Source organism: Chiloscyllium plagiosum, chromosome 28, assembly GCF_004010195.1.
Source record: "Chiloscyllium plagiosum isolate BGI_BamShark_2017 chromosome 28, ASM401019v2, whole genome shotgun sequence".
Taxonomy (NCBI): Eukaryota; Metazoa; Chordata; class Chondrichthyes; order Orectolobiformes; family Hemiscylliidae; genus Chiloscyllium; species Chiloscyllium plagiosum.
This window is the reverse complement of record NC_057737.1, coordinates 27,803,857-27,875,945: the sequence shown is the minus strand read 5'-3', so window position 1 is coordinate 27,875,945 and position 72,089 is coordinate 27,803,857. Positions and strand designations below refer to the sequence as shown.

The 72,089-nt window shown below is 40.7% G+C and overlaps 2 protein-coding genes across 13 annotated transcripts; one reads left to right on the top strand and one right to left on the bottom strand.

The window, feature by feature from the left end:
- Window positions 1–25,519: 25,519 nt before the first annotated feature.
- On the bottom strand, window positions 25,520–55,550 carry c28h11orf54 (chromosome 28 C11orf54 homolog). 6 transcript variants are annotated; one of them, XM_043718590.1, is made up of 9 exons: window positions 55,444–55,550; window positions 53,847–53,945; window positions 51,716–51,789; window positions 43,124–43,225; window positions 38,878–39,054; window positions 35,875–36,024; window positions 33,944–34,057; window positions 32,062–32,251; window positions 25,520–26,142 (listed from the first exon to the last, which is right to left on the bottom strand). In XM_043718590.1, exons 1-8 carry the CDS (start codon window positions 55,502–55,504, stop codon window positions 32,078–32,080), a joined length of 951 nt encoding a protein of 316 aa, XP_043574525.1. In that variant the 5' UTR covers window positions 55,505–55,550; the 3' UTR covers window positions 25,520–26,142; window positions 32,062–32,077. The 6 variants fall into 6 exon arrangements, with proteins under 6 accessions (XP_043574525.1, XP_043574524.1, XP_043574523.1 ...); XM_043718589.1 differs by lacking the exon at window positions 25,520–26,142 and adding an exon at window positions 27,927–27,966; XM_043718588.1 differs by lacking the exon at window positions 25,520–26,142 and having other exon boundaries at window positions 31,313–32,251.
- Window positions 51,833–71,423, top strand: LOC122564079 (TATA box-binding protein-associated factor RNA polymerase I subunit D-like). 7 transcript variants are annotated; one of them, XM_043718586.1, is made up of 7 exons: window positions 55,613–56,035; window positions 58,018–58,566; window positions 61,171–61,564; window positions 64,170–64,342; window positions 67,179–67,236; window positions 67,578–67,645; window positions 67,714–67,797. In XM_043718586.1, exons 2-6 carry the CDS (start codon window positions 58,268–58,270, stop codon window positions 67,626–67,628), a joined length of 975 nt encoding a protein of 324 aa, XP_043574521.1. In that variant the 5' UTR covers window positions 55,613–56,035; window positions 58,018–58,267; the 3' UTR covers window positions 67,629–67,645; window positions 67,714–67,797. The 7 variants fall into 7 exon arrangements, with proteins under 7 accessions (XP_043574519.1, XP_043574521.1, XP_043574520.1 ...); XM_043718584.1 differs by lacking the exons at window positions 55,613–56,035; window positions 67,578–67,645; window positions 67,714–67,797 and adding exons at window positions 51,833–51,894; window positions 70,597–71,423; XM_043718585.1 differs by having other exon boundaries at window positions 67,578–67,792.
- Window positions 71,424–72,089: the final 666 nt, after the last annotated feature.

Here is a 72,089-nt window from a genome sequence, read left to right as displayed (position 1 = left end):
GATTCTGTTTGTGCAATTTTCCTATATACTAGGACATAATGAATACGAGAAATAGAAGAATAATTGTGTAATATACTACATTTCATGACCTCAGGATTTTCCAAAATATATTATAGTCAATCATGTTTGAAATGTAGACACTGTTGTAATGTAGAAAATACAACCTACATGCATCAAAGTCCCGCAAACAGCAAAACCAGATAATGTTTCAGTGGTTTTGGTTTAAGGGGTAAAAATCAACCAGGACACAAGGATCGGTGCTGGGTCTGTTGCTTTTCATCATTTATTTAAATAATTTGGATGTGAACCAAGGAGGTATAATTAGTAAGTTTTTAGATGACACCAAAATTGCTGTTGTGGTAAATAGCCAAGAAGGTTACCTCAAAGTACAATGGGACCTTGATCAGATGGGCTTGTGGGCTAAAGAGTGGCAGATGGAGTTTAATTTAGATAAATGTGAGCTGCTGCATTTTGGAAAGGCAAATCAGAGCAGGACTTATACACTTAATGGTAAGATCCTGGGGAGTGTAGCTGAACAAAGAGACTTTGGAGTGCAGGTTCAAAGTTCCTGGAAAGTGGAGTTGTGGGTAGACAGCGTAGTGAAGAAGGATTTTGGCACACTAGCCGATTGGTCAGTCATTAAGTATAGGATTTGGGGGGTAATGTTGCAGCTGTACAAGACATTGGTCAGGCCACTTTTGGAATACTGCATTCAATTTTGGTCTTCCTGTTTTAAGAAGGATGTCGTGAAACTTGAGAGGATTCAGAAAAGATTTACAAGAATGTTGCCAAGGTTGGAGAGTTTGAGCTAAAGGGAGAGGCTGAAAAGGATGAGGCTATTTTCTCTGGAGCATCGGAGGCTGAAGGGGTGACCTTATAGAGATTTATAAAATTATGAGGGGCATAGAATAGAGTGAATAGTCAATGTCTTTTCCCTGGGGTAGCAGAGTCCAAAACTAGGGTATCGGTTTAAGTTGAGAGGGGAAAGATTTAAAAGGAACCAAAGGGCAACGTTTTTACACAGAGGATGTTGCATGTATGGAATGAGCTGCCAGAGGAGGTGATAGATACTGGTACAATCACAACATTTAAAAGGCATCTGGATGGGTATATGAATAGGAAGGATTTAGAGGGATATGGGCCAAGTGCTGGCAAATGGGACTTGATTAGGTTTGCATATCTGGATGGCCTGGATGAGCTGGGCTGAAGGGTCTGGTTCCGTGCTATACATCTCTATGATTCTGACACCTGGAAATCTCCCCCTGCTCTTCTTTGAAATGGTGCCATGATGTCATTTACATTTACCTGACAGGGGAGACAGTACTTTGGCTGAAAGCCTCATCTAAAAGACAGCACATCAGATAGTGCAGCACTTCCTCAGTATTGCATTGGAGTGTCAGCTACATTTTATGCTCAATTCTTAGATCTGTGTATCCGAATTAACAGACCAGCAATAATACTGGTAAATCATCAGCTCCCCTAACTGCAGCTTATCTTGGAAGTGCACAGTAAAATAGGGCTGAGTCAACGCAGCTTTGTCATTAGGAGATCATGCCTGACAAACCTGTTAGAATACTTTGAGGAGGTAATGAGCAAGTTAGATAAAGGAGAGCCAGTGAATGTGATCTACTTGGTTTTCCAAAAGGCCTTTTACAAGGTGCAATGCAGGAGGCTGGTAAATATGATAAGGGCCTGTGGTTTTTGAAGCAAAGTACTGGCATGGATAGAGGATTGGCTGACTGGCAGAAGGCAGAGGGTGGGATTAATAGGATCTTCTTCAGGATGGCAAATGGGGACTAGTGTAGTTCCACAGGGGTCAGTGTTAGGACCATAATTACTCTTTCATACATTAAACATCTGGACGTAGGAACTGAGAGCATTATTGCTAAGTTTGCAGATGACACAAAGATAGGTGGAGGGCCAGGTAATGTTGAGGAAGCAAGAGGCTGCAGAAGGACTTGGACAGGCTTGCAGAGTGGGTAAAGAAGTGTCACAATGAATAGAATGTGGGAAAGTGTGAGGTTGTGTACATTGGCAGGAAGAATAGAGGCATAGACTATTTTCTAAATGTACAAAGGCTTCAGAAGTCTGAAGGACTAAGGGACTTGATATTCTAGATCAGGATAGTCTTAAGGTTAATATGCAGATCAATTTGGCAGTTAGGAAGGCAAATGCAATATTAGCATTTATTTCAAGAGTGGTAGAATACAAAGCAGATATGTTCTGCTGATGCTGTATCAGATCTGGTCAGACTGCATTTAGAATATATAAGCAGTTTTGGGCTCTGTACCTAAGGAAGGATGTGCTAGCATTGGAGGCGGTCCAGAGGAAGTTTACAAGAATGTTCCCAGGGATGAAGAGCTTTTCATATGAGGAACAGTTGAGGATTCTGGGTCTGTACTCGATGGAGTTCACAAAAATATGTGTGTGTGTGTGTGTGTGTGTGTGTGGGGGGGGGGGGGGGGGGGGGGCAGGTGTCTCTGATTGAAACTTACAGAATACTGATAGGCCTGGATAGAATGAGTGTGGAGAAGATGTTTCCACTGGTAGGAGAGACGGAGGGTGGTGAATCTGTGAAACTCATTGTTGCACAAGACTGTGAAGACCAAGTTATTAAATGTATTTAAGAAAGAGATAGATAGTTTCTTGGTTAGTAAGGGAATCAAGGATTACGGGGAAAAAAAGAAGAGAATAGGGTTGAGAAATGTATCAGCCCAGTACAAATGGAAGAGCAGTCTCAATGGACAATATGGCCTGATTCTGCTCCTATACCTCATGGTCTTATGGTTTACAATTCCTCCAAATTCCTCAAGCTCATCACCTTCTCAAGAGCAACTAAGGTAAAGAATGTTGGCCCAGCCAACAATGTCCATGCCCCATGAGTGAATAAAAAAGGAGTTCCTAATTTTAATTAGATTAATGTGCAGCAAGTAAGCCAGAAAGGGGGACAATAGGCTGAAAAGCAGCTGCCAAAGAACAGGGCCGTATTACTTGAATTTGGGAGGATAGAAGCCAATTTCATTTAGTCGTAGAATAATACTTGAAACAAGTAAAACCTAAGAGAATAAAGGAGATAATTCACTGTTGAAACTTAGCCAGGCAATGTTTGTTGTCAATGAAAGCAGTTTTAGGTGCATGAATAAACTTATGCAATAAGACTAAACTCAAAGTCAATCTTGAAATGATACCACAGGAAGTTAGCAGAATGCACGTGAGATAAATAACAGAGTACTGAAGGGAGAGACAGAGAAAGAGCTTGGTGCAGAACATGAAGTCGATGTAATTAAGGGGCATGAGAACAGTTTGCTGGGAGATTAATGCATACAGACACAAAATGGGAGCAAGGAAGTAACAGAGGGATGGGGCAGCAATAGGAGCACAGGCTGAAGTCAAAAAGAGAAAAGGTGTGTTCGATTTCAGGGTGGCATCCATCATATACAATGCATTTCTCCATTGAAAAGGAACAACAATAGAGAGTGCCCTGTGCTTTTACTGTGTCACACTTTCTTGGAACAAGGAATGAAAGCAAAGGATATTGGAGCCTTGTACTGGAGGAAAGCCACTTTACTTGAATTGCTGCAACTTTCATAATTCTAATGTTCTATTCTCAAAGGGGAGTCAAGCTTCACAGCTCTAATCATCCAACTGCTGCCTACATATGATGCCTCTTATATGTGTTAACCTTCCCTCGCATCAAATCTAAATCGAGCATATGGCAAGATGAATGTGAGAGGCAAGCATCCCCCAAATGACCAAGCAGCTTCTGCAATTATGTGAGTGTTGCAATATTCTGATACCTTGTGCTGGCAGCATGGTTGCTATTTGTTTCTTGCCACATTTAAAAGTATGTTTCCACCCAGTATGACTCTCTGACAAGGCCAATACATTGATATGGCAAGGCTATCCAGTAAGTGCCTGATGGCAACATAATTCAATGGGCCTTTCTGAAAGGATGGAACGTAGGGCTCTCGCTAGTTGTCCACCCAGTAGACAAGACCCCCATCATCTCCTTTCAATGCAGTCTATTAAACTTCTTTTCCTCTCCTCAGAGGCTGGTGTATTTACTGCACTTTTTAATTTAACCTTTGGTTCTGCTTATCTGGTTTTGTCCAGTGCTTGAGTTTGGTTGTTATGATATATTACTTCATCAAAACCAGTTCACTAAATAACAGCTTTCTATTTGCCATGCAACTGGAAACTATGGTTCTGATTATTGTTGCTTGTTTTCACTGGTACTGCTTTCTATTCCTCATGGCCACAAGAACAATGACCAGGCTATAGTCATGTCTAACTGCACTGATGTTCATCTTGATGATGGAGGTGAGCAAACTAAGTAGGTTTCCAATAATTTACTTTATACCATTTATGTTTTATTCTATTTGAAAAGGAGCTCAAATTTAAATCCCGATACCACGTAAGGAAAGCAAGCACCTAATTAACACCAGAGCTGGTTTTATAAGGCTCAAGATAGAACTTCATCTGACATTGCTGTATGTGTGGCTTAACCAAGTCTGCAGTTCACTATGTGTTTAGTTTGCCACTATCATTCTCTTTAAACGTGGGAATCTATAGAACTTGCTTGGTCTAGTGTAGTAGAGGAAAACGCACGCTGGCTCAGTGGTTAGCACTGCTGCCTCACAGTGCCAGGGTTCCAGGCTCAATTCTGGCCTCGGGCGACTGTCTGTGTAGAGTTTGCACATTCTCCCCGTGTCTGCATGGATTTCCTCCGGGTGCTCCGGTTTCCTCCCACTGTCCAAAGATGTGCAGGTCAGGTGAATTGGCCATTCTAAATGCCCATAGTGTTAGGCACATTAGTCAAAGGGAAATAGGACTGGGTGGGTTACTCTTCGGAGGGTCGGTGTGGACTTGTTGGGCTGAAGGGCCTGTTTCCACACTGTAGGGGATCTAATCTAAAAACTACTGCCTGGTCTAATCAGGAGGCTCTATTATTGAACAAGAAGTAACTTATGCATGTTACAGGATACATTGCTATGATAGACATTGCCACTGAGACTAAGAGGAAGACCTGTATGTTTGGTTTTACTCTTCTAAGTCTTAAGCTGTTCTGCCAACAAGTACATATGGTATCAGTATTGCAGGTAGTGTTTAAGGCACTCTTCAGTATTAAACTTTTCAGACCCACATACAACAGACATGAATTAAAAACTTAAAGGGCCACTTCAGTAGATGGCATTTTGTACAGAAAAAATATGGACATTTATTATGCAACATGGCACAAAATACCTGAAAAGCCACAAATTTAAATAGGTCCTGCACCAAATCTAGTAATATTTGCAACACTTTTCCTCCAGCAATACTACAGGAACTACTGACTTGAATTGGGTACAGCAAAATATGGGTGACTGCCCTATGTGTTTGGACATCTTATAAGGTCAGCATCAACTTTTTCAAGTTTTAGTTTGCAGGTTTTCTATTTACACAGTATATTACTTTAGCTGCATTTTTATTACTAGCTTAAGTGTTATTGCTGCTTCCAGCTACCACTTGGCTTGCAGCAAGCATAGTAGTGGGAGGAAAATGCCTTTGGGACTCTATTAGCACTTCTAAACCCAAAGAAGGAAAGACATTTCTTGATGGAATAATGACTTTCTCGTGCATTATGTATGTACGTCCTCACTCCTGAATTCTTCAATATTAATTCACCAAGTTCACTAATCCAGGGCACATCACAGGGGATCTATCCTGAGCACCTACTTTCTAAAAAGCCTGTTGCATGTAGTTTTGCTATCTCCTGAAGTCTGTTTACATCTTGTAGTATAGGGATGAATTCTTCAGTACCATTGCTGTAATATGTAAGAAACCAGGAGAAAGAGAGGACCGCAGATGCTGGAGATCAGAGTTGAAACGTGTGGTACTGGAAAAGCGCCGTAGGTCAGGCAGCATCCAAGGAATGGAAGAGTTGCCGTTTCATCCTGATGAAGGGCTTATGCCCAAAACATTGACTCTCCTGCTCTTCGGATGTTGCCTGACCTGCTGTGCTTTTCCAGAGTCACATTTTTATACTATGTACCAAACCAGTCAATGGTCGTTCACAGGGGTAGCAAGTGAAAGTTGAGGCCTTGTTACCAGTTGAAAATATTTCATTGCTAACAGCTTAAAATGTCACAGACGTTTGTCAGGTTCCAAAATTACCAAGAGTACAAAGAATGGTAATCAGTTGCTGTACCATCAAGTTTGATCCCTATTCTTTGCAGGCAAAGAGCTTCTTGCAAATTTCAACAGCAATATCCCACAGCAATGACATTCAGTTGTTCATCTTTCATGTCAGCATTCAGACTGCTTCGAAATGTTCTCCGTGATTCCACATTTATCACGTTGAAGGATTGTGGGTAATTAGGACTGTTCATATCCTTGCACTTTGCCTATTTTCACTTTAAACAGCTTGTGGAACCAAAGCAGTGTATTAACTCACTACATGAAGTCACATATATAAGAAGCAAACAACTCTGTTTGCCACTTTATTCAAACTGCCTCAACGCTGCAGAACAAAGAAATTCGATATCTGAAAATGCTTACACTGAATGGAAAATAATATGGGTGAAATATTTTAAATTAGAAGATTCTGTTCCCCTTAAATTCTGTTCAATAATATGCTAGGGTCATATACAAGAGGACTGGGAATGGCAAGCTTGTCATGATACTGAATTAGATTAGATTACTTACAGTGTGGAAACAGGCGCTTCAGCCCAACAAGTCCACACCGACCCTCCGAAGAGCGACTCATTCCCCTACAGTTACCCCTGTGAGGCAGCAGTGCTAACCACTGTAACTGAGTCAGAATATGATCTTAGCGCAGAATTGCTCACTCTATATTTACCTCCTCATAGCTTCTGCATAGCAAGTATCAGGAGGCTAGTTGAATATGTTTAGTTAACACAAAATCGCAAAACAAGTTGTTCACATGCAACTATGTTATTTGAAAAAAATACCTTTCAAGGCATATGTTTGTGTGAATTTGTGCTTCCCATTAGAGTCAAGATGCATAGCCAAGTGATAAAGTGAATCTACAGTTCTTATAACAGTATGAGCAAAATCATTATAGATTTATGAGCTTATATTTGTAGTTGAATATAGTTACAAATCCAAAGAGAACGCAAATGTCAGTCGATAAAGTATGGAAGTCAAATTTATAATGCCACTGCTGTTAATTTCAAGCATATTTAATGTGTTGGATTTATAAAACGAATTGAATTAAAGGTCACAAAAAAGCATCAAAGATTCTGTAAGGCACTTTTCATTCAGCATATGACAGGAAAATCCTAGTTGACTCGCATTGGATTACAGCTTGTGTCTGGACATGATTTATGCATACCTACACTTTTTTGATATTATTCATTTATATGAATGCTTTGCAAGCAGAGTTATTCTGCATGTAAATCATTGTCATGTTAAATGAATAAGAACATGCCATTGCACAAAGTGAAAGAAAAAGGTAAAAACAAATTACCAACAATATTCTTGTGAATACTGGGCTAAATATTCCACAAAGGTGGTGAAAATACTGTCCCAAATGCACAATATTTAAGATAACGAACAAAAAGTGCAGAAAATAGTGAGTGAATTTGAGTCCAGGAGTAGGATGTCTCGTTACAATTGCTCAGGCCCCTGGTGAGACCACACCTGGAGTACTGTGTGTAGTTCTGGGTTCCATATCTGAGGAAGGATGTTCTGGCTATGGAGGGAGTGCAACAAACTAATTTGTGGGATGGCAGGACTGACATATGAAGAGAGACTGGGTTGGTTAGAATTATATTCAATTTAATTTAGAAGAATGAGGGTGTATCTCATAGAAAGCAATACAATCTAACAGGAATAAACATGGTAAATGCAGGAAGAATGTTCTGGTGATCAGGGAGTCACAAAGAGCAAAGATCAAAGAATAGTACAGCACAGGAACAGGCCCTTCTGTCCACCAAGACTGCACTGACACATGACACCTTTCTGAACTAGAAAACTTTTGCCTCTACGTGGTCCATATCCCTCTATTCTGTGCCTATTCACGTATCTGTTAAGATGCCTCTTAAATGCTGCTATTATAGCTGCTTCTACTAACTCTTCCGGCAGCACATTCCAGGCACTTGTCCTCCTCTGTGTATAAAACTTGCCTCTCACACCTCCTTTAAACTCTTCACCTTTTACCTTAAACCTATGTTCCCTACTAATTGACATTTCTGTCCTCAAAAAAAACTCCAATTATCCATGCCTTGCATAATTTTGTCAACTTCTATAAGGTTGCCCATTATTCTCCAAAGTTCAACTGAAAACGAACTAAGTTTTTTTCCATTAACTTCTCAATCTTTTCTGTCCCCTCTCCAAAGCCTCCACATCCTTCAGGTAGCGTGGCAACCAGAACTGTACACAATACTAGGAGAAAGTAAGGACTGCAGATGCTGGAGATCAAAACTTAAAAATGTGTTGCTGGAAAAGCGCAGCAGGTCAGGCAGCATCAAAGGAGCAGGAGAATCGACGTTTCGGGCATAAGCCCTTCTTCAGGAATGAGCTGATTCCTGAAGAAGGACTTATGCCTGAAACGTCGATTCTCCTGCTCCTTTGATGCTGTCTGACCTGCTGCACTTTTCCAGCAACATATTTTTAAGCTCTGTACACAATACTGCAAATGTGGCCTAGCTACACTTTAGATTAGGTTAGATTCCCTACAGTGTGGAAACAGGCCCTTCAGCCCAACCACTCCACACCGACCCTCTGAAGAGTAGCCCACCCAGACCCATTTCCCTCTGACTAATGTACCTAACACTATGGGCAATTTAGCATGGCCAATTCACCTGGCCTGCACACCTTTGGACTGTAGGAGGAAACTGGAGCAAACTCACGCAGACACAGGGAGAATGTGCAAACTCCACACAGACAGTCATCCGAGGTTGGAATCAAACCTGAGATCCTGGTGCTATGGGACAACAGTGCTAACCACTGAGCCACCATGCTGCCCACGGTTCTATCCAGCTGCAACATGACTCACCAATTTTTATACTCTGTGCCCTGACTGACAAAGGCAAGCATGCCATGTGCTGTCCTGACCACCTTATCCACTTGTATTGCTACTTTCAGGGAACTTTGGATCTCTCTGAATATTAATGCTTCTAATGGTTATACCATATACAGTCGACTTCGCTCTTCCACTAGACTTTCTAAAATGCATCACCTCATATCTGTCCAGATTAAACTCCTTCTGCTATTTCTCTGCCCACATCTCCAGCCTATCTACATCCTGCTGTATCGTCTGGGCAATCCTCTTTACTATCCGCAGCTCCCCCAACCCTTGTGTCATCCACAAACTTACTAATCAGGCCACCTACATTCTCCTCCAAATCATTTCCATATATTATAAACAACACTGGTCCCAGCACAGATCCCTGCGGAACATCACTGGTTACAGAGCTCCAATCAGAAAACCACACAGCTCATAGGGCTATAGGGATCAAAGAGTACGGGGAGAAAGTGGAACAGAGTACTGAGGTGGATGGTCAGCCATGATTGTGTTGAATAACAGAGCAGGCTCAAAGCCTTGGATGGCCTACTTTTGCTCCTATTTTCTAAGTTTCTGAGCATACACAGCAAGAAAGTGGAGAGACAAAGAGAGGTAATGTTTCAGGTCCGTGTCTTTTATCAAATGGTGCCCATGACTTGCTGAGCATTCCAGGACTTTCTGTTTTTAATTCAGGTTTCTGGGATCCTCAGCTTTGTACTTTTGTAATAACACTTCACAACCAGTCCCACTTCCCAATTCTGGCTAACGCATACAACAGTTACTCACTCTTCTCTGTTACTAAGACTGGAGGAGTGCTTTGCCAAAACAGAGTTTCACACTAAGCGAGGAAAAAATATAAATTTTTCTCTCTCCCTTTACTAAGAGAGTAACACTAGCTTCAGAAGCCAGTGCCCTGAAGCAGAAAAAGCTACTTAAACATCAGGTTGCAATTAAAGAAAGAGAAAGCAAGAAAAATTCTCCAATTAACTTGGGAAGACATAAACATTAAGTAATATTTGAGGAGTGGGGCTATAGGGTTGGGGGCTGGAAGAATGTTTCATTGTTTATTATTTCTTTGGAAGTTTTGGTCACAATGCTGGAGCCCAGAGGTGGGCCTTCCACCCAACCCACCTCCACATCTGGCATCGTCCTCACTGCTTGTGATGTCATCTGCCCCAATGTCTAATGTAGCCCACAACCCAGACTGACAATGTGACAATGAGGTCAGACATTCTTCAAAGTTACGTTCACAGAAGCGAGAATTCTCATAACTCTGCATTCCCAAGTCAATGACGAAAATGTAGGCACTATGGTGACCTACATGTGACCTCCCGTGCTGCAATCACATGGTCACCTATAAATGCCATCAGAATACACCAAGGGACTGCAATTAATACTCTCTGCCAGCTAGGCCAACATCTTGAGAAAACATTTTTTTAAGACAAACAAGCACATTACAATGCCAATTAATTTAACTTCTTGACTTGAGTCAAGTTTCCCAAACAACAAATAGAGTTTGTCAATTTGAAAGGACACAGATCTAGCTCAGCTCAATAATAAACTGGGTATTAAGACAGCAATTACCAACTCACTACAAAGACAGTTGAGACATTTGCTACTTTTGCTTTTTACACTTACCCCCTATCGTCACGCTGCAGAAATTGGAGGGCACAAGCCAGAAGTAACTTTCTAAAAACTGAATTGTAACAATATTATCTGGGTTCTGGTCTGGAACTTGCTGCCAGCTAAGAATTCACAAATAGGATCAGAACCTGGGTTTCTAGGGCTAATTAATGTGACTTTAAAACCATGGGCAGTCCATGAATTAAAATTAATAAATGTGAAATTACCCAAGAGGGATGTGCTAATACAACTATAACTTAATTGTCTAGATTTGATTTACCTCTGACTGTCAAAGTTGTGGAATTCGCACTCTGAGTAAGTTAGAATTATGACTTAATCAATGGAAGGTTTACCTTCCATTGTTTCTAAAAGTGGTTAAAGACTAAGCAGAAGCAAAGCTAATTCAGAGGCCAGAACATATCTCCACTAGGTTAAGCATGGTCAGTTTTGAGGATTTAAAGATTATCTCCACTTCTTAGAGATTACACATATTGCAAATACTTTAAAGAGCAGAGCAGAATTTATTCCATGAAGTAAGACTGACCTCTGATGGCCATTTTGATAAAGTCATGATACATAATTTCTTTACTGCAGGGACTGCAATATTTTCCTAATAAGCATGATGATCCCAATCAGCCAATTTAGAAAACAGATTACAATGAGGAGTGACAGAGTGTCATGAACCGGATATCTGCTATGCTTTATAAATGAATCCTTCTCCTGAAATGGCTCATTTCGCAAATGAATCCCTACAATAACCACACCAAGAGCTGTGGTAAACAAAACAGAGGTATCCAAGTGATATAAGTCATGTCTTGCAAGTAGCATCTGTGCCATAAGTTCCAGGCAAGGACCATCTGCAACAAGAAAGAGTCTAACCACCTTTCTTTAAACTTATCAGCATTGCTGTTGCTGAATACCTCACCATAAACATCCTGGGGGCAGTCATCACTTACCAGAAGCTTAACTGGAACAACCATTTCAACACGTGGCTACAATAGCAGGTCAGAGGCTGGGAATTCAGTGGCTCGTAAGTCACCTCCTCACGCTGCCAGTTTTTCCATCATCAGCACACCACGTGCCAAGAGTGTGATAAAATGCCCTCCAGTTGCCTGTCAGTATGCCACTCCAACAACACCTAAAAAGTTCATCCCTGCGCAAGACATCCTACCTACTACTTTTTACAACCACTCCATTCCCAGTATACATAGTTAGCAATGTGTACCATCTACAAGATGTACTGTAAAAACTTGGCAAAACTTCTTTGGCAGAATTTTCCAAACCTGTGGTGTTTCCCACCTACAGCTGCAGATACGTGGCCCAACACCATCCATAAGTTACCCACCAAGTAATATTAAGTAAATTTTGACTTCCTCTACCCTGTAGAAATTGAGTAGAATTTAACCCTGTACTCCCACTCTGGTTTAACCTTGTCATTAATATCAGCCAATGACTGAGAGGTTCATCTGATCCATATTGTATCCCGAGCTACAAATCTTCTCCCAAACTTTGGATATTGTATCCTTGTCATATTGTTTTTATTAAAACAACAAAACAATTTAAAATATTTTTTATAAAGGGGGGATCATGTTGAATATATTGCAAACCACGAAATGATGTAAGTATGGCACAGACGGAGAGTATTTGATCCCATTGTATCTGATCTGGTGATGGCTGTACACTTGAACTCACATAACATATCAACTGCTGTTAACCATTTATCTCCACATAGTTTTAATAACTTCCTATCCATTTTAAATTATGTTCTGATCTGTGTTTAAGAAGCTAGTGGTGGTGAAACATTCCATTTTCCAAACCTCCAAGTTCTCTCTTCATTCTTTTGCTGATACCAAGCCTCTCAATCTATTTGAACTTCTCTGTTATAATGAGAATGCCCAAATTTTAAATTTATTATTTCCTTGCCAGTATCGTTTTAATGGATTCATATATCCTTTTGATCGTCCTGTTGTAACTTAAGTATGGGGGTGGACTGTGCTGAAGCAGAACAGCTCAAATCTTTTGCCATTCAGCTTTTGAAAAAAAAGATGCCATTATCACTGGACATGCGAGTTTATAATGATGTGATGAGGACAGTAAGACATCCAAGACCTTAGTGAACAGTGGAACTAACAGTTTATCTTCCCTAACCAAAGGGTTCTTCTAGCCAAGGGGTAGTGTCCTTATCTCTAACAGTGAGCTTTTTTTAAATATGAAACAAACAGCAAAGAGATGTAAATAAACATGTGAATTATGGAGGTCCACAACTTATTGCCTATAACTCAATTCCCTAATTTTTCTGGGTAACTTGTGTATTAATAACAGTCACCAATAGTAAACAGTAAGGTTTCACAAACAGTAATGCAATAATCATTAGAAAACCTTTGTATTGATGCTATTTTAGGGAGATTGTTAAGAATTCATAAAGAGGACACATGGGGGAGTCCAGAACTAGAGGGGAAAGATGTAAAAGAGACCTAAGGGGCAACTTTTTCACGAAGAGGGTGGTATATGTATGGAATGAGCTGCCAGAGGAAGTGGTGGAGGCTGGTACAATTGCAACATTTAAAAGGCATTTGGATAGGTATATGAATAGGAAGGGTTTGGAGGAATATGGGCCAGGTGCTGGCAGGTGGAACTAGATTGGGTTGGGATATCTGGTCGGCATGGACGGGTTGGACGAAAGGTCTGTTTCTGTGCTATACATCTCTATGACTCAATGAGAAAGGCTCGCTCTACTTTAATTTGATAAGTCACTAAGAATGGATTTGATGCATCCAAAGATACTGACAGAAGCAAGGATGTAAACTATGGAAGCCATAAGCAACTGATCCACTTTAGATACAAGGGTGGTGCCAGAAAACTGTAGAATTACAAGTAATATATATTTGGTCAAAATATGATGAAAGGGAACTACAGACTAGTCAGTTTAACCTCAATGGTCGAGAAACCTTTGGATAAACATTGCACAGGATAAATTAACAGTCACTTCAATGGGGTGGATTAATTAAGGAAAACTAGCATGGGTTTGTCAAAAGCAAAAGGTATTCAACTAACTTATTGGAGTGTTTTGATAAGGTACAAAGACAACTGATGAAGGTAATGCAGTTTGTGGTGTGTTTATGGACTTCAGAAAGGCGTTCGATAAAAAGATTCATAAAAGGCTTGACAGCAAAGGTGAAGCTTGTGGGGTAAAAGACAGCACAGATAAGAAGTTGGCTTAATGTCAGGAAACAAACATGATCAATAGCCAGCAGTTTTTGAACTGGAGGAAGATAATTAGAGGGGTTCCCTTGGCATTGAGACCAAGACCACTGTTTTCCTTAATATATATTAATGGATGAAACTTAGGTGTGCAGAACATGATGTCAAAACTTACAGGTGACACACAATATAGAGATGTGGTGAACTTTGCGGAGGATCGTAATGGCTTTAAAGAAAGCGAAGGAAATGTCATGGGCAAACCTCTGGCAGATGAAAATTAACGCAACAAGGTGTGAAGTAACCCATTTGCTAATAAGAATGAGGAGAGGCGATACAAACTAAACAGTATATTTCTAAAGGGTGTAGTCCAACAGAGGGATCTGGGGGCATGCATTCATAAGCCATTAAAGGTGGTAGGTTAGTTTGATAAAGTGGTTAAAAAGGCACACCTAGTCTGAGTTTTATTCATTAATGCATAGACTACTAAAGCAAAAAACTTATGATGAAACAAAAACAGGAACTGCTGGAAAAGCTCAGCAGGTCTGGCAGCATTTGTGAAGAGAAATCAGGGTTCATGTTTTGGGTCGGGCGATCTTTCCTCAGAAAGTTATGAGGAATGTTTACAAAAAACTAATTTAGCCTCAGCTGGAGTTTTGTGTCCAGTTCTGGGGTCCACACTTCAGAAAAGGGGTGAAGACTTTAGAGAGTGTGGGAAGAAAATTTGTGAGAACTGATTACTTTGACAGGTGGATGAAGTCAAGATGGTTTCCTTGGCGAAGGTCAGTTTGAGAGGAGATTTGTTGGAAATGTTCGAAATCATGAATTCTTTAAAGAGTAAATAAGTAGAAAGTTTCCCATTGGAAAAAGAATTGAGGAAAAAGGATGCTGTTTTAAGGTGATTGACAAATGTGCTTGTATCTCTGGGGCGAGTCTTGAATCTACAATCTTCGATCTCAGAAGCAAGGGTGCCAACTGCGCCATGCCTAACAGTGTAACATTTTCGTGTTGTGGCACATGAAGTTGACACCTTGCCTGCTGCTTTGTTGTAAATTCACACAAGGACTGTTGTAGATTGGAAACTGGATTGACACTGTCTGTTCTTGAAAATGCTAACAGCTGTCTGCTTTGTATGACTAGAATGGAAAAGATTATGCACAAACAGAGGGAAATGGCAAGACGTGGCAACTATATTGTTCATAGCTGGAATGGAATCAATTGGCAGTTTGGACTAGAGCCAGCTGGGCAGTTCTGAGCCACCTCAGTCAGGCTGATGTCCGCTTTAATGTATTCTACTTAATCTCCTTTCAGAACTTGTTCACATATTATTAAATTGGAGAGGGGTCAAAAGAGATTTACCAGGAGGTTGCCAGGAATTGAGGGTTCAAGTTGTAAGGAAAGACTGAATAGGCGGGACATCTTTTCACTGGAGCATAAGAGGTTGAGAGGTGACCTTATAAAATTATGAGGGGCATCGATAAGGCAAACAGCAAACGTCTTTCTCCCTCAGGTGGGTGAGTTCAAAATTAGACGGCATAATTTTAAGGTGGAAGGAGAAAGATTTAAAAGGGACCTGAAGGCAACTCTTTCACGCAGAAGGTGGTTCGTGCGTGGAATGAACTGCCAAAGGAAGTGGTAGATCTAGGTACAGTTACAACATTTTTAAAAATGTTTGGATACGTACATGAATAGGAAAGGTTTGGAGGGATCTGAGCCTAACATAAGCAAGTGGGACTAGTTTAGTTTGGGAAACTTGGCCAGCATGGACAAGTTGGACCAAAGGATATGTTTCTGTGCTGTACGACTGTATCGCTCCTACTCTGGCATGTCGAGGAGGTGCCGGCGTTGGACTGGGGTGGACAAAGTTAAAAATCACACAACACCATGTAATAGTCCATCAGGTTTATTTGGAAGCACTAGCTTTCAGAGCACTGCTCCTTCGTCAGGTAGCTAGTGGGGTAGGATACTGTTGAACTGTAACCTGGCGTTGTGTGACTTTTAACTTTGTCCTACTATGACAAACTGGATATTTGCAGTATTGCACATAATGGGAGCGACATTCAATATAATCGGCCTACTACTGAGAACTGGGCACTGTGGACAATCACTGCATCTAAATAGGTAAAGCCCACAGCCAATCTAAGCTGAGTAGTAATGCTGGAGGTGGTGCAGTGGGGAACAGAATCTTCTTCCTCCTGTCACACTGATTAAACCAAAGCAGCACTGGGGGGATCTTTGTGGGAGAGATTGTCTCTGAGGCTTACCACCTCTCTTTGTCCACAACTGTTTCCTCCCTTAATGCAGCCACAACGCACCGCCCCTTTCAGAATCACTGGCTGTGTTTAAGAGGGGTCGGAGATGCCCAATTTCCAGTTTTCCACCTAAGAACAGAAGCATAACTTGTAATCGGTATTGGGATTGCTACCTATTCATCTGACAAAAATGAGGAGGGGTTCAGCTCCAAATTAGTGTGATCCCAGCATCCAAGTGAACACACATTCATTTTCAGATGCAATCTTCTTTCCAGCCCAATGCATAAAACAGTGGTAGGAAAGTATTATGTGTCCATGTTCCTTGTACAGTATGTTCACTATGTTGGCTATGGCTTTAAGGGAAGATCCATTTCAAATACAAAAGGATGGAAAATCTGAAGAAAAGTCATTCTATGCCATTCCAGCACACTTCAAAACCAGCAACGCCTGAGACCAGGAATCAATTTCTCTTGTTAGGCTCTCAGCTGGAGACTATTCTCTAACATGGGACAGAGCCGAAGGGTGGGGGACTGTTAATCCATTTCAAAGGTTTTTATCCGACTGCAAAAGGAACTTTGGGCTGTTAGATATGGATCTCTTCAATTACATGAAGGTAAATATTGCCTAAAAACATTTTGCAGGTTTGCCAGCAGCAACTCAATCATTTGCTCAGTTATATGAACAAAATTACAACCTTTAGTTTTCCAACTTTATGGATACTTGAGGAAGTTAGAATTCTTACTATGTGAACAGCTCTCAGATAGAGACTTATACTAACGTTAGATAAAGACCTGAGAAATCAATTTAGCAGAAATGCAGTGCACGTACTTCACTGTCAGTATTCATTCATGAAACGTGAGCACAGCTAGCTAGCCAGCACTTAATACCCATCCCCAACTGCACCACCCGTTTAACAGAAAAAATGCTGACTCTATTACCTACCACACTGAATGATTAATGAATGAATATGCTCAGACTGAAGATGGAGTTATAAGGATTTAAGGGAACCTTAAGATATGCCTAGCTTAGAGCTAAAGGAAGAAATTCTACAGTGTAACCCTCACAGCAAGTTAGCCCTGGGATTGGAGGGCACCCTGCTCAGCAAGTAAAGAGAAATGAACCCGTTGGAACTGCCACTGAACTGTTCGTGATAAGGACTGTAATTCCATGCAGAGTGCAATGTGAGATAAGGAAAGAGGAACCAGTCATTTCAATATAGTATAAGTAGCATTCAGAAAAAAAATGTTCAGTCAATGTTTTTTGTTATTTCATACAGTAAAACATAAAATCTTTATGTTATTCTTTAAGCTGTTAACATCAAGTATGAATTTTTCTCTGTAAAGGTTATCTGTCTCTTCGGAGATCGTAACAATAAACATTTGAACATTCAACATATTCAAAACAGTGGGTAAAAGAGTCAATCAGCATTGTGCCACAGCCACACTAATCCTAGTAACAGGAAATGGACAGATGCTAGTCATACCAGAAGCCCTCACTTGCATAGTAGGGAAGCAGTGGGAGTGTGTCAGCATTGACAAGATGGGCCGAATGGACCCTTTTGTGCTGTATCATTTCTATGGTTCTACTTGTCAGGTTTTTTTCCCACATGGAGGAGCAAAGATCAAAAGAAAAGCAACTGTAGGTGCACTCCTCTTCTTGTTTAATAGCTGTAGTAAACAGGCAGGAGGCTGGAAGAACACAGCAAGCCAGGAGGTGGAGAAGTTGACGTTTCGGGTGTAACCCTTCTTCAGGACTGGGGGTGGGTATAAGGGGAGTTGTAGATAAAAGGGGTCGCAGGGGCAGGGTGGTGAAGTGGGGGTATGTGAAGACAGACAGAGAGTACGACCTGGTTGGTCAATGGGAGGCATGAATCCGATTGGTGGCAGGGAGGAGTTGAAGGGAATGGAGGGGAGGGGATGGGAAGGCAGTCGGGGGATGGGAGGAGAGGTTATTTGAAATTGGAGAATACAATGCTGAGTCTTCCGTGCTGTAGACTGCCCAGGTGGAAGATGAGGTGGCATTCCTCCCAATTTGCAGTTGGTCTCGTTGTGACAATGGAGACCAAGGATGGTCATGTCAGAACGGGAGTGGGAAGGGGAATTAAAATGGGCAGTGACTGGGAGGTCAGCTCAGCCCCTGTGGGCCTGGCTGTGATGCTCATCTAAGTTTACATTTGGTCTCCCAGATATTGAGGAGACCACATCGGGAGCAAACTAGTTGTAGTAAACTAGGTTGGAAGAGAGACAGGTGAACCTCTGTCTCACCTGGAAGGACTGTTTGTGGCCCTGGATGTAGGTGAGGGGGGGTGGAGTGCCAGTAGGTTTTGCATCTTTTCTGGTTGCAGGGGAAGGGACGTAGGGGCTCGGGGTGGGGGTGGTTGGTGGGGAGAGTGGTGCAAACCAAGGACTGTTATAGGGAACAGTCCTTGCAGAAGGCAGAGAGGGGTGGGGAGGGAAAGATGTCCTTGGTGATGGGATCTAGTTGGAGTTGGGGAAAGTGTTTAAGGATGATGCATTGGTTACGGAGACTGGTGGGGTGGTAGGTGAGGACAATGGGGACTTAGTCTTTATTGCTTTGGGAGGCAGGGTTCAGAGCAGTGGAACAGGGAAGGGAGACAATGCAGTGGAGTGCTGTCAGAGAGAGGAAAAGCATGTTGTTTGAAAGAGGTAAACATCTGGGATGCTTGGGAGTGGAATGTCTCCTCATCCGAGCAGATGCAGCGGAGGTGGAGGAATTGGGGGAACGGGAAGGAGTTCTTGCAGGATCCCGGGTGTGAGGAGGTGTAGTCCAGGTAGTTATGAGAGTTTATGGGTTTGTAGTAAACTGTCACCGGAGATGGAAACGGAAGGGTCAAGAAAGGGGGAGGGAGGTGTCTAAGATGGACCAAGTGAATTTGACGGCGGGGTGGAAGTTGTGGGTGAAGTCGATGAACTGCTCCTGTTCAGCCTGGGTGCAGGATGCTGCACCGATGCAGTCAACAACATAACGGCGGAAGAGTTGGAGCACAGTACCTGTGTAGGTACTGAAGAGGGACTGTTCGACGTGGCTGACAAAGAGGCAGGCGTAGCTGGGGCCCATCTGAGTGCCCATGGCCACTCCCTGGATTCGGAGGAAATGGGAGGAGTTGGAGGAAAAGTTATTAAGGGTGAGCACTGGGTCAGTGAGGTGGAAGAGGGTATTGGTCGAGGGGGACGGCATGGGTCTGTTGGAGAAGAACAAGCGAAGGGCCTGTGGGCTATCTTTGTGTGGTGTGGATGTGTATAAGGACTGCACATTCATAGTGAAGATAAAGCGCTGTGGACCGGGGAACTGGAAGTTGCTGAAGAGATGGAGGGCATGGTTGGTGTCGTGGTTGTAGGTGGGATGTGCCTGAAGCAAAGGGGAGAGGATGGGGTCGAGGTAGGACGAGATGAGTTTGTTGGGGCAGGACCATGCTGACACAATGGGTCGGCCAGGGTAGTTGGGCTTGTGAATCTTGGGGAGCAGGTAGAACCGGGCAGTACTGTGTTGGGGGACTATCAGTTTGGAGACTGTGGAAGGAGAGACAATGAGGGCACGCACAGTGTGAGTAATTTTGGCCTGATGTGTCGCAGTGGGGTTGTGGGCAAGGGGGAGGTGGGATGTGGTGTCAGAGAGTTGGCTTCGGCCTCTGTGACATAAAGGTCCATTCTCCAGACTACCACCGACCCTCCTTTGTCAGTGGGTTTGATGGTGAACTGGGGGTTGGTGCGGTTAATAGCTGACCAAAGGAGCATTGGCTATAAGCTACAAACTGGTGGTCAGCTGCCTTTTCCATTTTGGTCATAATTGTTACTTTATCAGGATGCCAGAGAAAGGTCATTGAATAATTTGAAAAACAACATGACTCTGAAACTCACAAAAAAGACAGAAATTAATTATGCTATTACTTCATCAACTGTGGTTAGCTTGGTCTCAAACAGAGCCTTCTCATTATTGCTGATTACTTTTGTTAACTCATTATACTTGCAAACGATAGTATCTGACCTGGTAACTGAAAGTCTCATTCTGGGTGTACTGCCATTGCTCAAGACAGCCAGCGTGATTCCTGCCAAATGTATAATTAAAATTACAAGAAACTAGCTAGCGTAGGTTCAGAAAAAATAAGGAAAACAATTACATGCATTTGAAGTTGAAAGAACTACTTTGTAAACAAACACAGAATACATTGATTGATTTACTGTGTCATGGTGGCACAGTGGTTGGCACTGCTGCCTCACAGCACCAGGGACCCGGATTCAATTCCTGCCTTGGGCGACTGTCTGTGTGGAGTTTGCACATTCTCCCCGTGTCTGCGTGGGTTTCCTCCGGATGCTCTGGTTTCCTCACACAATCCAAAGATGTGCAGGTTAGGTGAATTAGCCATGCTAAATTGCCCATAATGTTAGGTATGTTAGTCAGGGGTAGATGTAAGGGAATGGGTTACTCTTCGGAGGGTCGGTGTGGACTTATTGGGCTGAAGGGCCTATTTCCACACTGTAGGTAATCTAATCTAATTGTCAATTTCTACTCCACGCTCACTGCTAACTAGACTCACCTCCTCCCACCCTACTTTCTGTAAAAACACCATCTCTTATTTCCAATTCCTCTGCCTCCACCGCATCTGTTCCCAAGATGACCAATTCCACCTCAAAAAGGCACAGATGGCGTCCTTCTTCCATGATCGCAACCCACGTGGTTGATGATGCCCTCCAGCGCATCCCCTCCACTTCCCGCACCACCACCCTAAACCCCACCCCTCTCAATGCAACAAGGACAGAACTCCCGTGGAACAAACCTTCAAACCCCACCAACCTCTACATACATTGCATCATCCTCTGCCACTTCCACCACTTCCAAACAGACCCCGCTACCAAAGATATATTTCCCTCCCCACCCCTATCAGCGTTTCGGAATGGCCATTCCCTCCGTGACTGCCTCATCACATCCCACTCCTGGCACCTTTCCCTGCCACTGCAGGAAGTGCAAAACCTGCACCCATACCATTCCCCTCACCTCCATCCAAGGGCCCAAGGGACCCTTTCACATCCGTCACAAATTTACCTGCACTCTACCAATGTCATTTACTGCATCCGTTGCACCCGGTGTGGTCTCCTCTACATTGGGGAGACAGGATGACTCTTTGCAGATCATTTCAGAGAAAATCTGTGGGACACCCGGACCCACCAACCCCACTGCCCCGTGGCTGAACAATTCAACTCCCGCTCCCACTCCATCTAGGACATGTAGGTCCTGGGACTCCTCCACCGCCAAACCGTTACCATTTGATGCCTGGAGGAAGAACGCCTCACATTCCACTTTGGGACCCTGCAACCACAGGGGGTAAATGTGGATTTCAACAGGTTTCTCACTTCCCCTCCCCCACATCATCCCAGTCCCAAGCTTCCAACTCGGCACCGCCCTCCGGACCTGTCCATCATTCCGCCCTCTGACCGATCACCTTCTCCTTCACCCACCTATTGCTTTCTCAGCTACCTTCCCCCCAACCCCACCCTCCTCCCATTTATCTCTCAGCTCTGACCCACAAGCCTCATTCCTGATGAAGGGCTTCTGCCCGAAACGTTGATTCTCCTGCTCCTCGGATGCTGCCTCACCAGCTGTACTTTTCCAGCATCACACTCCCGACTCTGATCTCCAGCATCTGCAGTCCTCAATTTCTCCTATGCAATTGTTAAAGAAAGGTACTTTATATTGTTATAATAAAACAAAGAACTATGGATGCTGGAGATCTGAAACAAAATCAGAAATTGCTGGAGAAACTCAGCTGATCTGGGCAGCATCTGTGGGAAGAAAGTAGACTTAGCGTTTCAAATCCGGAGACTCTTTGGTAAACTGTTAGGAGCTAGGAAAAACTATTATTTATGGTGAAGCTGAAATTGGGAGGCGGGGGAAGTGGGGGAAGGGGAGGTGATGGGGTGGACAGTGCCTTGTCAGATGGAGGATGGAAATAGGAATTGGGAGAGGTGAGTGTTAGGTAGAGACAGAGTCCAGAGAGAGAGAAAGATAAAAGGTGGTAGATAAATTAATGGGTAGCAGGCCGGGATTCAACCAATGCTGAATAAGTGACAATCGGGGCTAACAGGAGCAGAAAATAGGTGCAACTCATACAATGTGATTAACGGGTCTAGGAGTGCTTGAAATGAGTGACTGTGTTGAAAGCAACCCATGTCTTAACAGGACCATGTGTGTGTGGGTAAAAGACATGGAATTAGGCTCTAAACTTAACTCGATGTTGAGTCCTAAAGGCTACAGGGCCCACAAGCAGAAAATGAGATGTTCTTTGAGCTTGTCTTGAGGCTCATTGGAACGCTGCAGAGACATTAGCGTGGGGACAAGGTGCTCTGTTGAAGTGGCAGGCAACTGGAAGCTCAGAGTTATTTTTGCAGACAGAACATATGCTTTCTGCAAAACAGTCAGCAAGCTTAAGTTTCATCTCCCTAGGCCACATTATGAACAGCGAACACTATAGACTAGATTGAGAGAAGTGCAGGTAAATTGCTGCTTCACCTGGAAGGTGTACCTGGTGCCTTGGATAGTGAGGTTGGAGGAGGTAAATAGGCAGGTGTTACACATTCTGCAATTACATGGGAAGGTGCTGCAAGGCTGTGAGGAGATGTTGGGAATTGAGGAGGAATAGACCTGGTTGCCCCTATAGAATATTGACAAGGGAGGGGAGGGGAGTATGTGTCTGGTCTTGGCATCTCTTTGGAGGTGACGGTAATGCAGCTTACAATCTGTTGGGTGTGGAAGCTGGTGGAGTGGTAAGTGAGGAATGGGGTGTGAGGACCATTGTTGGTGGAGGGAAGGGGGGAAGGAGTAAGGGCAGAAACTGGTCTCCCTGCTATAGGAAAGATGCCGTAAACTTGAAAGGATTCAGAAAGGATATACAAGGATGTTGCCACGTTTGGAGGGTTTGAACTATAGGGACAGGCCAAATAGGCTGGGACTGTTTTCCCTGGAGCATCGGAAGCTGAGGGATGACTTATAATATTTTCTAAAATCATGAGGGGTATGGATAGAGTGAACATTCAAGAAGTTTTCCTCAGGATAGGGGACTTCAAAACTTGACGTTACAGGTTTCACGTGAGGGGGAAAGATATAAGAGGGACCGAAGGGACATCCTTTTCACACAGAGGTTGAAAGGTGTGTGTATGGAATGAGCTGCCAGAGGAAGTAGTGGAGGTTGGTACAATTACAACATTTAAAAGGCATCAAGATGGATACATGATTAGGAAGGGTTTAGAGGGATATGGGCCAAATGTTGGCAAATGTGTCTGGATTACTTTAGGATATCTGGTCGGCATGGACAAATTAGACCGAAGAGTCTCTTTCCGTGCTGTACAGCTTTATGACTCTATGACTACATGTAGGAGATAGGTCGAGTGCTGCTCGTTTGCTGCTGGCCTCTGTCAGATACGTACCTAGTGGCCAAAATAGAACCTTATAAACAGAATAAAAACTAATACAAAAATTCTTCTTCATTGTATAAATTCCTTCTCCTCCACCAGTGTGGGTTTCCTCCAAAGATGTGCAGGTCAGGTGAATTGGCCATGCTAAATTGCCCGTAGTGATAGGTGAATTAGTCAGAGGGAAATGGGACTGGGTGGGTTACTCTGTGGAGGGTCGGTGTGGACTGGTTGGGCCGAAGGGCCTGTTTCCCCACTGTGGGGAATCTAATCTAATCTAAAACCATTCAACATTTTCTTCTCTTTTCTTTATGGTTCTTCCCAAGACAAGGTTCTGTATAGAATGTTATTAATATTAAAAAAGTTGGCAATTTTATAAGTGAATTAGTATTTTATACTAACTTTTAATAGGCGTGATTGTCATTAGGATCACAATCACGCATGCTAGAACTATAAAAAAGATAGCTGAGATATTATCATAAATTTATAAAAAGTTCATTACAAAATGATATAGTACATAGTACAGCTCGTATCATTCCTCCATTTACAAAGGGAGACAGATCAAATTCAGAGAACTGTATAGTGAGCTTAATGTCAGTGGTTGAAAAGATGATGACAATTTTACTGGAAGTTATTATGGAGAAAAAGACTAGAAAACAGAAAATATAGTCAACGCTGTATTTAAAAGGTTATGCTTGATCAACTTTGTTGAATTATATGAAGAACAAAATAGGAATGGGAGACAAAGATACTGGAGTAGATAACTGCCACTTCAAATCAATTAAATCTTCACTTGATATAAATTTTATTAACTCTAAAATGCCTTGATTTTAAAATATTTGTCTGTCTTTTTTAAAATTCCTGTTCCCTCACTTCCCTGTATGTGTATAACCTCATGCAGACTGTCCTCTGAGATATCAGAGTTCAAACAATTCTTGCTCCTTGTTCATCCTTGCTTTTAACCACATCGCCATTGTCTTTAGCAGCCTCAGTCTCTTTGCACTGAAATTTCCTCCTTAAGTCTTTATAACTCTCTGCCTCTCCTTTAAGATGCTCCCTAAACCCTCACTCAGACCAAGCTTTTGAACACCTGCACTAATACTTGTATGTGTCTTTGTTTCTTTTAAAGTTTATTTAAAACTCCAAACAGGACATCATTTAAATGTTTTCTTATGTTACAAGTTTCTTGGTATTACAATTTACTTTTGTATATATTATTTGTAATTTGCAATCCAACGATATATTGAGAATTATTCCATGTGATAACTCCTCATCAGGTATGCATGGACTAGAGTTTAAACTTTAGACCATCTTACAAGTTTTGAGAAGCAGTTAGTAATTAAATTTTTCAAAATCTCGAAGGCAAAAGCCTACCAATTTGGTGTCCTTTAAATGCTGCATTGTTGCTATTTAAGCTCATAAAACTGCTACAATAGTATCAGATTCTCTAAACACCTGCTCACTTACCATCAGGTCAGATTTTGTCATGCAACTAAATGTTTTGCATTTTTATAAGCTATGTATGGATTTCAAATGATATTTGTTTGATGTTAATGCAATTATCACAGGACCATTGCAACATCAATTGTATAAGCCCGTCGGTCAGATTTACAATTTCACATAAAATTTGACTTGCATTATTCCATGTTAATTAATACTGAATGGAAAGGATCATATATTTAATTCAAAACTTTTGCTTTCAAATTTACATTCTGCATGACTAACTGTAAAATAGCAAAGACTTTTTACATTACATTACAGTATGGAAACAGGCCCTTTGGCCCAACAAGTCCACACCGACCCGCCGAAGCGCAACCCACCCATACCCCTACATTTACCCCTTACCTAACACTACGGACAATTTAGCATGGCCAATTCACCTTACCTGCACATCTTTGGACTGTGAGAGGAAACCGGAGCACCCGGAGGAAACCCACACAGACATGGGGAGAACATGCAAACTCCACACAGTCGGTCGCCTGAGGCGGGAATTGAACCCGGGTCTCTAGCGCTGTGAGGCAGCAGTGCTAACTACTGTGCCACCGTGCCACCCTTAAGCATAAAGGGTCACCTGAAACAGTATTACTCTCTACAATTCTGAACACTATGGTTGCATAATTCCCTGCCTAATGCCCATTTTTTGACGCTATGCAATATCGAGGTCTTCGATGATGCATGCACATCTGCTTTAAGTCATGCCATCCTGGTGAGATTATTAACAGATGCAGAGTGCATCTCCCAGAAATGTGCAGAGTAAGCACAGCATGATGCCGATCAGCATGCAATTCTGATTTGATGCCAATCCTGCAACTTTGGAGTGTGACACTCCAGCTCCTATCTCTCAACCACACCCAGATCAACATTGTTTCAGCATCAAGAATGACCAAATATTTCAGGCTAGTTGCAAACTGATTTCTTCTGATTTTTCCTGCAATTGTACCAGTATTTAATGGTATAGAGTTCTTTACAGTTCTAAAGCCTGCCATGCCACAAGATTCCATCATGACTTCAAGTTTTATGCATAGGTCCCTTGCTTGCAAAGTTGAATGAATGGTAGGCATTCCCCTCTTGGACAGAGTCCTTCGATGAAAGAAAAGTAATGCTATGGGCATTTCTTCCACCACCTGTGATATGCCTCCTGCAACAACATCAGAAAAGATAACTTCAAACTCTTCTGTAGCTGATGCCCTCCCTACAGCTTAACTGAATCCGATCGATCAAGCTACATGCTCTATATCGAGCTTGGAATAAGCTGATATTTCCTCTAATTAAATACTGCAAATGCTGTAATCATTGTCTTTAGACCACCTCCCAATTTCATTCCCTAAACATGTGCATTCGTCCAAATCTGAATCAGATACTCACCACCTTGGCATCCGGCATCAAACCGGAAATCAAATTCTCATCCCACATTCAGTCTGACATCGAAACTGTTGCATTGCACCTCTGCTGTGTTACCTGTCCCAGCTCATTGGCTACTGAAATCTTCATCCACCTTTCTGTTGGCTCTATTAACTTGACAAGTCAAATGCTTTAGTGTTCACATTTCTATCCTCTCCCCTCTATAAACTTGAGTTCATCCAGAACTCTGCTGATTCCTAATTCACACAGAGACCTGTTCACCCATTCTGTGTCAAGCATTTATTGGCTTGTCAGCATTTTCTGTTTATACATGTGGTGCACTAATACTCAGTAAAGGTGGATCGCCCTCACACCAGGGAATCCCAATGGAGAATGGGAACAGTTAACCAGTGTAACAGTGGCAACTGTTGACAACAATAAATTACAAGTCTGCCTCTGTGTGGTTTTCAATAACATGGAGTCTTAGTAATTTGACAATTTCAGCGTGCTATACAAAACAGGAAATATTTTGCTTGATAAAAGTAAACTAGTTTTGATCTTTTTTCTCTTAGCAAGATTTATGCTCCCATTCTCTGTACACCTTCAGTCCTTAAGGAATTGATTCTGTGTTAAATCAGTGTTGTTATTTTAGTCAAAAGGCCATTATCAACAGGCGTGCCAATAGGAATGGTTGGCTTAATTTTTGCAAACAGGCAAAAGTAAATAAGTTGCCTTTTTTACACTTTATTCCTTTTCACTCTATGCTGAATAATATTTAAAGCCACAGTATTATGGCAGAAAGGAGAGATTTAGTAAATACTCAAAGTATTAGCACAAACCATTTAAAAAATCGATTGTATTTTTTAAAATGGGCTGACAATCCTAACTAAAATGTCCATTTATAAATGGATAAAATTTGAAAAGCAATTTTTATTCATTAAGTTTCATTTCCAAAATTATGAAGAGTTTGAAATTAATCTTTCCAGGACTAAAGATACATTCAAATTTGAATTGTACTAATCCAGGCTTGAGAAGGTGGAGATGAACTGCCCTCTTGAACCACCATAGTTCTTGGAATGTATGTACATCCACAGTGCTGTCAAGAATAGAGATCCAGGATTTTAATACAACAGCAGTGAAGGGAGAGTTCAAAAGGAGATGCAGGCATGGCAGTGATGTCACTGGATTGGTAATCCAACACTGAAATCATACAAAGAACTGTGGATGCTGGTGATCTGAAACAAAAGCAGAAATTACTGGAGAAACTCAGCAGGTCTGACAGCACGGAGGAGAAAGTGAGGACTGCAGATGCTGGAGATCAGAGCTTAAAAATGTGTTCCTGGAAAAGCGCAGCATATGCCCGAAACGTCGATTCTCCTGCTCCTTGGGATGCTGCCTCCAGTAATTTCTGCTTTTGTTTCAGATCACCAGCATCCACAGTTCTTTGTATGATTTCAGTGTTGGATTGCCAATCCAGTGACATCACTGCCATGCCTGCATCTCCTTTTGAACTCTCTCTTCACTGCTGTTGCATTAAAAGTGCAGCAGGTGAGGCAGCATCCAAGGAGCAGGAGAATCAACGTTTCGGGCATATGCTGCGCTTTTCCATGTCTGACAGCACCTATGAACAGAAAGCAGAGTTGATGTTTTGTGTTGGGTGACTCTTCATCAGAACCACCAAGCCAGGTTAATGATCTGGGCAAATGGGTTAGAATCCCACCATTGCAATTCAATTCAATAAAAGTCTGGGATTAAAAGCTGGCCCAATTGTGACCATGTAATCACAGCCAAGTGTCATAAAAACCCTACTAACTGGTATGCTACTCATGTTCTTCAGGCAAGGAAATCTGCCATCCTTACCCCATCTGGCCAGTATTGAATCCAGACCTACAGCAATGTTCTCGCCTATTAACTGCTCTCTGGATAATGAGGGAAGAACAATAAATGTTGGCCTGGCCAGTGATTCCTGCATCCCATGAGTAAATGTTTTTAAAAAGTCAGGGTGATGTATACTGATCAATGGAAAAGCAAAACAAAAGTTGGTGCAACCTTAAGTGGTCTTCTCATTCAGGATATGTTTTTCCTTGGATGGAGAAAACCTAGCTTTCTCACAAAGAAACAGCAACAACAGAAATAATTCTGTCAAATTCAAAGCAAACTCAAGTTTATTGAAATGTTTACATCTGGTATTAACAAAGACAGAGAATGCTGGAGAAACTCAGCAGGTCTGGCAGTGTCTGTGGAGAGAGAAAGGTTAACATTAACAGTTGAAGGTTGGACTTGAAATATTAACTCTGTTTCTCTCTACTCAGATGCTGTCAGACCTGTTGAGTTTCGCCACCATTTTCTGTTTTATTTCAGATTTCCAGCATCTACAGTATTGCGCTTTTAAATGAATGCTTACATCTACTGATCTCCCCTCATCAAATACTACACATGTTGAGAACATGGAAAAACCGAAAACACTTTTTTAAAATCATGATTAAGCTCAATGTGTGTAGTTTTTTTTTAACCACAGTAGGAATTTAAATTGTGTACTTATTAGATTTGTATCTTCTGGTGTGATTTTACTGTCATTCCTCTTCTATTTCTTTTATATGCATTACTTTAAACAATTCATATACATTTTCCAGTACATCTTACTGGCAATCCATTACCCAGCATTTCAAACATCTGGGACATCGTTTCAAGTTTGCAAAGTCTACTGTCAATTCCTTAATTGTGCCAGTAATCTCCACCAAAATGTAATCAACTATAGTCCAGTTTCCAAACTGCGGTCACGATTATAAGAATTTAAATGTTTTTTTTTAAATATTTAATTGCTTAAAGCAGTGTGGGCAAGGCCAGCACATAATACCCATCCCTGACTGTCCCTGAACTGAATGGCTTGCTAGGCTATTTCAGAGGGTGGTTAAAAGTGAACCACAATATCTAAAGTCACTTATAGGCCAGACCAAATAAGGACAGTAGATTTCCTTCCCTAAAGGATGTGAGTGAATCAGGTTTTTGTGACAATCATAATTAGTTTTTTGTGAACCACAATTCAAATCTGGATATAAATCTAGCCTATGTATCCAGAGAATTGCTCCAGTTAATTGGATTAATCATCAAACGCAATTACCACCACATAACTACTTCCCTGCAATTTGATAATGTTAACTAATTATTTACCATTGTTTGAAAGTTAAATAGAAGCTAAAATACTTTATTATCTATTTTTAACACAATCAGTAATAAATGTTTTCTTCAGTTAAGATCTTTGGACTTTAAAAAACATAGTTTCCAACACTTCTTCAAATTAACTGGAAGACGTAACATATTAAAAAGTGAGTTGCTCGAAAGAATCCAAATCGTTGATCTTCATTATTGCAATCTTCCATTAATGAACATTTGATATTCTGCAGCATTATACAGTTGAATAATAATTTTAGATCTTAATGTTGACCTATACATATAAAATGAGCTCAAATTTACACTTGAAATGATAACCCACATTCATTCTAAACAATCAAAAATAATTGTCTATACAATTCTGAAGACTATACAATACAAATTAGAAAACGATTATCAAGCTTAACACAAATAAACGATTAAAAGAAAAAAATACTTCACTCATGCAAGTTCTTCAACATCGACGATAGACCTGAAACCACTTGTATTTCACCTAATTTCCACACATTTCAAAATACTCTCTCCAAGTACAATCTAGTTAAGAGGGGATAAATGCTGCAATTATACTGTTGACTGATTTTCACAATTCAATTTGACATAGTAGAGAAATTTAATACACTCATCATTACACTTTAGTGAAATCCTAATGACAGCACTCATGTTTCAGTATTCATTGCATGACTGAAGGAATTAGAAGCTGTTACTGTCACAAACGGAATTTACATTTGCTATTGTTCTCCATGATCAACGTATTTTTAAGGTGATGTAAGTCAGTCTTCCTACTTTCATGATTTGGAGGTGCCGGTGTTGGACTGGGGTGTACAAAGTTAAAAATCACACAACGCCAGGTTATAGTCCAACAGGTTTATTTGGAAGCACTCGCTTTCAGTGCGCTGTTCCTTTATCAGGTGATTGTGGAGTATAAGATCATAAGACACAGAATTTATAGCAAAAGTTTACAGAGTGATGTAACTGAAATTACATATTGAAAAAGACCAGGATTGTTTGTTAAGTCTCTCATCTTTTAGAATGACCATGTTGGTTTCAGTTCTTTCATATGTAAATCGTAGAACATTTAAAAGTAACATTCTCAAGTGACATGGTGTCACGTCGGCCCAGATAATGCATTGAAGGTGTGAGATGCCCTGTGTGAGACTGTCAGTGCCCCAATGGTCAGACTGATTCTAATCTAAAAAAGGGATTTACGGAATCTTACATAGATTCATGCAGTTTTTGATCAAAGTAAAATGTAATTCTGCAAGTACAAATTCATCCCACAAACTTAGATGTGTATGTGTGCATGTGTGTGTGTTTGTGGGGGGAGGGTTATGAGTGTCTCTGAGAGAGTGTGTATGTGTGTGAGTGTGGATGTAAAGGGGTATACGTCTGTGAGAGGGTGCATGTGTGAGTGCAGTAGTGTATGTGTGAGCATGTGAGAGAGGGTCTGCAGAAGCCAAAAAACTACACCATGTTCTTCACAGCCTGCAACACATTATCAATGAGGATGAGCATCTTGCCAAGACCTTCCCCACACCTCCACTACTTGCCTTTAAACAACCACCAAATGACAAACAGATCGTTGTTCGTAGCAAACTGCCTGACTTTCAGAATAACACCATACAACCCTGTCACGGCGGATTACCACCATTACATGTGGGGACACCTCCCACCATGTACATGGCAGGTACTCATGTGACTCAGCCAACACTGTCTATCTCATACGCTGCAAGCAAGGATGCCCTGAGGCAACCACCTGATGAAGGAGCAGCGCTCCGAAAGCCAGTGCTTCCAAATAAACCTGTTGGACTATAACCTGGTGTTGTGTGATTTTTAACTTCTTACTTTTAAAGAGAGTAGACCCAGTGTAATGACATCAGCAGCAAGCTTTTGTAAATTTAAAAATAAAAATGATTTATTATCACACATGTGCCCCATAGGTCTAAAATGTGCCAGCTCGTACACATGTACAGAGATTACATAGAGAAGAAAGCAAAAATACACTTTCAACTGGAATTATTTCTGCCTCTTCCTTAGCAGGTCTGCAATCTCTTAGATGAATTGATGATTTAGATAGACAAGAGATCTTGTAAAGTAAGGGGTTCCCAGTACGCTACAAGGCTTTTGTATTTGAATTGTCTCTCTGTGGTGGAGAGTCCCTCTCTCAAATTCATAATGTAACTGTTTCAAACTTTGGCCGTGTAGATGTGTGCTAGTTTCACAGCTCCAGAGAGCAATCTGCTGTCATTGTTGAACAAGGTAACAAACACTGATGCATTACATATGTGAATTGATCATAGTCGTCATTTTCCAAATAAGATGGTATTTTGTGCAGAAAACATCCTCTGTTGTGGCTTTTCACCTCCTAAGAATTTGAGGCATCCAAAATCTTTAATGTTTGGGATGAGGAGCCATCACAATACAACCAAAGGTCAATGAGATTGATTTCATTGCTGTCTATCAACCATTGAATTTTGATGTCTCTATGGTGCAGGGTGAAGTCCTGTTTTTAACAGTCCTTAAAGGGATCCAGGAATTTCACAAATACCTGTGATTATGTGTAACTAATCCCGTCCTATTTTGAGAGTCTTCTCAGGACGGTCAATGCGGTAAAGGTATTCTGCTGGCACAAAGTAGCCCAGGTATTCCACATTGTCTGGGGTAGTATCGTAGTGATAGTGTCCACCTTCTCCATGATGGCTGAAACAATGGGTGTGCTCCAATCGAAGGTCAAATCCCTTGTGAAAGAAAATAGGTCAGTAAATTAATTTACCCCAGTAAACATGTTGGTAGGTCATTCTTGTCATTCCAGGAAATTGAAAAATCAACAGTACAATTTTGCAAATCACCTTGGTTTAATACAATGAGAGAAATGGCAACATGTTCTCATTTTTATCAACCCTAAGAAGTAAAAGGAAAACAGCAACATGTATTGAAACAGTAATGAATTAATATAACACTGATTTGATAGTTGAGGTTTTTAATCTCTAAAAATATACACTCAAAAAATTGAAGGGTGCCAGAAAACTTATGGATTAATGCACTCTCTAAATGGACCGCAAGTTGAAAGATCAAAATATATTCAAACATGTGTTTGTAAAAACAAATTTAAGCATTTAAGGTTGTGTAAGTGCAGTTCACGAAAAACAAGGCCATTATCACGCTGTGTGTTGTTAGGGGTGTCACCTCTAGGTGGAGCAAGAGGCTCAGGAACTTCACCTGGTGGTGCTCCAGTGATTCATGTAGCTGCAGGAGGATAGTCCTGAAGTTTTCAGTGAAACAGGGGAAAACGTCCCCTGGCCTGTACCACTACTCCTGGAACTTTGGCCTCAGGGCCATCTGTACGTGCTGGGCTAGTGTGACGTTACCACCATTCAGACTTGGAAGTATGTTGGTGTTATTTCATTGTCGCTGGGTCAACATCCTAGAACTCCCTCCCTGACAGCCGAGTGGGTCTACCCACAGCAGATGTTCAAGAAGGCAGCTCACCACCACCTCTCAAGGGCAAACCAGGATGTGCAATAAATATTGGCTCATCTTATCAATTTTTTTTTTTAAATTACAAATGGGAGCGTCATGACATCAACTGCACATGCACAGATTAATTCTGGCTCAGGGACATCTGTCGCTGGTAAATTATGTCATCAAGCCTATCTGCACACGTACAAGTGCCATTTTGATGGCAAACTTTGCATCTATTCTAATTACTTCATATTATTATGAAGGGCAGTGTCAAACTCCAGAGCATCATCTCACTGAAATCAACATCCCCTGCTGCAAAAAACAGTTCAATATAAATTCAAAATTTTGCAAGGAGTTCTTGGCAGGTTGATTTCTGTGAAGAAATATCTCCCTGATTTTACTGAGAACGTTGGCCATACCTTATGTGCTGTACATACTGATTGGAAAGGGTGCTTGTGAGAGTAATCGCCTCTCAGATTCATGGCTTTCTGTTGACTGTACATTTAATAAAAATATACCCTGTCAAATATCCCCCTAACCAAACTCAATGTGAACTCCAAAAGGACACAATCTCCATTAAACATCGGAAATCATTGTCAACCTTGACAGACTTCCAAAAATACCTTGGGAGAAGCATAATGGGCCCATCTGTGTCACTGGGTGTTAAAGATTCTCTTTTCAACAGAAGGAAGATTCGCTGCAGCAAACATTCAATTTAACAAACTGCCCACCGTCTCCAGACATGCACCAACACATCCTGGCAAAGAGGGCTGTCCCATAGCTAAGAGTAGAAGGCTCACTATTCATTTATTGAAGGACACATTAAGTTAAACAAAAAAAAAACCTTTAAAGTAAAATAACCTCAAAAAATATCCATCCGATACAAATGTAAGTTGTTGCTCAATATCCAATTTAATCTTTACTCTTAAAAAGCTCCCAAAAACGTTGGCCCTGATTTTAATACTTACCAGATCACGGGATACAAACACTGACTGGGAGATGAGAGGAGCACTCATGTCAAAGAACTTCAGCCAATTGTTTACAGCCTCGTTGCTGTTTAGAGGACAGGGAGAAAACTCCGGCTAGAAAAAGAATGAAACTGAACAACTTCATAATCAAAGAAACACCAATGATGGCAATAGAGGTCACCTAAAATGAAAAAAGGTGTCTGACTTTAATAGTACAGTTTCCACTCATTAAGAAAACAAAATATTTTCCCTCAAAGCTCCTCTCTCTATCTCTCTATTTGTTTAAGATTTAGACACAGCACTTCTACACCATAAGGATATCTCCCAATTTTAGCAAGCCTATGTTCAGGGGGAATTCAGGACACATCGTGGGGTCTCTCCGAGGCCTTGGTAACTATTCCAATCTGAGATTTGAGAACAATGATTATTGGTGATCCTTCTTAAACATGACACACCCCAGCCTGGGGGAATAGGGCTTGCTGGCCAGAAAGAGGTCAATCTTTACTGAAGCCACCAGTTCACAAGTGACAGATTTAGTTTTTCTCAGAAATGTGTAACCTACATCTTCACAGCAGCTTGGTAGCACTTGAAAAAGTCTTATTGGCAAGGTCACAGACATCTGCTGAATGGGCACCTGAAAAGATATAATTCTATACATCCTGAAGGTACCCTGATGAGAACTCAGCACATTCTCCACTAGTCCAATACATGTCACGCTATGAGCACAAAAGGCCCTGTTTGAGAAATGGGCAGGCAAAGAACTGGAAATTTATACTTCACGCATTCAAAGTTATTAACAATGAGCAGCTTTCTCATTTACTCTCTGAAATAGCAACTCACTGATGTTAAGGCAGCTGAAATTATACCTTCCTTTTCTCTGGAATAGGAAACATGTGTGGATCAACCAAAAATGAAAAGAAATTACTATCAGACACCCATTCTACCTTTGGACCCAGATGTAAACACTGGCTGTCTGATAACTGAGTGAGACCCATGTGTAGTGGAATCTGGAGAGACCTCAGCTCATCTTTGGCGCCAAGGTGGTTCTAAGATGAGACACGTGCTGATGGATATCAACTCCTGCAACTGATGCAGTAATTCCAGATCAGAAGCAGGCCAAGTGCACATGACTGTAGATACTGGTAGTAATGAACCAGGATACTGGAGGGGTAACCCAGTTACTCAGCTGCAGGTACAGTACTGCTCCAACAGGAAGTGTGATCAAAGCTGGACAGCCAGCCTAAAGCAGGTCCGGTAAGTTACATTAACATAGACAGCAAACTTTAGCTGTATCCCAGCACACCAGCTCTACCAACCTGCACTGAATCTCTCTCAATTCAGTGAGTAAAGCTGTGTCCATAAGGAGAAAGAATTTGTATTCCTTATTCAGCCAAGGTATCTGTAAACTGGATATCTGTTTCTCATGCAGTCAGAAATTGCTAAACCTGTTTTGTGTGTCAGACTGACCAATAAATATGAACAATACATTTAGAACAATAAAACTTTAATGCTGTGTATGAGTGGGAAACATCTCTGCTAAGAAAAATAATGCAAATGAATCATGACTTAATCAAAAATCCAAGAGCTGAAAGACTCACCTCTAAAATAAAGGAGTTTCAACATTAACCTTTCTTTTAGAGGGTATAATTTTCTAATTAACCAGAGCAACATGAAAGAGGTATGTTGAAAGAGGTATGATGAACTCTAGGGTTATCTAGGAACTCACAAATATTTTTCAGTATACCTTCAAGGGTAGATGTTCCTTCTACGAGCAGCTTGCGCCCAATTTTCCATTAAAAGTTCACACACCAAGCTAACATTTTGAAAAGGAAGCCATAATTTCAATGTCACTGCTATATTCATATCTAACTACACACTTCTCCACCTTATACGCGTTCGCAGTGCTATGTAAAAAACTATGTGGGACTCACCATAACATGAAGTTTAGCTTTGCCTGTTTGAATGAGGAATGTCCCTCCCATTCCTACAGACTTATCTCCATAGTGCTGTTCAAGAGTTTCCCTCATACAGCTCACAAAGTTACTCTGTCCAGTTCTTCTGCTGCTTCTTACTTCAATAACCTGGTTTATGACAATATTCATTTGTTTACAACACAAGTCAAAAATCATCAGAAGAATCAGTAGACACATTTTATAATGAATCCAGGAATATATTTTAGGTACTAGCACTGAAATTGCACCATGCAATATTAGCCTCAAATACATAAATCTATTTTTTAACATATCAGATAGCATAATTTCATCCAAAACAGTCAGAATTTGTTGATATACCAAATCGACCACCATAAAGGCAAAGAAAAAATAACTAGATTTATAGATGTGATGCAAAATATGGTATCAGAATTGAAATATATTTGAAAATACTGTTCAAAAATTCAAATACCATGGAAAACGTAAACCTAAAACAAAAACAGACAATGGAAATCATCAGCGGATCTGACAGTATGTGTGGAAATAGTTTAATATTAGAGATCTTTGATCTTTTATCACGTGACTTCTTTATAAACAACTGCCCGATGCTTGGTGGTGGAATCATAGACTGGAAAGGTGGAGGGAATGGTCAGAGTATTGGTGATGACTAGAGGTCAGCACACCAACCAACAGCAGCTCCATCCTTGTCAATACCTCTTGGACGTGAGAGGTTAATGTTCTCTCAAGAATGCCTCCAGTCCTGCTGAGTATTTCAGTATTTCCTGTTATCTATTATATAGAAATTACAATGCGTTAGCTATTAATTGTCCAGTACAATACACAAAGCTGGAGAGGTAATGGAAAATTCTGTGGCAAAAATTAGATAATCAGTGATCCTTGTGATAAAAAGTAATCTCATTGAGGTAAATTCTATTTCCACAGACACAACATTTCAATAGCAAGAAGGCTGTGGCTAATATAGGAGTGATGCTCTTTCAGACAGGCTATTCCATGCCAACTGTCGGGATCCTCAGACCTTCCACAAAATAATCACTTCAACCTTATGTCCTAACTCCCAGACAACCTGCAAATCAAATGCATTTATACTAAACAAAAAAAAACGAAAGATCTGTGGATGCTGTAAACCTGAAACAAGATCAGAAATTGCTGGACATTCTCAGCGGGTCTGGCAGCATCTGTGGAAAGAGAAAGCAGAGGTAATATTTCGGGTCCAATGACCCTTCTTCAGAACGCATTCTGCATTTACCTTCACAGATCACATGGTGGGAGATATGGCAGAGGACAACTCTGATTGCTCCAATTCCACTGACCAGATGTCAGGAGCGAAAGTGTGCACAATTTGGTAGGTTACATTGTGAACCTATAAAGCTTGATTGTGGTTATTTATCAGATCACAGGAAAGCTATAAAAGCTGCTAACATATCCAGAAGTACTAGTTCTACTGGGCACATATATACTATATTTCTACATAAACCGTAACCACTTTTGCGCCCTCTTAGTAAATGGAAAGTTTCCAAAAAACAACTCTAAATATTAACTTATTCCATTACAAATTTTATGATAAGGCACTGTATAAATGCTATATTTAAGTAGCAAAGAAAGTTGTTGTTTTCACTACCATGTTCTTCAGCTAAAAAATAAAAGCATTGTTCTAAATCTCTGCCACTATGCATTCCTGTACAGTCAGTTCTTCTATAACGTAATGGTTGCATTCTTTTCCAGCCCCGCATTACAGAAAAATCACGCTTTAGAAACAGCGCTTAACATGTTGGCAATGTAATCGCATTACAGCCAACACACGTTTTTAAAAGTTTGCGATTTAGAAACAGCGTTCCCAATCCGTCAATCGTGTTACAGTGAATTCACGTTAATCAAACACGCTTTATAGCAGAATGGCCTATATCACTAACTGCATCCTATTACTTAGCCACTTGTTTGGATTAATTAGCACTATGTATTACCTGGCCATGGTTTTGGACTCCAAGCTGAGCTTTTTATCCCTCATCCTAACTGTATTATCAAGGCTAACTTCTATTTCCACCAGAAAACCAGAGCTACTGTAGAGATTGAGACAAGGTCAGCTAGCTAGAATTCATAGAATGAGCTTCCTGATTAGGGCTGTTAATCTGGTCCGATCAGGGAGCCTTGGCTGACAGAAAAGGGTGAACATCGGGGATATTAAGCCCCTGAACACCTGACTCAGTGAGAGGTAGTGCAAATACTGTGTATTTGTAAATAAAAGGTGGCTGGTGATGGGATGCCAAACTTGAAGAGTTCTTTCAGCTCTCCTATTGATGACGCTCTTTCTACTTTCCTATCTTGTATTATTTCCAACTTATCAAAATCTCTGCACCCCGCAATCTGATCCTCACCTAGTGCCACTGGCCCATCACATATTGGATTATATTGAATTCTGGTCTCCTAATACATTACATTTGAAAGCTTAGTATTTCTGTCTGAATCTAATTTGGCTGTACCTGACAATTTGCTTTTGCAATCTCTGCCGGACATACATCCCTTCCAACTAAACTGTTCCACTGACTGCTACCTACCATATATCATCTCTCATCCCTTTACCCATCCATTGGTGGCAGAGCACTCAGCTGCTTTGATTATATATATAATATATATAAATTTGGGATTCCCCATCTACACACCTTTTTCTTTGAATGAGGTTTTGTTCACCTTTCCCAAATCACCGTTCTGACTTAGCACTAATCTATGAAGAGCCTTGGGACTCTTCCTCATATTAACGGGCATTGTATAAATATATTGTCGTATTCCTCTTCCTACAAAATCATCATCTGGATCAATAAGTGGTAACACTGGGGATCTTCACTTCCATTTGGAAGAGCTGAATCCAAATTTGACAAATATTTAACAAAATATCTTTACAGCGTAAAAGGCATAATCAGACTGGTAAAAAGCTTACAATACAATTAGCAGCATTTATTCGGAAAATATCAAGTGGATTCTATTCACCTTTCCTGGTTTCCCTTCACTAATGAACAAGTTTGCTAGCAGTGCACAATCACAGGTCTTGTACGTTTCTCCATATTTCTCAAGAACACATCCACCCGTAGCAGGGTCTATTTTGGCACTATAACTGTGATTCACTTCAGGTTTACCATCCCCTTTGGTCAAGACATTAGGCATAAGCTAAAGGAAAACAAACCACAAAATCAGTGAGCAGATTATCTTAGGATTCGCATCAGGAGATTTATCAAATGGCAGTCCAAATGCATTAAGTTTTAAATAAACTGCATTAATTGAAACACCCACAATGCAAATATGTTTTTTTTTCAAATCATTTGCATTCAGCAGAAGCCAATTATCGGACCCACTTCCCTCCCCATTATTATAAATATGTCTCAAGTCCTCAAATGTGTCTCTGAGTCTTCAATTGATGCTCAAAATATACTAGTCTCCTCTTATATGACGCTGACTACATTATAATTATCTACAAGTTTTAACAATTCCCAAATTGGATTTTTTTTTTGCAATACTTCAAATTAAATTTGGTTGGTCACACAAATTGGAAATGTGAGCAGACAACGTTCATTAAAAGATGAGAGCTGCTCAGCTCAGAATAACTAACTGCAGGAACAAATTGGGACCTGCTTGTTATTTAAGGTTCAGCACCACACCAGGTAGAATAATTATCTGCCAAATTACAGTAAAATTACATCTAACTAAATTTCTAAAATAATTTGAAGCCTAAACTGAATTGTGTGTCATGCTTTATCTTTTTAAGAACAGAAGAAATAGGAGTAGGTTATACGGCTCCTTGAGCCTGCTCTGCCATTTAATAAGATCATGACTGATCTTCCTCAACTCCGCTGTCCTGCACACTACCCATATAGCTTGATTCTTTGAGAGATTAAAATCTATCCCAATCTTGAGTATGTTCAATAATGGTGCATCCAACTCCTCTGGGATAACAAATTCTAAAGATTCACAATGTTGTAAATAAAGAAATCACTCCTCATTTCAGTGAGAGATGATCAAGCCCAGAGATTGTGCCCCCATATACTAGGTTACCCAGCCAGAAGAACTAACCACTTAGTTTCTACTCTGTGAAGCCCCTTCATAATCATTCATTTCTCACTGAGATCATGTCTCATTTCTCTAAACCCCAGAGAGTACAAGGCCAATTTACTCCACCTCTGAGGACAACCCTCTCATCTCAGGCATCAATCTATCAAATCTTGACCCTACCATCTCCAAAGCAAGGATATTCTTTCTTAAAGCAGAAACAAAACACCACATATATGGTCTCTGTAAGGTCCTCTACATTTGTGTTATGCTCCCAGTAGATGTTTTTACCAGGCAAGTCAGATCCAAGACTGAAATCTAGCTTGGCAGATCTTTTATTTTATTTCACAAGGAGATCGTTCAAGGAAACACAAGCACATAATGCTGCAAATCAGGTTTTAACAATAAGGTAGAATTTTATTATGCAAAAGAAAACGTAGAATAAAAAAACCATTTACATATGACTATTTTAAAACACACATCTAAAGATATAATCCCATCTATCCCAGCATCATCACTTTGCAGTACTGAAACATTAGAAATTGGTTTTCTATTACATCTGTATGTTTGAGTTAACTGTTTCTTTCATTTCCTAGTCTTGACAATTCATTAGCTTCTTCTTTGATTAGTCATGTAAATGAGCTTAGAATTTGTCAACTTTGAATAACCTCTCCACACATCAACCAATGTTCCCTGTAATATATATTATTTCCGCTACACGGAACACTGAGGACCATGTGCAGCAGTATTAGTGTGCTGCTCTGCATGTGCTGCACTGTCAAGCAGCTTATGGAGATCATGGATTTTAACCAAACACTTTTGGTCTGGAACTTTTAAATGAAAAGCTTTACACTGAGGTAACCTATTTCCTAACAGTTCTAAAACATCTCCTTCATTCAGGAGAAACTGATTCATGCATCTAACTTCCACCAGGATCTCAATTAACTGAATAACAAAAGCTTTCAAAGTTATAGCTGGTTCCCCTGAGCTAAACGAAAAAGTCCTGATCCTTCTAAACAGAAAGCAAACTAATGCTCCTCACTATCTACTCCATTCCCTCATTAAACTCTTCCAATATGAAATAATTCACATTATTACACAAGAAATGTCTATGTCATATGTTTCGAAAAAAATTGACTCCGGAAAGCATGACAATTTAATCATTAAACTCCTTCACAACCACAGACCAAAACCATCATGCCATTAATTAAAAATCCAAACTCTAAAATAAATTGTATTAGTAAATATAAATCACACACCTTAGACCACAATTGCAGAGCAATCTTATTCTTAAGGGGACTCCCTTCGCAAAAAGGCAAGCATCATAACCTTTCATATTCCCTGTATCAGTATGTAAATCTCTTCAAATGTCAACATTTAAAAGATTTATGCTACTTAATTCTTTGATGTGGTAGTGAGCAAGTTAGACAAAGGAGAGCCAGAGGAAGTCATCGATTTGGATATCAAGAATACCTTTGAAAAGGAGCGACACAGGAGGCTGCTAAATAAGAGCTCATGGGTGTTAGGAGCAAGGTACCGGCATGGATAGGGGATTGGCCGACTGGCAGAAAACAGAGAGTGAGGATAAAGAGGTCTTTGTTAGGATGTCAACCAGCGACTAGTGGAGTTCTGCAGGGTTCAGTGTCAGGACAACTATTCATGTAATACACTAACAAAGTGGATGGAAGAACTAAGGGCATCATTACTATGCTACATTTGCAGAAGGCACAAAGATAAGTGAAGGGACAGATAGTGTTGAGAAGGCAAGGAGCTGCAGAAGGACTTGGACAGGCTACGAGAGTGGGCAAAGTGGTAGATTGAATACATGTGAAAGATTGAGGTGTAGACTATTTTCTAAACAGGGTACGGCTTCAGACATCTGAAGCACAAAGGAACTTAGAGGTCCTGGTTCATGATTCTCTTAAAGTTAACATACTGGTTCGGCTGGCAATTAACATTTAACATTTCAAGAGGGTGAGTATACAAGAGCAGAGATGTCCCGCTGAAGCTGTATATAGCTCTTGTGAGACCTCATATGGAATACTGTGATAATTTTGGGCCCCATATTTAAGGAAGGCCATGCTTATTTTGGAGAGGATCCAGAGCAGGTTCACAAGAATGATCCTGGGGATGAAGGACTTGTCGTATAAGGAAAGCTCGAGGACTCTGGGTCTATATTCGATGGGGTTTAGAATGACAGGCAAACCTCACTGAAACTCACAGAATACTGAGAGACCTGGATAGGTTGGACATTGAGATGATGTTTCCACTAGTAGAAAGACTATCACCTGAGGACACATCGTCAAGTGTGAAGGAACTACCCTTTAGAACTGAGATGAGGAGAGACTTCTTCAGTCTGAGGGTAATTAAAGTGTGAAAGTCACTGCCTCAGTCTCACTGTGGAAGCCAAGTCATTGAAGGTATTTGAGACAGAGGTAGATAGGTTCTTGAGTAGTTCTTAAGAGGTCACAGGAGAAGGCAGGAGAATGGGGTTGAGAAACATATCAGCCATGATCGAATGGCAGAGCAGACCTGATGGGTCGAATGGCCTAATACAGCTTTTTTACCTTAGAGTCTTAAAAAATAAGTTTTTATTCTTTTTACTACAGTGAATGACCTCACACTTCCTTGCAGTAAATTCTACTCAACACCTTACTTGCCACTCACTTAACCTGTCTATATCTTGTTGCAGTGTCTTCAGGTCCTTTTCAAAGCTTACATTCCCACCTACTCTCAGTCTCCTCACCCAAATAATTGAGACTGATTTTTGCAACCCTCCATTAGTTATAGCCTGCCAATTTGAAAACGTCCAATTTATCCCCACTCTCTGCTTTGTGTCCATTAGCCAATCTTCCATGCATTATCATGTCGGCCTTCTGTAAGCAGATTCATGTTTTGCATGACATCGCACTGGTTTCCTTTAGTTTTATTTCTTTGCTCCTATTTAGCTTTTTCTCATGGAACATATTTTTGTTCAAAATGTTGAATGTTTCCCACAGTTTATTTTAGCTTCTACCCTTGCACCTATCTAACTGCCTTTCTTTAAGTTTTTGATTTTTGTTTTGAACTTCGGTGTGTCATTTTCAAACATAATATGGAACTAAATTATATTGAAGTATTTGCAATTGTCACCTAACTTATAAGATCACAATAAATGGTTACCCTTCTGATAAGAGACATTTATAATTTGTACCTCTGCATTCACACCCATAGCTTTAAATGATGCTGCTCCAGCTCCAAGGATGAAACCACCAGGCAATTCCACTTGGTTAGCAATGACATTGAGATTATAGATCTGTAACGGGAAATAAAAATATACATGTCCCTTTGTGTTAAAACAAACCTCTTGATGTATATTTGCTGACAGAAGGAACATAATATCAGGAACATTATTCCATATGAAACAATGCTTCATGTTTCTTTAAGATCATCTCAAGAATATTATCTCAAATTCAGCAATATAAAAACTGGCTTTATTTGAAATTGGAATTGTTTTTATTGATCTCCTCTTAGTTTGAACTAGTTAAATTGATATATGGAAATATGGGGGGGGCGGGGGGGGAGAAATGAAAGAATTATTGAATCTAATGCGTAAAAAGTTAATTAATATCTGCAGTGACAAGGCTATTAGCCCAAAGTGATTTACAATCAATTCATTTGGTTTTCCTGTATCCCCTATTCACTGGACAACGACATGAATCAAATTAATGTATTCTGATTTTTCTTTCCGAAAACTGACAAATTTCAAAAGCCAGCACAGAGTGTAACTGGACTGAACTATCTAGTTAACATTGAGTACATGGAGGCCAATTTAAAATTTAACACTGTTGCCGTTTGATGCACATTGCTGTGTTAAAAAGTGTTATATGAAGGCAAAAATAAAACAAACTGCAGATGTTGGGGACTGAAACAAAAGCAGAAAGTGCTGGAGAAATTCAGCAGATCTGGCAGCATCTGTGCAGAGAAAATGGAGTTAACGGAGGGCGGGCATGTGGAAAAGTGGACTGGGTATCTCCCTGATAAAGGGGTCAAGTATCAGGGAGGGGCAGATAGGGTGGGCTCCAGTGGAAGCCATGTGAGGTATTGTATTTTAGGTTCCTTCATGAACCCCACTCACAAATGCTTCATGTTTATTCATTCATGATTCCTTTACTAAGCCACTCACAAGCGAACACTGTGTTCCCGTTTCATTCATTCATAACTCCCTACTGTAACACGGTTTCATTCATTCATTCATAAAACCACGGTTCTGTCGAATATTTTACTGTCATAAGATACACCAAATTCAAAACAATCCTTTCTAATCAAAACAACTCGTTCAATCTCGTTACTGCATTTTCACACCTTATCAGCCCTTGCTACCTCTGAGTAAGTGTTGTGTACAGAACAATACCAACCCCATCAGATTAGATTAGATTAGATTAGATTACTTACAGTGTGGAAACAGGCCCTTCGGCCCAACAAGTCCACACCAACCCACCGAAGCGCGCCCACCCAGACCCATTCCCCTACATTTACCCCTGCACCTAACTCTACGGGCAATTTACCATAGCCAATTCACCTGACCTGCACGTTTCAGGTCTCCACAAAACAAGTCCATAGGCCTGAATAGATTAGGTGGCATCTGGTAGTCATAGTCAGAGAGTCATAGAGATGTACAGCACGGAACCTTCGGTCCAACTTGTCCATGCCGACCAGATATCTCAACTCAATCTAGTCCCACCTGCCAGCACCCGGCCCATATCCCAACAAACCCTTCCTATTCATATACCCAACCAGATGCCTTTTAAATGTTGTAATTGTACCAGCCTCCACCACTTCCTCTGGCAGCTCATTCCATACACGTACCACCCTCTGCGTGAAAAAGTTGCCCCTTAGGTTTGTTTTATATCTTTCCCCTCTCACCCTAAACCTATGCCCTCTAGTTCTGGACTCCCCCACCCCAGGGAAAAGACTTTGTCTATTTATCCTATTCATGCCCCTCATAATTTTATAAACCTCTATAAAGGTCACCCTCAGCCTCTGACACTCCAGGGAAAACAGCCCCAGCCTGTTCAGCCTCTCCCTATAGCTCAAATCCTCCAAGCCTGGCAACATCCTCGTAAATCTTCTCTGAACCTGTTCAAGTTTCACAACATCTTTCCGATAGGAAGGAGACCAGAATTGCACGCAATGTTCCAACAGTGGCCTAACCAATGTCCTGTACAGCCACAACATGACCTCCCAAATCCTGTACTCAATACTCTGACCGATAAAGGAAAGCATACCAAACACCTTCTTCACTATCCTATCTACCTGCAACTCTACTTTCAAGGAGCTACGAACCTGCACTCCAAGGTCTCTTTGTTCAGCAACACTCCCTCGGACCTGCTCACAAGATCATGGATCTGCACTTGGAGAGTCTTGCTTCAATCTTTATTGGTTGAGCAGTGTCTGTTGTAGCTGTACAAGCCCACACGGGAATGGCAGTCTCAGCTGCAGCGGCTGCACTTGAAGGTGCTGTCCTCCGGTGTTGTCTTGGTGCTGTTTTATCGGCGGGTGCACTTTCCTTCAGCAGCAAGCTTCAGCTTCTGTTCTTCTCTTTCCACGCCTCTGTGTAATTCCAGCCTCCAGCCAGGGCGACCGCTTGCAATGTCCTCCCACCTCTCCACGTTCACGTTCAGTGGCTTCATGTCTCTCTTGAAGACATCTATGAAATGAAGATGGGGCCGCCCTTGTGGTCTCTTGCCAGTTCCCCGTACATCAGGTCTTTCGGGATTCTCCCGTCTGACATGCAGTGTACATGCTTTTATTCCTGATGAAGGGCTTTTGCCCGAAACGTCGATTTCGAAGCTCCTTGGATGCTGCCTGAACTGCTGTGCTCTTCCAGCACCACTAATCCAGAATGCAGTGTACATGGCCCAGCCAGTGCAGACGGCAATGTTGAAGCAGGGTGAAGAGGCTGGGTATCTGGGCATGGGCCAGCACCTCATTATTGGTGACCCGGTCAGTCCACTTGATGTCCGGGATGCCTGAAGTCCTGGCAGGCTCTTGAAAAACTGTCGATGAGGCGTTGCAGTTGCTCTTCTAAGTGTGTTGCCAATGCCGCATTGTCTGAAAACAACATGTCCCTGATGAGTACTTCATGAACCTTGGTTTTCGCCCTCAGCCGAGACAGACTGAACAGCCTCCCGTCTGATCTGGTGTGGAGGTAGATACCATCAGTTGATGTTCCAAAGGTGTGCTTCAGCATTACCGCGAAGAAGATGCCAAACAGTGTGGGGGCAATCTCACAGCCCTTATTTACACCACTGCAAATTTTGAATGCCTCTGAAGAAGATCCGTCAAACTGAAAACACCCTTCATGTCTGTGTGGAATGACTGAACTATCCTGAGGAGCCTCGGGGACAACCAATCCTGGCAAGGATTTTGAACAGAGCGTCTCTGCTCACAAGGTCGAAGGCCTTCGTGAGGTCAATGAAGGTGATGTACAGTGGTTGTCTTTGCTATCTGTATTTCTCTTATAGCTGTCAAAAGGAGAAGATCATGTCAATTGTGGAGTGTTCTGACCTGAAACCACACCGAGTCTCGGGACATACCATTTTGATGATTTTCTGCCGTCTGTTCAGGAGGACGCGGGTGAAGACCTTCCCAATGATGCTCAGAAAGAGATTTCCCTGTAGTTGTTATAGTTGTATCTGTCCCCTCTGTTCTTATACAGAACAACCTTGATTACCTGAACATCAATTATCCGAATTCCGGATTATCCGAAAAAGATATCAAGGTTACATCAAAAGGTGTTACCGACACTAGTGCGATGATCACGTCTTTTGTTTACAATTCTCTAGTCTGATCTCAGTCATAAAGTCATAGACATGTACAGCACGGAAACAGGCCATTCGGTCCAACTTGTCCATGCCGACCAGATACCCCAACCCAATTTAGTCCCACTTGCCAGCACCCAGCCCATATCCCTCCAAACCCTTTCTATTCGTATACCCATCCAAATGCCTTTTAAATGTTGCAATTGTACCAGCCTCCACCACATCCTCTGGCAGCCCATGCCACACACGTACCACCCTGTGTGTGAAAACATTGCCCCTTAGGTCTCTTTTATATCTTTCCCCTCTCACCCTAAACCTATGCCCTCTAGTTCTTGACTCCCCCATCCCAAGGAAAAGACTTTGTCTATCCATCCTATCCATGCCCCTCATAATTTTATAAACCTCTGTAAGGTCACCCCTCAGCCTCCGACGCTCTAGGGAAAACAGCTCCAGCCTATTCAACCTCTCTCTCTCTATAGCTCAAATCCTCCAACCTTGGCAACATCCTTGTAAATCTTCTCTGAATCCTTTCAAGTTTCACAGCATCTTTCCAATAGGAAGGAGAGAAAAATTGCATGCAACATTCCAAAAGTGGCCTAACCAATGTCCTGTACAGCCACAACATGACCTCCCAATACTCTGACCAATAAAGGAAAGCATACCAAACGCCTTCTTCACTATCTTATCTGCCTGCAACTCTACTTTCAAGGAGCTATGAACCTGCACTCCAGGGTTTCTTTGTTCAGTAACACCCCGAGGACCTTACCATTAAGTGTATAAGTCCTGCTAAGATTTGCTTTCCCAAAATGCAGCACTGCACATTTATCTAAATTAAACTCCGTCTGCCACTTCTCAGCCCATTGGCCCATCTGGTCAAGATCCCGTTGTAATCTGAGGTAACCTTCTTCGCTGTCCCCTACGCCTCAAATTTTGATGTCATCTGCAAACTTTTTAACTATCCCTCTTAAGCTCACATCTAAATCATTTATGTCAATGATGAAAAGTAGTGGATCCAGCACCGATCCTTGTGGCACTCCACTGGTCACAGACCTCCAGTCTGAAAAACAACCCTCCACCACCACCCTCAGTTTTCATAGCAGTGTGAAAAGAGGATTCCCATATCTGACCTGATAGTACAAGAAAAAGCTGCCAGTTTCCATGAATGCATTCAAGCCAGTGAAGCAGAACAGGAATCCGATCACAGCATATCGTCGGGCTGGTTACAGCGCGTCAAAGATCGTCACAGCATTCTTGGAGAGTACTGCGTAAGAATTCAGATAGAAACTGCAATCCATCATCCGTGAAGAAAATTGTGAACTTGCACAACTTGACAATGCTGATGAAAGTGGATTGCTTTGGCATGCATTGCCAGACAAAACACTTGAGTCCACCGAGGAAAAGCAAAGTATTGGGACATAAATTGCAGAAGGGTTGCACTACAATTTTCCTTTGTGTCAATGCCACCAGCACTCAAATTACCGCTTGTCTGCATTGGCATTATTCTAATCCATGTTGCTTCAAGAACTGTGACAAGAACTCGTTTCCCGTGAAGTACAAGTTACAAAACAAGGTATGGATGACATATCCATTTTTTCTATCCTGGTTTCAGGAAGAATTTGTACCTACCGTCAGATTACATTTAGCAAGTGTTGGACTCGAGCAACATGTCCTTCTGCTTGCTGACAATGCAGGGTCACACAGTAACAAAAGGCTGTCAATTACAAACACCAGACAGAGCAGTCAAGTGTTTGTTTTTACTACCAAACACCACTTCAAAGTTACAGCGCTCGATAATGAGATCATCACAATAATGAAGAAATATCATCGCCGTAACATGTTGTGTGCTGTCGTCGATGAAGATAATGCAGACAAAGGATTGCTGCAAATTATCAAGTCATTCACAGTCAAGGATGCTTTGTTCATCATCAGTGAATCTTGGGTCGCATCAAGCCATCGACAATCATGCAGTGTTGGTAAAATGGCTTCCGTGTTGGTAGCTGTGACATGAAGAGGACACCCGTCTAGATCAAAGGGTAACCACTGAAATCACCGAGAACCGCAGACAGCTGGGATTGGGAGATTTCATAGAGGCTGAGGTCAATGCTTGGGTAAACTGTGACAACGAAATTGGAACAGAGTCACTCAGCAATGATCAGATGATCAACATAATCACGGAGGAACAACAGGAAAGTACGGATGCTATGGATGATAAGGAAAATCAGATAGCAACACCTCCTCCAGTCCCCATTAATGAAACTATCGACAGTTTGCACCTTTTCATGGAGTGGTAGGAAGCACAAGATGAAGTCGATGCTGCTAAGTTGATGCATCTTCGTCAAATGTTATCATTGGCAAAAACAACAAAACACAAGCACCTCAAGCAACAGCGACTGGATATTTTCTTCGAAAAATAATAACCAAACTCCACCTCAATGAATTTTATTTACACAAAAACTGATTTTATTTGTAAAATATCATGAATTTTTGAGCAATATCCAGTGTTTGTACACATTTTGTCGATTGAATGAAATAAAAACTCTGTAAAATTTTTTTATGTAAGCTCAATATGCCTTCCTTTGTCTACAAACAAATCAGTTATCCAAACAAAATACTCCCCACCCATCTTGTTCGGATAATCGAGGCAGTTCTGTATAAGATGACAATGTTGCAGTCTCTCATGTCTTGCAGTACTGCTCGCTCCCCTTCAGCAGTCAGCAATGCATCCAGTTCCCCCATGACAGGCAGTGTCTGGCACGCTGTCCAAGATACTATTTCCTCTGGAGTAGAGTTCAGAATAATGCTCCATCTCTCCACCTGCTTGCCTTTGTCTTTGATGGTCTCGCTTGTTATCGTTTTTAGTGGTGCTATCTTGCTCTGGGTCGGATCGGTGGTTTTTTTTGATCCCCCTTGTACTCTCCACAGATGTTGCCTGTGACAAATGAATGCTTTCGCATAATTGCAGCCAGTAATCATTTGCGCGGTGTCTGGCTGTTTTCTGGGCCTTGCCTCTTGCTGTCCTTTGCGTTACAGAACACCAGTTTCTCCAATTAGTGTGTACTTGTTAAATACCTTTTAACTGGGCCGTTATCCCTTTAAGAAACTAATTGTCAAAACAGCGCTTAAGTGAAATTACGCAAAAGAAATGAAACTTACACCAGCAGATCGTAAACAAATCTCACAACCCAGCCGCAGTAATCAGTTTAATATCCTTTATTCTTTTATTAAGTGCAGGTACAATTTCTAACTTACTTAGAGCATATAGGCCTAGTATTTGTTACTAATATTTACTAACTTAAAAGACAAAAGGACTAACACCTCTTAATTATGCAAGCAGACCGGACAGACACCCTTAATTCTATCAGAAGTAGCAGCCAGCACTTAGCATACATTTTAACCATCTCCAGTCTCCCAGTACAGAGGCCCCTCAAATCTTAGTATACCATAGATCAAAAGAAAATGTAACGCCATAGTAATGGAATTTTAATATATGTCCGGTTTCCTCCCACAATCCAAAGATGTGCAGGTCAGGTGAATTGGCCATGCTAAACTTAGGTGCATTAGTCAGAGGGAAATGGGTCTGGGTAACTCTTTGGAGGGTCGGTGTGGATTGGTTGGGCCGAAGGGCCTGTTTCCACACTGTAGGGAATCTAATCATAAGTAGAAATGGTGTGTAGAGGGGCTCATGTAAGAACTGTATTTCGGGATTCTACAACTGCCTCAAACTTGTGCCACTTGTGGTTGCTGAATAAAGGAGGTGATTTTCAGCACTCACTGATTTTGGTTATTATTTGAACTCAATCCCACAACTCACACCATTCCTGTCCACCACCACCCACCTGCCCATATTCCTTGCTGCTGAGCTGCTCCCTCCCCAGATATCACTCAATTGAGACTGGGTCCTTAGATGGGTGCATTAAAGTAGAACAGAATCTCTACCGTGTGGGAGCAAGCCGTTCAGTCCACTGAGTCCAAAATCATCTCTGAAGAACATCTCACCCACCCCCATCCCTATAGCCCTGCATTTCTAATGGCTAATCGTCCTAACCAATACATCCCTGGACACTATGGGCAATTTAGCATGGTTAATCCACCTAACCTGCACATCTTTGGATTGTGGGAGGAAACTGGAGCATCCAGAGGAAACCCACAGGGAGAACAGACAAGCTCCACACAGACAGTCACCCGAGACTAGAATTGAACTCAGGTTCCTGATGCCGTGAGGTAGCAGTGCTAACCACTGAGCCACCATGCCACATTACTGCCAGCAGCCATCACCTTCCCCAGTGATGCTGCTAACCAATGCAAAGCTGCTAATCTCTGACTGGCCAAGATCCTGCCACTGCCCAGTTAAATGCCTGAACGACACAATCAAAAGAGTCTTTTAAAAAAAGACAACAGGGGGCTCTGACCAATACTCCAGCCACTGAGCGAGACTCTGGTCACCGCCATTAAATACAATTTGGAATGCAATAATAGTAGAAACTTGTCTCAGTTTCATCCTCATACGTAGATTTGACCCTCACTTACTTTAAATCTTTGTAACTGCACATTATGTAATAACTATCATTTTCTACTTATGATTTGGAGATGCTGGTGTTGGACTGGTGTGGACAAAGTTAAAAATCACACAATACCAGGTTATAGTCCAACAGGTTTAATTGGAAGCAGTTGCTTTTGAGCACTGCTCCTTCAACATGATGAAGGAGCAGTGCTCCGAAAGCCAATGCTTCCAATTAAACCTGTTGGATTATAACCTGGTGTTGTGTGTTTTTTAATTTTCTGCTTAAAGAGCTTTTAGCAACAGTTGGGTCTGTGTTGATTATTTCTAAATTAAATCAGTCAAACTTAAAGGAGCTATACATAAGTTTCCAGATATCCTTAGTTCATGGCCACTAAGAGGCCACACCGGTCATGATAGTTACCAGTGACTCTATGACTCTACGTCAAACCCCAACAAGACTTATCAAAAGGGGCCTTCTCACCTTCTCAGTTTGCGGAAGTGGTAGAAGATAATCAACTCCTCCCACATCTGCTATTCGAGGTTTCCCACATATCCCTGTTAAAAAAAAAAGACACACAATTTAATGCATTGAGAAACACAATTTATCATACTTCGTTTGGAAGCCCGAAATGAACTGAACTGGTGAAGGAACATACTATTGTAAGTACAAAGTGATTTTCTCTGTGAGTTTTGCCCCTCACAATTCTCCATGTCTGTGACACTGGAATAAGCTTCACTTCCTGCTCCGCCATTAACACCAATTCTTCCTGGCACCACACTTCAGTTGCAATAGTGTTTAAAATGTGTATAACGTGCATAGCATGCAATGATTAACATGTACTGGAACAGCCAGCCAGTTTTCAAACTAGTCACCAGATCAAAGTGTATTGATTCAAAGTTCCTTTTTTAACTGAGTCAGCAGTGTATTAATTTGAGAAACATAAGAATGCAATACCATTTCAGCTAAAGAAAAGACATAAAGTAATTGCATGTTAAAACAACCACTCTCAGCTAGCAGAATAAAAGTCAAATTGCAAACGTGGCTGACAATGTCTGCTCATCCCTTCCTCTGTAAAGACAGTGTTTGTTAGATCAAATTCAAGCAAGACTAGTCCATTCCAGGACTAATCAACTGGGCTTCAAGGCAGACTGGCAAAGACATACCTTAATTTTAACAGTGTATCTGGAACTAGCCACAGATTGTACTATTTTACAAACCAGGTTCTGGGAACAAAAGTTAAATGTGGAAGGAAATTAGGACAGATTTAGGAAAAATACTTAAGTTTTCACTGTTTTCACAAATACATTTCTATAGGCAGTAACTCTGACAGTTTTGTATCCTGTTGTAAATAAAGATAAATATGTGATTGTCATGGTGACCAGACATGCACAATTTAGAAAAAATGCTAACTCATTCTGGTGGAACTCTTCTGTTTGTTATTTCAACAAAATCTCATCATCCATTCATTATAGACAGATTGACAACTGTTAAAATAGAGAATTTTGTACCTAATAGTTTGTTTTATTGCATCCATTTTTCTGTATTTTGATTTTTAATTCTTCACAGAGTTCTTTCAGGTTAGATTTAGCATCCAAGTAACACACACAATTGTATCTTTTTAATCTCATCAGAAGAGCATAAGTAACAGAAATAGGCCATTCAGCCTCGTTGCCTGCTCCTTTCAATGGGATCCTGGCTGGTCTGATAGTCCTTAACTCCACTTTCCTGACTTTTCCCCATAAACCCTGGATTCCCCAAATGATTGAAAATCTGTCTACCTCAGCCTTGAATGTATTTAATGATCCAGTCTCAACAGCCCTCTATGGTAAAGAATGTCCCATATTCATAACCCTCTGAGAGGTAATTCCTCCTCACCTGTATCTGAACTTTATGACCCCCTTATTCTAAGATTATGCTCTCTGGTCCTAGACGTTTCCAAAGAGGGGAACAAATCATTCCACATTTACCCTGTCAAATATTCTAAGAATCTTGTATGTTGCAATACGGTAGATTTCTATACCTCAAAGATTACAGGTCCAATCTACTCAACCTCTCCTCATAAACACGGTTCCTTCTGGTATAACCCTCGTGAACCTTCTCTGGACTGCCTTAATGTCAGGGTATCTTGCGTTAAATTAGGTGCCTAAAACTGTTCACAGTATTCCAGCTGTGGTCTGACTAGTGCCTTGGAAAGTTTTAGCAAAACCTCCCTACTTTTATACTCCATTTGCTTTGAAACAATGATCAATATTCCATTTGCCTTCCCCATTACTTGCTGAACTTGGATGTTTGTATTTTGTGATTCATGGACAAGAATTCCTTTGTTCTGTGGCTTTCTGCAGTCTTTCTCATTTGAATAATATTCAGTTCTTCTATTGGTCCTGACAAAGTTATGACCTCACATTATATCTATCTGCCAAGTTCATCCCCCACACACACTTAACCTGTCTACATCCCTCAGCAGACTCTTCGTGTCGTTCTCGCCACTTGCCTTCCCACCAAGGGGAAGGGCTCATTGATACTTTGCTATGTACATCCTACATTTAAACTTAAGGATTGTATGAAGTATAATCGATTTTAAAAAGCTTTGGTAACTGGAGCTATACTTAACCTGCAGCAGCAAAAGTGAATGGTTCCTGTGTGAGGTCTGGGCAGTCCACCACTGACACTTGAACATTTGCAAAGTTTTTCTTCAGTCCTCCCTGCAACACTGAAAGGGAAACAACAGACTTATTTTACCTCAAATTGTTTTTCCAATTCATTTGCAGTATAGCAGAAAATAATGTTGTCATTTTGCACTCAGCAACGTCAGCCTGATCCTGTCAAGCACCCATTACGTTTGTCAAATACAATAATCACCTCACAATATTTTTTGTTCACTTGACAAATAGCCCCATTCTTTCCTCTTGCTGGAAATATGAGTCCGTGGGGATTGGAGTTTCCAAAGTGGCAGGTGACCATAGTATCTTACTTGAGTAGCAAGTGTCTGTCTTAAGACAAAGTGTAGAATAAGAACATAAGGAGCAAGTGTAGGCCATATGGGCCCTGGAGCTGCTCCACCATTCAATAAGATCATGGTTGATCTCTTTGTGAAGTTAGCTCCAATTACCCACTTACCCACCATAACCCTTTGGGTAAAGAAGTTCCTCTCAACTCAGTACTAAATCTGCTCCTCTTTATTTTCAGGCTGGCTAACTGCATGGGGCATCACTACAGAATTGACTGCTGTCCAGCCAACATGATGACTACCTTGTGTATGTCCCATCGCAACATACACCAGTGGTTCAAACACAAACATTCCTGGCCTCAATTATTATTTGATACATTTGTTGAGCCACTCATTAATCAGTAGACTGACTACTTTTGGATTTAATCAAAATTAGCATTCTTACACTTGATGCTGTTCCAACACATTTGTCAGTTGAGTATCTTCAGCAGTAGAAACAAGTAGTGCTGGAAAAACTCAACAGATCTAGCAGTATCTTGAATGCTGACACAGAGTTAACACTAAGAGCCCAAAATCATTAAAGAGTTGCTGACTTTCTTCAACACTTTGTATTTTTTATTTCAGAATTGCAGCATTTTGCTTTAAATTGGATAACTTGAATGCGGAGGAGATTTACCAAGACACTGCCTGGACTGGACAGTTTCAGTTATGAGAAGTATACAGTTAATGGTAGGGCCCTGGGGTGTGTCACCGAACAAAGAGACATAGGGGGGTAGGTTGGGTGTGTTTAGACTAGAGTAAACTCGATGGTCAGAAAAGCCTTTTTTTATGCTGTAGATCTCCATAGCTTCGGGTTTTGGCACAGCCAGTTATTTACAGGAAGAGTTTATCATAAGGAATCACATTTAACTTGTCCCAGCGGTAAACGGTGGCAGTGCAGTTCACACGAGTTAGAAACTTGTTTTGCAAAAATGTCACATGTTCAAGCTTAAATCTCGCCTCCAAGATCAGTCCGTTTGCATTTGAAGTTGAACAAACCAATTCCCTCAATCCCCTCAGAGGGAACCGATGAATAAATATTTTATTCTCAACAGCAGGACAGCATGATGTTTGTGCTTTAATGGTCCCTGGACCGCTCCGTGCAACGCGCTCAGAACCACGATCACCATTCGGGGTGGTATTCCATCTACATTGTAAATGGGATTCCCACCCCAATTGCAAACAGTGCGGATAATCGCTGTGAAACATCCTAGTGCTTTACCTTGGCCAAGCTCCTGCAAAGTTGGGACGTGAAAAGCAGACTTCTCAATCCTTGCAGCCATTGCACTCAATCCTGTCCGACTATGAAGCTTCCCAGCGAATGGTGGAGTGAGTTTTATTCAGACTGTGGTTACTTATTTTCCAGGATCTGGTTAAAATTGGGAGCCAATCCTGTACAGTCTGCAATAAAAAAAAACTTCACTCCGAGCCCATCGCCAGAAGGTGGTAGTCCCTCAGCAGGAGGGATAGACTCTTTGGAGAGGAGATCGCACTGAACATATTTGTATCAATTTGTTACAATTTGTAACAAGTGTTCTACTTGGTTACAAGAGCAGACAGAGTTAGGGAAATGTTCCTGCTTAAACAGTGGTTACAACAGTCCCAAAACAAAAGGGACAAATGAATGGGGGAGGTGATTTATCTTTGGTTTTAAAATGAAAAGCATGTTCAATCTTAATTTTTAATGTTCTGCTCGTTTTGGCTTCACTTGATGATACACTGGTGAGTGCTGTATGCATGTGGTGAACGCCATCCGGTTGAACCTCCGGGTAAGATTTCGGCCGTGCCTTCGCTGGGAGCTGCTGGTGAACGGGGTGAGTGGGGTTTTAGGGTGAGAGGTGAGGGGGGGTAAAGGCAGTGGGAGAGCCCCCGGGATCAGCGCCAGTCTGACCCGGCTTCTGGAGCCAATCCTACCCGCTGCTCCGAGCAGATACAGTCAGTCGCAGCTCCTGATAGCCAACAACCCTCCACTTTTACTTCAACACTTCCACGTGTCTTAATATCCTTTTTTGGTAAAAAGAAATACGTTTTCTAAAATGTTTCAAATTGATAATTCCCCGTGGAATTAAAATGGATTTAACTTGATCTTCTACCTCCTGTGTACAGAGTAGTTAATAATGAACAGAGAGGAGTTAGGAAATATTAAAATGTCTTCCTGCATTGCGGGGAGGGGGGTGTGACTTTTAATTTCAGGCAAAAAGATCGCAGTTTGATTGTCCTAAACATGAAGCCGGAGGTCTTGAAAATTAATTAAAAGCCCTAGTGTTGGAATAAGTCCGCTAGATGGCCCTCATTATTTCCTGTGACAATAATTTTGATTTTGAGAAAATGTTAACTTAGTTTAACTAACTCATAAGCTTCCTCCTTTTGAGATCATTAAATCGCACTTCTATTGTTTGATGTTGACAACTTTGCATTTAGATTATTAGAGGGCCGAATAACTTAAATCACATGGTTATTGCAGTTACTTTGTGGTGATAGCATTTGATGGATTATTATTGCAGTCATACAGCCCAGAAACAGACACCTCGGTCAAACTCGTCCGAGCCGACCAGACATCCCAATCTCACCTAGTCCCATTTGCCAGCATTTAGCCCATGTCTCTGTAAACCTTCATATTCATATACCCATCCAGATGCTTTTAAATGTTGTAATTCCACTGCTTCCTCTCACAGCTTGTTCTATTCCAAACCACCTTCTGCACAAAACCCCTCTGGTCCTTTTTAAATATTTCCCCTTTCGCTTTAAACCTATGCCCTCTAGTTTTGGACTTTATCACCCTAGGAGAAAGACTTTGGCTATTCACACTATCCATGCCCCTCATGATTTTGTAAACCTCCAAAAGGTCACCCTTCTGCCTCTGAAGCTCCAGGCGGAAAGGTGCTAGCCTAATCGACCTCCCCGTCTAACTCAGTCCCAGCAACATCCTCGTAAATCTTCTCTGCAATCTCTCAAGTTTAACATCTTTCCTGCAGAAGGGGGACCAGAATTGTACACAGTTTTCTAAAAGTGGCCTTATCAATGGCCTGCACAGTTGCAACATAACATCCCAACTCCTGTACTCAGTATTCTGACCAATGAAGGCAAACATGCCAAATGCCTTCTTCACTGCCCTGTCTACCTGCGATTCCACTTTCAAAGAACAATGTACCTGCACCTTTTGTTCAGAAACACTCCACAAAACCTCCTGTGCTGATTTGCCTTCCCAAAATGCAACACCTCACATTTATTGAAATTAAACTCCATCTATCATTCATCAGCCAATTGGTCCATTCTGATCAAAGTCCCATTGTACTCTGAGATAATTAACTAGTTTCCTCAAATATGTCATTTTAACAAGTAGATTACAGACTTCAACTCCTTTGCCTTGTTACTATATTGCATCCTGGCATTATTATCAAAAAGATGCATAACATTGTGACAACTAATTTCTAATTTAGTAAGAGTGCACATCAATAAACCAGAGTCCTACGTATGACGTAGGATGTATACCAGGGCACGTTTAACTTGCTGGATGAAACTACCAAAGAAAGCTGTAAAAGTAAGTGATGTATTGGGATGCAAAAATGGATTGGAATGCATGGGTTAATGGTAAAGCATAGCTGGTTGAGTGCAGATATTTTTAATCGTTCTGTTCAGGCATGTTATGACCCACCTTTGGAGCAGGAGGATCTCGAGCCCAGGCCTCCTGACCCATTTGGTTAAGTGTAACCTTGTAAATATGATGCATTTGCACAACAAATACAGTTTTGTACTGGGAGTAATTGGAATTTCTTTCTTTTTTTTATTGTGCCAGGCCAAGCTCAACAGGAAGGGAGTGAATTTGCAAAACCACTCAATCGTCCCATGAACTGCCAGTGAGAAATGGAATCTACAAAAATATCTACCTTATCAACTGCCGGTGTGCAGTATAACATGGACATTTGCCCTTATCTCTCACTGTTATTGAGATAGCTTTTATACAAATTGCATTTCTAAAAATGAAAATGATCTGACTTTCTTGATCGGATTTGCACAGCAAGGCTGAAGAAAATTGGAGAAAAGAAATGGAAGGTGAAACAAATATGACAGGCTCAAAGGATGACAGTGAAAATAGTGTTTTGCTATTTTCAGATGAAGATGATGGGATTGAGCAGTTGTTACAGGATATTAGCGAGAAGACAATGAAAATAGTTGCTGAGCAAATGGACTTGCCCATCTCTATAAATAGCTCAGAAGGAGATTATGTTCCGGATACAATTCAAGATGAATCTCAACAGAATGTGTTGAATTATCAACCTGAATACACTGCTCCATTTACTCCTCCTGGTGACATTGAAAGAACTGTGGTAGAGTTATCAGAGCGGTATGTTTTAAGTATTCAGAAACAATCAAACTCCTTAGTTATGCATTTTTAACAAGTGAACAATTTAAGTTTTTTTTGGTTTTCTTACTTGTTGTGAACATTTTTCCAGGATCCATTGTTAGAGGAGCACATGTATTTTTCAGTGAATCCCTAATGTTAGTGAAACTAAAAGATCAGAATGCACAATGCAGAGTTAAAACCAAACCTGAATTTATAATGGTGAATATTAGGACTAGGAGAAAGTGAGGACTGCAGGTGAAGGGCTTATGCCTGAAAAGTCGGTTCTCCTGCTCCTCAGATGCTGCCTGACCTGCTGTACTTTTCCAGCACCACACTCTCAATTCTGGGTATTAGGACTGCCTTAAAGCTTAAAAAATCTATACACGAGGGATTAGAAGCAGGCCATTGTGGCATTTTAATTTGCTCATAGCAGATCTGCATGTCAACTCCATTCACCTACCTTTATGACTTACCTTTACTTTTCTTATACCTCATTTCAAAATTGCGTAATTGGTGTTCAAGCACTTTGAAACTTTCCCAAATAGAAGTTTGCTGTTCCTACCAAAATCCTGTGCTCTCGGTCTCAAATTTCAACTGACCCAGCATCCATAATCATTTGCAAGAGTGATCAGGATATCTCCATTTGTGTGTGGTATGAAAAATACAGTGCCAGTGTACCAGATAAAGATATTTGGTTGGATTATCGGAGCCCACTTTCCTAGGTATGATTGACACTCTAGGATTATTGAAATTTAAAGGAAAACTATGTTTTCCTGTAATTTTGTCCTCCACACCTTTTGATGGTATTATATGTACTGGCAGTTTTCCACTATCTCCCTCAGCTAGCCATTATTCATTTTAGACAAGCTTCATTACTGAGCTTGATCTGTTTCCCTCAAGAATCACTGAGCAATGACTGGAGTTGAGGGAGAATAGGCTTTGTGGGAATAGTGTATGTTTTCCCTGATAATTAGTTTCCTTAGCTGCCAAGAATGAACTCAATGTCACTTGTCTTTGAATCAATACAACATACCTTTTTTCTGAAGAACTGCTAAGTATGTTTCCCTTTATTCTACTGTTTCAATTATTTATTAAAAACCCCAACATTTAACACAATTGGTCTGAGCTAACTACTTCGGTTAGAACTAAGACAGAATCAGCTATTCACCCTGACCCTTTCATGAGGTTAAAGAAATGAATGTGTCTAATCGGGAAGAGAACAGAATCCAGAGTGAATTCGGTTCAAATCCAAGTTAAAATATTGCATGATTTCTCAGAATTGTACAGAATCTGAGTGCTCAAATCATTCCAGCATGAAGTGTTTATAAGTGACCTTCTGAGCCCAAGTTTGTGTCACAGTCTTGAATAACTAATGTTTTTCTGGATTTTTACCTTTTTAACAAAGTCGTTTTAATTTAGATTTCCATATCTTAGAGTTGGATTCCAAAGGGCTACCTCATACAGCACTTTTTAACATTTAATTCTGTCGACATTGACCAAAATTTGTTTTGATTTGGATCATTAGAGGTGTTAAATGTGCTGTTCAAAAAGAGAGCAACCAACTGTCCAGCTGTTAAACTTGTTGTTTTTGTTTTAAGTCATTGAAAATTATTAACATTATTCCTACCTCCTGTCCTTATTTCAGAATAATTTTCCTTCATTTAACTAAAGTTTAAATTAAATTGCATGAGGAAGATAATAAGCGGCTTGATATAACTATTCCATGCATTCGTAGTCAAGGGACAGAACATAAAACCATGTTTTCGTTCATTTTTCTTTCTTGATATAGGGATTTGAGGTGGGCACATATGCCTTGCAACAGGACTACACAAGTAGCTAACTTGGGAACTGCTAGCTTGCCAGAAAGTTTTGCCAACAAAAGTGGAAAAGTTACACTTTATCGTAGTTTTAATATAACGCGCTAAGGTGATTAATGAAACACAACTATGAAAATGGTGGAGTATTAATATGCATATGTAAAGTAGTTTATGGGTTTGCCTTTTCCTACCAGAGCATTTTTCAGTCAGCCCTCCATAAAGCCAGGAAATATGAGGTAAGACTTGCAAGATGTTAGTTGCTGGGAGATGCAACAAGAAGTCTATCGCACAACCTTCTGGTTGTGAAATACCAAATATTTAGTGTCAGTAGTTAACTTCAGTTCAGAGGATGCATGGTCTGCTTATGGGACAAACCTCCGATCCTTAACACAATGGGATACCTGATGCTAAACCAGTGGAATGTTTAAAGTAACAATGGTCAGATTTCTTAAAGTCGATTACTCTTAAATCCTCCTTGTAATTGGCTGTTATGAGATGTATATTTGCATGGTGTCATGATAATCTTTGTTCAGAAAGCAAAAGTAAGGACTGCAGATGCTGGAAACCAGAGTTTAGATGAGAGTGGTGCAGGAAAAGCTCAGCAGATCAGGCAGCATCCGAGGAGCAGGAAAATCGACGTTTCGGGCAAAAGCCCTTCATCAGGCTTTTGCCCAAAACGTTGATTTTCCTGCTCCTCGGATGCTGCCTGACCTGTTGAGCTTTTCCAGCACCACTCTAACCTAAAATCTTTGTTCAATATTGACAGATTGCTTATTTTTAATTCTAGGGATAGCTCAGATTCAGAGAGCAGTTTATTTATAACACAGCGTCCCGTTGTACCACTAAGAAAGGCGAGAACATGGGCCACCGGAAAATGTCCAACCAGATCAGCCATCCAAGATCAAACTGCAGAAAATACCGACAGCTCAACTGACTCAGATGACATTGCATATCGTCCAAATTATGTGACGGTTGGTGAAGGAAAAAGATGGCGACGACGCAAGAAATACAAAAAGAAATCTGTTTATCAGAGGACTGGGCATCCTGTAGGAAGGCCTCGATCATCCTTAACCAAAGCTGAGAAGATGAGGAGGTTGAAGGAACGAGGATTACAGTTTCCATTTGTGCAGAAGGAATATGGAAGAAAGCATTTACCATTTAAGATGATTTTTGCATATGAGGTAAATATGAGGTCCATTGTGCCTTATATGATAATGGTTATAGTCAAACATTCTATGAAATATATTCTCCATGATATTTTTCAAATCATTATTCAATTCAAACTATTTGCACATCTTTTATTTTTGTTATTTTTCTTCTAAAGCATTTTGTGATTACTTTTGTTGTATGATCCCAATGGAAACTGGCTATTGACCAGTCTTTTATTTCTTTGCTTGGCCAAAATCCTTGTTTTAAAAGGGTTTTCAGGAAATGTGAGTTATTCTGGTGATTGCCTAGATAAAGAATGACAAAATTAGCAGTTGCCATAGCTACAATGAAAATTCTACTTTGCAACCTACAGGGACACAAAATTTATTAAACTAGGTAATTGTAAATAAAACTGTTGTGGCTTGCAATTACTCCTGCTGGAGATCTGCTGTTATGGTATTCCACTCCAGCCTGACTTGTGCCATCATCATGCATCAGTAATAGTTTACCTGTAATAATAAATCCATTAACAGAGGAAAGAATGGGTTTCCAGTTATTCTGTTGCTTCAAGTTTGAGAATGATATTTTGTCCATTCGTTTAGTTATTTGTGATGCAGGGATGCTGCACGGGAAGGGTTAAAATAGAAGGCCTGAAAAGTTCTATCTTTAGGGACTAGCCAAGTTTCTTAAAGTATTTGATTTTGTTTTTACTGAATGCATTACTAATGGGCTATTTTCTTCTTACCTTGAGGTGATGGAGGTGAGGGGGCTGTATCTTATTTGTATTGTTTAGTGCTTTTCACACATTTCCACAACACATTTTCATTACATGCATAGATTTATTTAATATCAGTCAAATTTACATCCGTTCTGTGATCTGCTTACTTCAAATCCTCACCTTCTGGTTCTGGCCCCAGGAAGTAATCTATATTATCCTTCAGTGGCCGAGATTGCTTTTTCTTGGGCTTGGTAATCACACCAGATTCAATCAATCCTACCAGAGTTACTGAGAAAATTAAGTTTTTTTTTCCCACTGCCCTGATTTTTCTGTTCCTGTCATTTCTGTTCTTATTAGCGTGTTTGCAATGGCAGTTGTGGCTCATTTGGCAGCATTCATGCCTCCCAGTCATAAGGTTCTGGTTCAAGTCCCACTCTAGCCTTGAGCACAGCAAGCATGGCTGTCATCTTTTGGGTGAAATATTAAATGGAAACACCATCTGTCCTCATCAATAAATGTAAAACATCTTCTGGCACTATTTCATTGAAGAGCAAGGGAGTCATCCCTGTACCTTCGTCAGTATTTATCTTTCATTCACCAACACTGAAACAGTTTATCTGGCCATTCTCATATTTCTGTTTGTGGTGTGCAAATTAGATGCCACACTTCACACATTGTAATCGTGACTACGCTACCACTACTACTCTATCACTTAGAGTCATAGAAGCCATACAGCCCTTCAGTCTAACCAGTCCATGCTGACCATAATCCCAAATTAAACTAGTCCTGCCTGCGTACGCTTGGTCTGTGTCTTTCCAAATCTGTCTTATTCATATACTTATCCAAATGTATTTTAAAAATAGTAACTGTACCAGCATTCACCACTTCCTCTGGTAGTTCATTCCTCACACGAGCCACACTCTGTGGGGGGAAGAAAAGAAAAGTTGGCCTTCATATCTTTTTTCCAATCTTTCTCCTCTTACCTTAAAAATGTGCCTCCTTGTCTTGAAATCCCCCACCCTAGAGAAAAGACACCTGTCATTCACCTTATGAAGAATAATAGAATCCCTGCAGTGTGGAAGTAGACCATTCGGCCCATTGAAAGAGCATCCCAACCAGAACCACCCAACGCACGCCCCTCTTTCCCTCCCCACCGACCTTACCCTCTCCCTGTAATCCTGCATTTCGAATAACCCATTAATTTACCTAGTCTGCACATCCCTGATCACTATGGGCAATTTAGTATAGCCAGTCCATCAAACTTGCACATCTTTGGACTGTGGCAAGAAGCCAGAGCACACAGAGGAAACCCAACCACACAGGCATGAGGAGAATGTGCAAACTTGACGCAGACAGTTGGCTGATGGTGGAATCAACCCCAGGTCCCTGGCATTGTGAGGCAGCAGTGCTAACCACTCAGCCACTATGCAGCCCCTTATTTCTTTCTTCCCCTCCCCACAACACTGCAACACTACCCAAGGCCCTACTTTTAATTGTATAAGTCCTGCTCTTGTTTGTTATACCAAAATGCAATTTACCTAAATTGGTCATTTCCATCTTATGGTGTGCAAATTTTAAAGTTCATTAATCTTAAAGTTGTCTCAAAATTTCTTCATAGGTTTGTGCCACCTATTTCTACCATCTTCGCAACATATGCTCTGATATATACTGTATTCTACCTACTGCAGCCTATGTACTTGCAAGCTCTCTGCAACTTCATTCATTAGCATGAAATGATTTTGACTATTTATAAAAGGGCATGACCAAGCTAAAAATAAGTGGTTATAATTTGCTAGCTAACGGAAAAGACTTTCACATATTGTTGTTAACATTTTTATCACAAATACCAATATCACAGACCAATTTAAAAGCAAGTAAACAGAGTCCTTAACTAACATTTAAATTTTCTTGATTTACAGCAAGCAGCTTTGTGTGGATTATTTACTTATATGAAGGAGTTAAAATGTCAAAAGCACCTCGTAAAGTCCTTAGAAAAAATAAACGTGGACTGTCCAGATAGAGACCGTGGCCCACTAAGGCAATGCAAGTACTTGGATGAGAAAAGACCAATTTCACCGATACAAGAAAGCAGGTAAACCTATACTTCTGAAGTGCAAAGGTTCCCCTAGCTTCCTTACCTGTGTGTACATATGTACTGTATTAATACTAGCCTGTGATCTGCAGTTCTTCTAGAGGATCGGCATGGTGGCACAGTGGTTAGCATTGCTGCCTCACAGCGCCAGAGACCCGGGTTCAATTCCCGCCTCAGGTGACTGACTGTGTGGAGTTTGCACGTCCGTGTCTGCGTGGGTTTCCTCCAGGTGCTCCGGTTTCCTCCCACAGTCCAAAAGATGTGCAGGTCAGGTGAATTAGCCATGCTAAATTGCCCGTAGTGTTAGGTAAGGGGTAAATGTAGGGGTATGGGTGGGTTGCGCTTCGGTGGGGCGGTGTGGACTTGTTGGGCCGAAGGGCCTGTTTCCACACTGTAAGTAATCTAATCTAAAGGATCAGCAGTTGTACTTTTGGCCTGTCGTAATTATTTCAAGGGTCTAGTTTGGTCGCTGCTCGGTGTAGATTGAATCATTCAGGGCAGGAGGTTCCTTAATATCGGCCAGACTAACTGGTCTTAGCCCCGGAGGTGATTGAAACAATAGAATTTTTCTCAACATTCCTGGACCAGAAAAATTAAAATGACCCACGGTTTCCACTCCTGACCACTATTTAGTGATTTTTGTTGGGAAATACACATACAGCTGTCAGATGAGGACTAGATCGGGCCCATCTATGATGCCTCCTCAGTTGAATAGCTCACTGACACTGGCCATCTAATTATAGAAATGAGAAATGGTCTCATGGGTGAGATACTAAGGGCTCTACATGTTCAAACTTACTTGTTGAACACCGAGTGCTTCCAAATAAACCTGTTGGACTCTAACCTGGTGTTGTGTGATTTTTAATTATGTTGAACAGTGAGAGATTTAACTGTAAACTGGTTACTTTATTGAGAGGTGCCTGAAACTAAGTTCCCTCACAATGGAGAGTGCAAGCCAGTGGTCAGTGGGCAGAAGTGGAGTACATTGCCTGAGAAGACTCCTGAATTATTACCACAACTTATTAGAACACCAAAGCAGTGGTGGGTGTAAATTCAGTCTCCCCTTCAATGTAAGACTCCATTAACAGCAAATAATAAGTAAATCATTGGAGAATGATAGAGAAAGTGGATCTGATCTACTTCCCCACCTGCAACTAAATAAAAGATTGGAGCAACTTGTGTATCCATCCACCGACTCAGACACCAGCAAAGCTATAAGGGGTGGGAGAAGTAAAGGCTAATCCCTCTACTAAAAGAAACCCTGTCAATTAGAACAGTAATACTGGTCGTGAATAGTTTTAGGTTGATAACCACCAACTTGGCTGAATAAAGTATATAAATGCACATTAACAAAATAAAAATGTGTTTATAATTTGTCAAATAATGGACAAAAGAATTTCATCTAAGATTGTTAATGTATTTATTACTTATGTCAATATCAGAACAATTGAAAAGCATGCAAATAATAGTTTATTAAGCGCCATGTTTATAAGAGCGATTCCTTTTGTGGGATGGGGGGGGGGCCTAAAACATTTATTTATTTTTCAGTTTAGGAATGGATTCACTATTAATGTAACATTCAGTGAGTAATGTAACAAGTAGATGTATTTAATCTGTCAAGATTAGAGTAATGCTGGAAAAGCACAGCAGGTCAGGCAGTATCCGAGGAACGGGTAAATTGACATTTCAGGCAAAAGCCCTTCGTCCAGATGATTCCTAATAAAGGGCTTTTGCCCGAAACATCGATTTTCCTGCTACTCGGATACTGCCTGACCTGCTGTGCTTTTCCAGCATTACTCTACTCTAATGTTGACTCTAATCTCCAGCAGTTGCAGTACCCACTTCCGCGTAGTACATAATTTATTCTCAACTCCTGTTTCCCCTCATTCTTTAATCCCTATTCTCTAATCTGCATTTTTGATATTGTATCAATTTTAAATTACTTTATCCAGGAGCTGTAGTTTCTGATAAATCCTGACACTGTTGGCTGACAATACCAATTAATGATAAGTTGAATTAATTGTAATGGTTTGCATCCATGAGGATGAATGATGTGATTTATTTTCCTACATAATAGACAATGAAAACATGCTTTTCTAGTTTAAGAATAAAGTCATTCTGCTGGTATCCCCCCGTACCAATTTCATGATCTTATTGAATGGCAGATCGGTTTAAAGTGACTGAATGGCTACTCCTGCTTATGATGTGAATCTCACCCATTGAATTTCCACGTTTTATGTGAAGATTCCAGTTTACCTGCTCAGGGTGATTCTATGCTGAAATTCACTAGCTCTCTACATCTTTTATCTGACCTTAGCTTTGACTTAACAAGTTTGATCTTCATTATTTATATATACATACTTTTTAAAAATGCTGTGCAATGACAACATTTGTATTTTGTGTAGCTGACACTGTTTATTTTCAAAAACTAAGACAGATGGTTGCATATATCAGTATTTGCTCGGGTCCATTGGAGTATTTCCAGGGAACCAAACTACATGATAAATCTGAAGCTGCTTTCAGTTTATGGTGTTCGCTCCCTGTCACAGGACAATATTTTGGACATCTTTAAAACCATTTAATTCATTTTTGTTCAGTAATTAAAATAAGAATTAGATTCCTTTCATGGTCATCAAATCTGATTACTTGGAGAGAATTGTGACAGTGCCTCAGCCTGACTTGGAGATTTACTTTTAAACCACCTTTTTATGCAACATTCCATTGTTCGCACCTATCAATAACGTGGTAATACTTAAAGCAGCGTTTTAAGTTATTCTTTTATTTAACATGTACTTTAATATAAACCACTGTGACAATAATGTTTTTAATGTTATAGTGATGAAACCTGCATTGAAGACTTCAATAACGAAAACACATTCGGTGTAAAAGTTGTGGTAACTAAATTATTTATATTGGATATGTAGTCTCTGCAGTATTAAGTTTTAATAGTGAATGGTATTTTATATTTATGAATCAAGTAAAGTAATAACTAATGGTATACTCAAACCAAGATTTATAAATTAAGTACATTGAATTACAAAGTATATTTACCTATAACTTACTTTCAATGCCTACCTTAAAAAGAAGTACTTAAATTTATTAAAGAAAATTTATTCATTGTTTAAAATAAGATGGAAGTATCAAATATACCCTCCAGTGAATGTATTTGTAAGACTTTTAACTGCTCTTCCATCCACTTCCATTGCACTCAATCCCTCTTTTCATCTCACTACAGGAAAGTTCAGCCCATCCTTGTGAACTGATGTCTCCACAGCACCCCAACTAACCTACCTGGTATCCCAGGACTGATTGCACTTGATCTGCAGTACTGACTATAGCCCAGTTCCCAGTCTACAAGGACGGTTCCCCAGACTTCGAGTGAGCCAAGTGCCTGACAGATTGAGGGCAACACTCTGAATGTGACTGTGATGTGCTCCTTGACTGACTAATGGCACTCTCTGACTGACCAGAGTCCCCCTTCATCTTACCATGGACTCCTCCTCTTTGACTTTAAGACTTGGTCATTTACTCGAAGCACATGCAGTTTGCTTTCTGCCTGTGCTGCAGGTGTGACGTTGACAGGGCACAGTGCTACATGGCCATACATCCTTCCCCTTGACTGTTCAGTGCTCCTTATCACGACAAACTGCCTGCCTTTCCCTCCGCACTGAAAAGCAATGCAGACCACAGAAGGTGTGCAACCTGTAGCTGAGCACTGAAGACTCTATGGGCTCAGGAAGCAATATGATGAAACAGACTGTGGTAGCCTGTAAGTCAGTAACTATTAAGCAATTGTAGACAGAGCCTGGTAGCTTACAAGTTAGCACAAAGGGAGTGCTATGAAAGTAAGCCATGAGGTACAAGATGTATCCTGAGTAGATATATGTGTTTCTCCTTATGCATATCACTGGTGTTAGTCTGAGAGCAGGCTCAGTTATGTAAACAGGCTGCTGCCGATGTGCATGGATAAAGAGTTGAAGAGAGTCAAGTCAAGTCACCATTGTCTTACCAGACCTTAGGGATGCTCTCTCATTAGAGAGAGACGACTGGTGGTGATTTAACCTGAGGGCTACCAAACCTCAGACACGAGGGGAGAGATTGAGAGAGAGAGTCTTTAATGGTAACCTCAGATGGTGTGGAGATTGAACTCATGCTGTTGGCATGACACAGCTTCACAAACCGACCCCCCTGAGGAGAATGATGGCCATGAAGTATGTGGCGACGTGGTTGTGAAGAAGCTGCTGAATGATGGCTGGGACAAGCATTTGATGAAATGCAACTGTAGCTGTAAAATACCCACTATAATTTATGTCAAGAAGTTGTACTGCTCAGTTTGTCAGGGAGTAAGGGGAGAATTTGGGAAGTTGCTTAAAATAAGGCAAGTGGGTGCTTTAATGAGATTCAAATCTGTGGAAGTAACAGAGTCACTGCTGAGCAGTGAGGTTCTGAAGTTACCATTTAAAGGCTTGAAGGGCAAGTCAGAAAAAATGTTGATGTTGATGTTGAGATTCTGATTTTTCTGTGTATTTTCTTGCCATTGCTAGCACCACACAGACGGGTGGGGCAGAATTCTGCCTAATATCTTATGTTTTCTTTTCCTATTCTTGTTGACTCACAATCATATTAATTTATTTTGCTGAAAATACCCACACTGTACAGGAGTATGCAGATCCTCACTACCTTTTAAAGAGTAGTTAGGAATGGGCAATAAATGCTGGCCCAGTCAGCTATGCCCATATACCATCAGTGAATAAAGAAGTGGCTGATTCTTAGTCAAATAGTTCCTTTTCAGTAGAATAGAACAGAGCAGAATCCCTACAGTGTGGAAACAGGCCATTTGGCCCAACACATCCGCACTGACCCTCTGAAGAGTAACCCACCCAGACCCATTCCCCTACCCTATATGCTACATTTACCCCTGACAAATACACCTAGCCTACACATCCCTGAACTTTATGGGCAATTTAACATGGCCAATTCACCTAAGCTGCACATCTTTGGATTGTGGGAGGAAACCAGAGCACCCGGAGGAAACCCACGGAGAATGTACAAACTCCATACAGCTCCATCCGAAGCTGGAATCGAACCCGAGTCCCTGGTCCTGTGAGGCAACAGTGCTAACCACTGAGCCACAGTGTCGCCCCCAGCTTAAAATTATTTTCAATGCTTTCCTAAGAGAGCGAAAGAGACTGTCACCCACAAAACCTTCTAAATCATTTGTCTTAAACTGTATGTTAAAACATAATGCTCAAAACTTAAACAATAACAATGTTCAGGTTTGTTATCCCATCCATAAAACATACCAATCAATGGATGTATAATTCAGTTTTTAACTAAAATTTAACCAAAGATGTATTTTGCCACATTGAAAATGTTAACTCAATGTTATTACATTTTTTTCCACTGGCAACACATCATAGGTGTAAAATTTACCCATGAATCATGATTTGAACAGGCAAAACCTTGATTTTATTTCACGGAATATTCAGAGTTTGGTAATATTTAATGTTAGATGGTTCAGAAATATTTGAATGGTTGCTTTGTTACTGCAGAACGTGAGTATTTCTGAAGAGAAATACACATGTTGTCAAGCCTTTTCATCTTGTCCTCCTCAGGAAATCTCACAGGATTAACAATTGAAGGGGAAAACCAATGTTTATCTGCATAAGAGGGAAGTGTTGATTTATTGGTATATTGACTCTAGTAGAGATTTTGCTATGGAGAATGCTCCAGTTATTGCCTAATACTCTCACCAATCAGAGCCGATCTGCTTGGTTTAAAATTTAAACAAAGCCTGGCTGTTACCTGAGAATCATCATTAATTGGTGTATTCTCCATGGCAAAGCAACAACCAAACTGAATCCATTTGCCAACCTATCCGCACTCTCTTCTCATGCAGTATAAATATAATTCCCCCTGAATTAGTACTCTTGTGAATAGTTCTAATGATTGCAAGATGAAAAGCTTGAAATAAAATGCCTTTTTCAGTTATTAAACATTTAAATATACCTGCATCATGCACATAACATTTTGGCAATTTTGGCACCTTAAGACTTGATTATTGTAATATTCTGAAATCTAGTGAAAGGTTCATAGCCTATTTAGATTCCTGATCCACTGGTATGAAATTGTTGTCTATATCTTACTTTCCCTCAGTCTCTCTATTTCCATTCTAATACATCAAGGCTAATGTTGTTCATAGACTGTATTTAAGCTAATGCATTCTTTGTTCACAATGTTTATTTTATTTGTAGGATAACAGCTGTTTTATAATGGAAAAGATTGGAAAATATAAGAAGAGCCGAAGGAAAAATAACTCCAAGGGCAAAAATAAAGACAAATGTTTACCTAATGGCAAAAGTAAAGCCGTTGAGAAAAATAAATCAGTAACAGGCCAACAAAATAACACAAAATTTTCCTCTATCTGAAAATTGTGGCAGAACAATTGGCAGTAACAACAACAATAGATATTCCATTGTTGAAATCTACAAAGAACTAATATATCATCTGATGAACTGGAAAATGCGAAAACACAGACATCTTTATTTTCTGAAGAATCCCAAGACCAGTGAACACTCAAAAGTATGGGAGAGAATGGAGAATGTGAATCAGCGCATCCAGTCCTTGGCAACAGCATCTCTGCAAGAAGTGTTTCCTTTATGCAAAGTGACCCATGGAACATGTTAACAATGATAAAAAATTATTGTCGATATCTAAAAGAAAGATGAATAATTGCTAATGGGAATGACTATTTAATTGATAAATGATCACTAACCAATTTTTAGGAATGCAGAGGTTAGCTACTGGTCTGGAGAATTTAACAATTGTATGTCATAATGGCAGTTGGTTAATATTCCTGCTCGAGATAGGTTTTTCATTGCAGTCTGTATATGTTCATAACTGAGATCAATAATTTACAGTTGGATAAAATGTCTGGAAATAAGTCATTTTGTATTCATTTTGAGGATATTCCATTGTCAAGAATATACTGGTTAAAAGACAATTGGGCAACTGAAATATATAAATGTAATACTGTGGGCAAACCTTTTGCAAAGTGATAAATATACTTACACAACAAAAACTCAATGTGCTGTGCTAATTGGAGGCTGGTTAAGAAGTAGTAGTACATAAAATATTGTTTTAAAAATAACCTGACAAGCAAACATCAAATATTTATAATCCAAATCTATTGAATATGCATTTAATTATTTTATTATTTCACCACTAACCATTTCAATAAGAGATTTATTTTGGCAAACATTGAATTGAATTTAAAACTGGCACTGGAAATTAGAGATAAGATTAGATTTGTGGGAGTTGTTTCGTGTGAGCATTGTGGGAGACATTGATGAATAGCAGGCTTTTGTTGTAGATGCACATAAGACACAGGAGCAGAAATTAGGCCATTCAGCCCATTGAGTCTACTCTGCCATTCAATTATGGCTGATACATGTCTCAATTCCATTCTCCCGCTTTCTCCCCGTAACCCTTCATTCTCTTTACAATCAAAAACCTGAGTCCATCTTAAAATCAATGACCTGGCCTCCACAGCCTTCTGTGGCAGTGAATTCCAGAGATTCGCTACTCTCTGGTTGAAGAAGTTTCTCTTTATCTCCATTGTAAAGTGTCTTCCCTTTACTCGAAGGCTGAGTCCTTGGGTCCTAGTCTCTCCTCCCAATGGAAACATCTTCTTAACATAAGACTATAAGACATAGGAGTGGAAGTAAGGCCATTTGGCCCATCGAGT

Excerpts from the sequence above, each read along its gene's own strand:
- c28h11orf54 (XM_043718590.1), bottom strand. The coding sequence starts at position 55,504 with ATGGCTGCAAGGATTGAGAAGTCTGCTTTTCACGTCCCAACTTTGCAG. Across the intron at positions 39,055-43,123 it reads CTATGGGTGTGAATGCAGAG|CTTATGCCTAATGTCTTGAC; the intron begins GTACAAATTATA and ends GTTTTCCTTTAG. Across the intron at positions 34,058-35,874 it reads AAGCTAAACTTCATGTTATG|CCGGAGTTTTCTCCCTGTCC; the intron begins GTGAGTCCCACA and ends TTCTTTTTCTAG.
- LOC122564079 (XM_043718584.1), top strand. The coding sequence starts at position 58,268 with ATGGAAGGTGAAACAAATATGACAGGCTCAAAGGATGACAGTGAAAAT. Across the intron at positions 58,567-61,170 it reads GTGGTAGAGTTATCAGAGCG|GGATAGCTCAGATTCAGAGA; the intron begins GTATGTTTTAAG and ends TTTTAATTCTAG. Across the intron at positions 67,237-70,596 it reads CATTCGGTGTAAAAGTTGTG|GATAACAGCTGTTTTATAAT; the intron begins GTAACTAAATTA and ends TTTTATTTGTAG.